This window comes from Bos javanicus, chromosome 25 (assembly GCF_032452875.1).
Source record: "Bos javanicus breed banteng chromosome 25, ARS-OSU_banteng_1.0, whole genome shotgun sequence".
Taxonomy (NCBI): domain Eukaryota; kingdom Metazoa; phylum Chordata; class Mammalia; order Artiodactyla; family Bovidae; genus Bos; species Bos javanicus.
In genome coordinates this window covers 25,970,664-26,033,979 of record NC_083892.1, presented here as the reverse complement: position 1 = coordinate 26,033,979, position 63,316 = coordinate 25,970,664, and the positions used below count along the sequence as shown (strand labels likewise).

The 63,316-nt window shown below is 48.9% G+C and overlaps 5 protein-coding genes across 10 annotated transcripts in view; 4 read left to right on the top strand and 1 right to left on the bottom strand.

The window, feature by feature from the left end:
* The first annotated feature begins 3,030 nt into the window (after positions 1-3,030).
* NUPR1 (nuclear protein 1, transcriptional regulator) lies at positions 3,031-4,625 on the top strand. The gene is made up of 3 exons (XM_061401569.1): positions 3,031-3,427; positions 3,849-3,998; positions 4,330-4,625. Exons 1-2 carry the CDS (start codon positions 3,316-3,318, stop codon positions 3,983-3,985), a joined length of 249 nt encoding a protein of 82 aa, XP_061257553.1. The 5' UTR covers positions 3,031-3,315; the 3' UTR covers positions 3,986-3,998; positions 4,330-4,625.
* A 15,389-nt stretch (positions 4,626-20,014) lies between these two features.
* On the top strand, positions 20,015-25,428 carry IL27 (interleukin 27). The gene is made up of 5 exons (XM_061401566.1): positions 20,015-20,166; positions 22,479-22,651; positions 22,736-22,834; positions 23,853-24,011; positions 24,909-25,428. The coding sequence occupies exons 1-5, from the start codon at positions 20,136-20,138 to the stop codon at positions 25,158-25,160; spliced, it is 714 nt and encodes a 237-aa protein (XP_061257550.1). The 5' UTR covers positions 20,015-20,135; the 3' UTR covers positions 25,161-25,428.
* APOBR (apolipoprotein B receptor) lies at positions 25,293-31,975 on the bottom strand. 2 transcript variants are annotated; one of them, XM_061401541.1, is made up of 4 exons: positions 31,620-31,975; positions 26,657-29,332; positions 26,304-26,566; positions 25,293-26,209 (listed from the first exon to the last, which is right to left on the bottom strand). In XM_061401541.1, exons 1-4 carry the CDS (start codon positions 31,854-31,856, stop codon positions 26,140-26,142), a joined length of 3,246 nt encoding a protein of 1,081 aa, XP_061257525.1. In that variant the 5' UTR covers positions 31,857-31,975; the 3' UTR covers positions 25,293-26,139. The 2 variants fall into 2 exon arrangements, with proteins under 2 accessions (XP_061257525.1, XP_061257524.1); XM_061401540.1 differs by lacking the exon at positions 31,620-31,975 and adding an exon at positions 29,673-30,025.
* On the top strand, positions 31,669-42,788 carry CLN3 (CLN3 lysosomal/endosomal transmembrane protein, battenin). 4 transcript variants are annotated; one of them, XM_061401546.1, is made up of 15 exons: positions 31,669-31,751; positions 31,910-31,988; positions 33,582-33,678; positions 34,854-34,925; positions 35,318-35,397; positions 35,512-35,597; positions 36,464-36,536; positions 36,626-36,769; positions 37,087-37,199; positions 38,493-38,539; positions 38,619-38,687; positions 38,800-38,855; positions 38,993-39,086; positions 42,161-42,301; positions 42,409-42,788. In XM_061401546.1, the coding sequence occupies exons 1-15, from the start codon at positions 31,706-31,708 to the stop codon at positions 42,526-42,528; spliced, it is 1,317 nt and encodes a 438-aa protein (XP_061257530.1). In that variant the 5' UTR covers positions 31,669-31,705; the 3' UTR covers positions 42,529-42,788. The 4 variants fall into 4 exon arrangements, with proteins under 4 accessions (XP_061257530.1, XP_061257533.1, XP_061257532.1 ...); XM_061401549.1 differs by lacking the exon at positions 31,669-31,751 and adding an exon at positions 32,915-33,030 and having other exon boundaries at positions 31,909-31,988; XM_061401548.1 differs by lacking the exon at positions 31,669-31,751 and adding an exon at positions 32,918-33,030.
* Positions 42,789-57,147: 14,359 nt separating this feature from the next.
* LOC133238438 (eukaryotic translation initiation factor 3 subunit C) overlaps positions 57,148-63,316 on the top strand; it is a 20,234-nt gene continuing 14,065 nt past the window's right edge. The window contains exons 1-8 of one of the 2 annotated variants that reach the window (XM_061401538.1): positions 57,148-57,245; positions 57,383-57,513; positions 59,108-59,173; positions 59,280-59,469; positions 59,872-59,997; positions 60,188-60,242; positions 60,870-60,976; positions 61,374-61,501. In XM_061401538.1, coding sequence (XP_061257522.1) covers positions 57,413-57,513; positions 59,108-59,173; positions 59,280-59,469; positions 59,872-59,997; positions 60,188-60,242; positions 60,870-60,976; positions 61,374-61,501 — 773 coding nt within the window. In that variant the 5' untranslated portion in view covers positions 57,148-57,245; positions 57,383-57,412. The other variant, XM_061401539.1, reaches the window with a different exon arrangement.

Here is a 63,316-nt window from a genome sequence, read left to right as displayed (position 1 = left end):
TGTGACCCCATGGACTGTAGGCCACCAGGCTCCTCTGTCCGTGGAATTCTCCAGGCAAGAATACTGCAGTGGGTTGCCATTTCCTTCTCCAGGGGATCTTCCCAAGATGGAGATCAAACATGGCTTTCCCACACTGCAGGCAGACTCTTTACCCACTGAGCCACCAGGGAAGCCCTTCCTTCTTTGAAGACTGGGGGAAATAGCAGTGCACCACGCGCGGGTCTGGAGGAAGCCCTCTGGCACATCAGGCCCTGTTGGCTTCTCCCTTGACAGATGCGCCTTCTGAAGCTCAGAGGGGGTTCAAGATTTCTGAGCCGCTAGCCGGGGACTGGCAGCAGAAGTGAATGAGTGAAAGATCGCCCCCTAGAGGCAGCTCGGGAATTTGTGAGCATGTTGGTAGTCACGATGACCTCAGATTGGAGCAAACAGTTCATCCTGCCCAGAATTGTCCCACGTTCCGCACAACCTCTGACTATCCTGCCAGACATGCATGAAGGTATTAAAAATAAAACTCTGGAGAAGGAAATGGCAACCCACTCCAGTATTCTTGCCTGGGGAATCCCATGGACTGACAAGCCTGGCGGGCTACAGTCCATAGGGTTTCAAAAAGAGTCAGACACGACTGAGCAACTAAAACACAGACACACACACACTTCTGATCTCATGAAATAACCTAATAAATGAGTCTTTAAAAAAATAAAAATAAAGCTTATTTTAATGACCCGAGCCTAGAGCCTTGTGTTATGCTTCTTGTTGTTCAGTTGCTAAGTTGTGTTGATTCTTTGTGACCCCATGAACTGTAACCTTCCAGGATCCTCTGTCCATAGGGTTCTCCAGGCAAGAATACTGGAGTGGGTAGCCATCCCCTTCTCCAGGGGTCTTCCCAGATCAGAGATCAAACCCTTGTCTCCTGCACTGGCAGGTGGATTCTTTATCACTGAGCTACCAGGGAAGCCCCCTTGTGTCATGCTGGAGGGAATTATTTTGCTACAATGCTTCATGATAAAGCCCACTATTTTGCAAGAACTCCGTATTTCCTAATTTATCCACCTTAATTTGCCTTGGTGTGTTTGCTGTTTGTTTAGTCAGTTAGTTGCATCCAACTCTCTGCGACCCCATGGACTCCTCCAGGCTCCTCCGTCCAGGGATTCTCCAGGCAAGAATACTAGAGAGGGTTGCCATTTCCTTCTCCCCTGTTTGTGTAAGTTACGGTTAAATTCCTCTTTCTCTTATCATCTGGTCTGTTATTATGATCCCCGGGAAACCAGAAGCTAAATCTAATTCTGGCTCAGGCCAGGGAGAAATGCAAGCAAGAGTGTCCCTTCTTGTTCAACAGAGAATGATACTGGGTTATTATAAGGCTGGGGGGGGGGGTGGTGAAGACGGAAGTTTTGGTAATATTGAAATGGAACAATGTTTCAGTCGGCTCACAGCAAAGTGGGAAAGTGAGCAGGGAATTAACACCTAACACCTGTCCTGGACTGAGACCACTGAGCTAAAAAAAAAAAAAAAGAAAGAAAGGAATGTTGCAGTCTGCTTCCTTCACTGTCTGTAGTGCTTGAGCCTCAGCTAAAGCAACTCAGGGTGTGGCCCCTCTGGGTCAACCGACCCACAGGGTCAGATCCTTCAGGCAAGAGTGGAAATTTCCACTTTCCCCGTTTCTTATCCAATCCCCTTCCTTTAACTCATATTAAATTAGCACAAACATCTGTTTACTTCACAATGGTCTCTACCTCAGTATATCCATGGTTTGAAATATATATTATTTTATTTACTTTTTAATAAAGGTTTTATTCTTTTTTAAATCTTTGGCCATGCTGAGTCTTTGTTGCTGTGCAGGCTACTCTCTAGTTGCGGTGCATGGGCTTCTCATGGTGGTGGCTTCTCTTGTTGCAGAGCACGGGCTCTGGAGCACAGGCTCAGTGGTTACAGCGATCGGGCTTAGTTGCTCCCTGGCATGTGGAATCTTCCCAAATCAGGGATGGAACCTGTGTCTCCTGCATTGGCAGGTGGACTCTTTACCACTGAGCCACCAGGAAAGCCCTGTGTATAATTTTATTTTAAATTGATTTCCTTTTATGTCTCTCTTACATTTCAAGGAGGGCATTCGATCCAATTATTTGGAAACTATGTGATCAATTCATACAATGCAGTTTACACTGTAGCAAGTACTTTGCCATCGATTATCTCATTTGATCTTCTCCCCAACTCTAGGTGGAGTCCTAAAGAACCCTCCTCCCAATGCAGGAGGCATGGGTTCAATCCCTGAGTCGGGAAGATCCCCTGGAGGAGGGCATGGCAACTCACTCCAGTATTCTTGCCTGGAGAATCCCCTGGACAGAGGAGCCTGGTGGGCTGCAGTCCATGGGGTTGCAAAGAGTGAGACACAGCTGAAGCGACTTGGCACAAATGCCAAGTCTATGAGGTAGATACAATTACTATCTATCACCTTTAGTTTACAGAGGAGAAAACAGAGGCTCAGAGAGGTAAATTGACTTGTCCAGGGTCATACAGGAAGTAGTGGTTCAAGGGTTTAAATCCAAGGCATCTGGCTCCAGAATCAGTTTAACCATTCTGCTAGTCTCCCTCTCAGGAGAGGGAGATAACCTAGGGACCCCCAGTTCAGGATGTTAAGGGGGGTTTCCAGGATATTTTGTATATTAAAAAAAAAAGGAGGGTTGGGTGTGATCAGTGTGAGGATCAGTGACATGACACATGGTGGGTTGTACCCTCTCCTGGATCATTCTTTACTCCATGTTCTGCCACCAGGGTCCTGAATCTGAGCCAGAAGTGGGTGGGGTGGGGCTCAGCTGTGTGGCCATGACCCCCAGCCCAGGAGGGGCACGTGGCAGAGGGCAGAGGGCAGGAGATGGATAAGGAAGCAGTCAGCCAGGTGAGGCCCTCAGTTCCCTTCGGGCCTTGACCACAAGCACTGTTTATGCCCAAACCCTGTCTCTTACCTCCTCCCCTCTGAGGGGCGGGGATCTCCTCCGTGGAAAACTACCCAGCTGGGCGAGCCCCGGTGAGAGAGGAGGCGGCGAAGGGGGCTGGGACTCACGGGACCAGCTCTTCTCCCCCCCGCCACCCCCCCAGCCCCCACCCCCACCCCGCTCTCTCTCTCGTGACTGATGCTTACTGGTCTGGGTTCTGGGAAAAGGCCAGATTGCATCAGACCGGGCCTGAGGGGCTGGAGCCAGACTGTGGGCTGAGGAGGAGACTTGGCTTTATAAATTGAGGCCAGTGAACAGTGTCAGCAAACCAAACACAAACAAAGCTTTAGAAGACGGGCGAGGGAGAGACAGACAGATAGACATTATGGCCACCTTCCCAAGAGCAGCCAGCCCATCCAGGCAGCCCCCAGGCCTAGAGGATGAAGATGCCGTCCTAGACGAGTACGACCTCTACAGCCTGGCTCATTCTTACCCGGGTAAGGCCTGGCCCCGCCACCTTCCGGATCCTTTCATTTCCAATGCCCACCCTCACAAGAGGACTGAAGCCCACCTACCCAAACTAGTATCCCTCCTTGGGCTCCTGCCCACTCATCACCCTTCTCCAGCCTGTTTCTTTGACCCGTGGAGTTACCCCCTTCCCCGCAACCCCTCATGCAGTGAGTGCTGTCCTACTCAGCCTTGGGACCTTACACACTTCTAGAATTTTGGAGATCACGAGGAGGGGGAAGTCCCTCAATCCACAGATGCGGAAGCAGGGACAAAGACTGCCCTAAATCTATATGGTGACGATCCCCGGCCTCCCGACTTTAACCCAAGGTTTTTCCACCCCTGCCCTCCGTACCCCCTGAGCCTCACACCTCTGCCCACCTCACCACGGACTCTCGCCTCATTTCCCAGGAGTGGGAGGCCGGAAAGGTCGCAGCAAGAGAGAAGCCGCCATCAACACCAACCGCCACAGCCCTGGTGGGCATGAGAGGAAGCTGGTGACCAAGCTTCAGAACACGGAGCGGAAAAAGCGAGGGGCACGGCCCTGAGACAGGACTGGAGGTAAGGAGTCAGGGGCCCCCAGCACCTGTACAGGTCCCTCTGCCTGGTCGGGACAGACCTGAATGTACAAGGTTGGGCGGGGAGGAGGGAGCTAAGAATTGTTGTCTCAGCATAGAATAAAATGAGACATATGTTTGAGTTGCCTAGCGACCAGAGCAAAAAAGGGAGAAATGGACCCTTTGCAAGTGGAGCAACATTTGATTTACAGACAGGAAAACTGAGGCCCAGAGAGGGTAGGGTCTTTCTCTGGAGTCATGGAGCAAGTGAACAGGAGAGGCAGAACTAGAACCCAGGCTTCTGGATTTTTCACCTGCTGCTTTCCTTCCCCCAGATGAGGCCAGAGGACGGACACCCACAGCAATGGAAATAGGACTGAGGAAGAGCCAGCCCCTGGGGGCGGGATCCAGGCCTGCTTGCCCCACCCCAACCCCAGGACTTAACCCCACCTGACTGAGACTCTGGGGGCACCACGGAGGAAGCACCCCCGGCCCCAGAGAAAGGACAAGATGAGAAGCAAGAGGCAGAGCATAGACAGAGGCAGAGTCAAGAAGGTACCTCCCTGCAAAAAGAAAGAAGAAACCGGAGCTCCCCAGGGTGACGGTGACAATAAACAAAGTGTAGCAGCTGCCGACTGTCTGTGTTGTGTGTTTTTGTTCTCTCTCTCTTTGTGTGGCTTTTTGGGTGCACACTTCTGCCTGCAAGTGTCTGCATTTGCATGAACCAATGAGAGCATTTTGGTGAGTGTTTGTTTTGGGCTACGTGTCTGGGAGGGGTGTTTCTAATTTTGTATGGGCGTAGAGGTGAGCATTTTTTTTTTCTTTTGGTATGTATGTGTTTGGGTGAATTTGTTTCTGTGGTTTCTCATGAGGTGTATGAGAATTTCCTCTGTTTCTTTGAGATGCTGCCCATGAAACAAGCCCCCTCCTCAGCTCCTCTCCATTTTTAGAACAACAAACTTGCTGTTTATGTCATCTTTGTATCAAACCACCTCTTGAAGTGAGTGTTATTTATTGGTGCCATCTGCAAAATGGCGAAAAGTGGGATTTAAAACATTTAGGGACTTGCCCCAAGTTACTCAGGGCTCAAGGATTCTTATTGTCCTCAAGTGTGAGGTAGGTCCCTTTGCCAAGGGGGCCGCCAGGACAGTGTTCTGGAAAGTCAGGTGAGCAGGAAAATTCTTATCCAGTGTTATCAGTCTTAGAGCCAGACTTCCAGAAAAAATGTGGAGTAAGTAAGAGGCATGCTGGGAGCTGGTAGGGTATGTTGATTGAGAAAGAGACTCAGGCTGCTGTAATGAAGACTCGAACAAAGCAGGATAGAAAGTTCTCTCTGTGTCACAAAGCAGTTCCAAGGGTTGGTACTCTGGGGTTAAAGTGGCAGCTCCATCGTGTCAAGGATTTCAATTACTTCTGGCTCATTTTTCAGCCACTTTTCAAACATGGCTACCACTCTGCACTCCAACCTAGCTGCTCCAGTACCTGCCATTTCATCTGCATTCAGCTTATGTAAATAGAGTGGGAAAAGGACTGGTGGAGGCCACAATAATATATTTTTAAGGCCATAACCTAAAAGCAGAACAAATTGCATCTGCTCGGAAGTTAAACATATCACTACACCCAACTACAGGAGAGGTTGGGGCATGTAGTATATAACTACTTAGCCACGTGCTAGCCCAAACTGGGGGAGAGTTTTATTATTAAAAGAAGTAGGAGAGGGACTTCTCTGGGGTCAAGGGGCTAAGACTCTGTGCTCCCAATGCAGGCAGCTTGGGTTTGATCCATGATCAGGAAACTAGATCCCACGTGCTGCAACTAAGACACAAATAAATATTTAAAAAAGAAGAAGAAGCAGGAGAGAGTGAATATTAGAAGAAACTAGCAAGCAATAAGGGGTACAGGATGGAGAAAACCCCTCGGTCTGGCCCTGAGCATAGCCTTTATCCTTTTCTCCTGTCCACTGCATTTAAACCCTGGGTTGCAAAACTTGGAATCAATTGTTCTCAGGGACCCAAGAATATGAACAAAGGAATAAGGCAGCAGTTGGAGCAGAAACAGATGCACAGCAGATTAAGACCAGCTTGAACCTTTAAGAACCTTTATCCATCAGGCTCCCTTGAGTTGCCTAATAACTCTCCTAGAATCTCTGACCTGAGAAGGACTTTAAAAGATATCTTTCCTGGTGGTGCAGTGGCTAAGACTCTGCACTCCCAGTGCAGAGGACCCAGGCTCAATCTCTGATTGTGGAACTAGATCCCGCTTGCCACAACTAAAGGTCCCACGTGCTGTAATGAAGATTGAAGATCCTGTGTGCTGCAGCCAAATAAATTCCTTTTAAAAAGGCATCTAGTCCAACCTTGTCCCCAACTAGGGATGGAGCCAGCACCTCCTGCTTTGGAAGCACAGAGTCAACTGCTGGCCTGCCAGGGAAGCCCCCAGAGTTATTCCTTAATGTGAGCTGGAATCTGACTCTCCTACCTGCCCCTTGAGCAAGCTTCTGTTTTCTGGTCCCTTCTATCTGAGATGCTTTTATTCTCACCAGTCCTGTAAGGCTCAGCTCTTCAAAGTCTTCTCCTATTTGCCCTCAACCACCTGCTGCTTGCCTCCAAGGTAAGCAAGCCTGTGCCCAGAATCTCAGTCATTTTGACATTTAGCTCCTTCAGATTTCCCTTCAAACCCCTCTTTCCATGACAGATTATTTATTCATTCATTTAATACTTATTGGATGCTTACCACATTACCAGGACCTGGTTGAAGGTACGCCCTGGGAGGAGGGACAAACGACCCTCGTAGGATTGGAACCAGGCCTTAGGGTCGGTGTCATTTCTTGGACTCAGGAGTCAAATGGCAGGAGCAGCACTTGGCAGTAGCTCTCTGCCTAGGATAGAGCTGATGCGTCAGCTTCAGAAGAGCATAGCAACAGCTCCCATGCATTGGGATACTACTCTTGTGACGCATGTTTTATAGGTACTGCCCCATTTAATCCTCACAATAACTCAGTAGGCATAGTATTATGTGCTCAGTTGCTTACACGTGTTCAACTCTTTGCAATCCCGTGGACTGTACCCTACCAGGCTTCTCTGTCCATGGGATTTTCCAGGCAGGACTACTGTTGTGGGTTGCCATTTCCTCCTCCAGGGGATCTTCCTGACCCAGAGATCAAACCTGCATCGCCTGTGTCTCCTGCATTGGCAGGCAGATTCTTTATCACTGAGCCACCTAGGAGCCAGGTAGAGTATTACTGATCCCATTTTACAGACCAGAAAACCAAAGTTTCTGTAAAAGAGAAGTAACTTCATCAAAGTCACACGGGCACAACCTGCAGAAGCTGAGACTTTTAAATCAGGTCTGTCTGATTTTCAAAGCCAGGTTTTTCTCTTTGTGACTACATGCCTGAGAAGAACTGACCATGAGGAATCCTAGATGCTAGTTAATTTCTGGTCAATTACTCGGGTCTGAGCCTGTTTCCTTCCTCTGTCAATTGCTGAGACTATCCTGTCTTCTTTCAGCTTCAAAGGAGAAAATAGGCTGGGAAGGGTTGTGTCTCGCTGGGTGTGGTCACTCCCCAGGTAATGGATCCTTTGATCCGCACTTGCCAGGAGGCCCCACACACGACCCCTCATACAACTCCTGGTCCCACCCTTCCCTGGCACAGCCTCTGCTTGGGAGGTTCCAGGAACCAGATAATTCTTGGACTTATAGGATGGGCCTGGGGGGAGTGCAGGAGGGTGGAACTGGCTTAAACGCACAGGGGGACTGGGGATCCAATCAGGACAAGAACCCTCCAGAACCTCCCTCTTCCCTTCCACTCCTTTCTTTATCTTCTCCTGCTTGTATGTAATACCTGTTTCCCCAGTTTCTTGGGTTCCTTCTGAAAACTGGAGAGTTGACTGACCTCTCTTTCTTCCTCAGGGGCTTATGGAAATTTCCAGGTAGGTTGCCACACTTCAAAGGATTCCCAGCTCCTTGCAGAGAATCTGGAAAGACGCTGTGGGGCTCTGTATTTGCTTGTCCTTGTCTGTCCACTCCTTTCTCTAAAGGCCAGCACTCAGATATATATATATATCTTTTTAATTCAGGATCACCCGAAGTTGATTTTAAATGAGCACTTTAAAGTTTGTTTTTTTTTAATTTTTTGTTGCTGTGGGCAGCCTTTCTCTAGTTGTGGTACGTGGGCTTCTCATTGCAGTGGCTCCTCCTGTAGCGGAGCACAGGCTTTGGGGTGCAGGGGCTTCAGCAGTTGCCATACTCACGCTTAGTTGCCCTGCAGCACGTGGGATCTTCTTGGACTAGGGATTGAACTTGTGTCCGCTGCATTGACAGGCAGATTCCTAACCCCTGGATCACCAAGGAAGTTCCACTTTTAAAAAATTAATTATTTTAAAAATTTATTTGGCTACGCTGGGTCTTAGTTGTGGCTTGTGGGATCTTTTTTAGTTGAGGCACGGGAGATCTAATTTCCTGACCAAGGCTGGAACACGGGCCCTCTGCATAGTGAATGTGGACTCTTAACCGCTGGACTGCCAGGGAAGTCCCTCAAGTAGCATTTTTTTAAAAGTGGTTCTATTAATAATAATAACAGTCCTAGTCCTAGATACTGTTATTGATGAACTGTCTCAGGGTTTTCCCAGCTTTGCCTTTCACAGTTTTGTGATTTCTGCCCTATGGGCATTCAAGCTGCACCATTATTTACTAAGCATTTAAAAAATTACCTTCTTACTTTTTTACTCAAATATATTTAAAAGGAAACTACATAACTTTCAAAAATGGAAGCCCACAATCACTTGTCATAGTTAGAAAATAACTGTAAAAAGAAATACCTAACCATAATTTTAAGTCCACCTGGGTACTACCTATGACAACTTTGTGTATTGAGTCATAAGTGTCCACACTTGGAGGAAAAATATCAGTTGTTCACGAACCAGACACTGTGCCAGGAACTTTGCATACATGGGAGACCGCCTCATTGTAATCACCCGGAAATTGAAGAAAATACTGATTCCTGGCTCCTTCCCCCTGAGATTCTGATTTCATTGGCCTGGAGTGCAGCTTGGGCACTGGGACTTTGAACAGTGAGTCAGAAAGAGAAAAACAAATATGATCTACTAATGCATATATGTGGAATCTAGAAAAATGGTGCAGATGAACCTATTGGCAGGGCAGGAATAAATATGCAGACGTAGAGAATGAACGTGTGGACGTGGGTCGGGGGAAAGAGGAGGTGGGAAGAACTGAGAGACTGGAATTGACATAAAGACACTGCTGTGTGTGAAACATAGCTAGTGGGAACCTGTTGTATGGCACAGGGAGCTCAGCTCCATGCTGTGAGGACCTAGATGCGTGTGATGAGGGTGGAGAGGGAGGTTCAAGATGGAGGGGATATATGTATATGTAGTGCCAGTTCACTTTGTTGTACAGCAGAAACTAACAGAACATTGTAAATCAACTCTACCCCAATTAAAAAAAAAAGAGAGAGAGAGATTCAAACATGCAGTGAAGTTTGAGAACTGTATTTACCAAAGATGACCATAGCCAGATCCCACCCCACAAGCTCTTCTGACAGTTCGACCTTGATGCTCCCTCCATCAACTGGGGGATATAGGACTCTTTTCCTTCTGAACACACAAGGACCTCTGTGACCGCCATGACTGATAGACTGTGGCGGAAGTGGTATTTCCTGAAACACCAAGTGCTTGTACCTTGTTGTTGGCGGTTCTTGGACCCCAGCCACCCTGTTGTGAGGAAGTTCAAGATAGCCCACGTGAAAGTCAACATAGAAAGTCACGTGTTATTAGTGGTCTGACTTCTGGTGCGGCGGAAGTCCCAGCTGAAAGCTGTCTCCAGCCTCCAGACATGTGAGTGAAGGGAGCCTACAGAGGGTAGGGTCATCTTCAGCAACTGAATCTTCTCAGGTGAGGCCTGAGATATAGTGCAGTAGAGACAAGCCACCTCCAACTCCTGATCCACAGAATATCTGGGTGCATAACCAAATAGCTGTTTGTAACCATTATGTTTGGGGATGGTTTGTTGTTAGACCAGCCTTACTTAGAGTTTCCCCAGATCCATTCCAGATCCTGCCTAAAAACTTGGCTGTGACCTGGGACAAGTGATTATTTACCCTGTATCTTAATTTTCTCTACTGCAAACATTCACCTCCCAGAATGGTGTGGTGTGTTTTTTTGTTTGTTTGATTGATTGATTTTTGGCCAAGCCTTGAGAGTTTGGGGATCCTAGTTCCCCAACCAGGGATGGAACCCGTGGCCCCTGCAGTGGAAGCATGGAGTCTTAACCACTGAATCACCAGGAAGTCACCAGAATTGTGCTTTTATTGTTGTTTTTTCTTTTGCTGCTTGAGGGACCTTAGTTCCCTGACCAGGGACTGAACACTGGCCCCTGGCAACAAAAGCAGTGAAAGCATGGAGTCCTAACCACTGGGCCACCCAGGGAATACCCACCTCCTGAAATGGTTTGAGGATGCAAGGAAACTGTTTTTCAAGCACTTCATAGGGTACCCAAAAAAGATCTTAAGAAGGCAGCAGAGTGACAGCTGACATCATGGGCTCCGAGCCCAGACTGTCAGTTCAAGTCCCAGCTCGCTCACCATCTCTGTCTGATCTTGGTCCAGTTATTTGACCTTTCTATGCCTCCATTTCCCCATATGGGAAGTAAGAGTGCTGATAACATTCAACATAGCATTATGGCTGTGACTGGGTTAATGTGAAATACATAGTAAACATCATGTGAGTGAGCTATTAAAACAAGGGAACAGCCAACGTAGCTCAGGTGTGCAAGAAATGAGATCTGAATTGCTATTTCCTGTTCCCTTTCTGCCGGCGGCAGGTCTTTGAAGGGGTCAGTTTGCCGTTTTTTCCACTCCTTTTCCCAGGGCTCCCCAGGAGCAGAGTTGAGAAGCAGCATGAATCCTCTTGGCCTTGACATCCCCTGGGTACATTGGAATCCGCCAAGACGTCCCCCCTCTGCCTTCCTGTCCTTTCTGTCTGTTCTTTACTGTCAGCCACACAGCGCCTGCTCTTGTCTGTGTTCTCTGGGCCACCTCCCACAGCCTTTGTGTCACGCTGGGGTGCAGGGGCACTGCCAGGGTCTGTCCACCTGGAAAATGGGGTACAGTTCCTTCCATACTTCAGATCTCACCCAACTCTTCAGAACAGTGTGGTCAGAAGAATCCTTTCTCAAGGACATGTCTGTTCTAAGATCTCCCTCTGTCCTTTCCAAATTGCCTCCTTCTTCCTTAACTTGGGGAGTATTTTATTTTATCTTTGGCTGTGCTGGGTCTTCACTGTGACACACAGGGTTCTCTGTGTGCTATAGCACGTGGGCTTAGTTGCCCCATGGCATAGCAGATCTTAGTTCCCTGACCAGGGATCAAACCCGTATCCCCTGCATTGGAAGGTGAGTTCTTAATCACTGGACCACCAGGGAAGTATTTTAAAATTTGCCCACTCCCCACCCCATCCACCCTGCTCTTGTGTCCTCATGATTCTCTGTGCCTTGAGTCCCCGGTGTTAGTAGCTTAGTCATGTCTGACTCTTTGCGACCCCATGGACTGCAGCCCGCAAGGCTCCTCTGTCTGTGGGATTCTCCAGGGGAAAAGAGTGAATTGTCATTCTCTTCTCCAGGGGATCTTCCCGATTCAAGGATCGAACCCAGGTATCCTGCATTGCAGGCAGATTCTTTACCATCTGAGCCACCAGGGTTCCACCAGGAGTCCCCTAAGGCTGTTGAAGTAAAAAGGAAACTTCAATGACATCCCTTCCCTGTAGCCATGAAAGTCCACACTGATTAAACAGTAATGGGATGAGCATAAAAAGAAGAGGAAGAAAACTCCACCTGGGTTAGTAGAAAAGAAATGTCTACAATCGCAGTGACTTTTATTATCATAGTGAATATTTACCAAAGTCCTGTGGGAGGGAAAAGATCTGGGTCATGGGTTCACCAACTGTCACGGGCTGAGCCAGGAGGAGACCAGGTGTGCTAACACCCACACCCAAGCTTTCTAGAGAATTCTGTGGTCTTCAGGGAGCCCAGGGGGAGCAAGCTAAGAAGCAAGAGCACCTCACTCCCCCGAGGCCCTGTGCAAGCAGCCAGCCTGAAGAGAGGAGACTGCTCCCCAGAGGCTGGACCAGGAATCCAGGTCTCAGCCAACCAGAAGCACTTTCTTTTCTTTGTAAAACAAGGTTCTTTTTGCTCCTCCGAGAACAAAAGCAGCTGATGCTGTGGAGGCGCTATGGTAAAGAAACTGCCTGCCAATGAAGGAGACCAGGAGAAATGGATTTGATCCCTGGGTGAGGAAGATCCCCTGGAGGAGGGCACAGCAACCCATTCCAGTATTCTTGCCTGGAGAATCCCATGGACCGAGGAGCCTGGTGGGCTATAGTCCATGGGGCTGCAAAGAGTCGGACATGACTGAGCACTGACTTAGCACACACCCACGCTGTGGAATCAGAAGATGACTCCTCACCTCTTGTTCTGTCTTCTTGAGTGAATACATTCTCCTTCCAACTTTAGCAAAACACTGGAGTTATAAAATTAAGCACTTTGTGAAATGTTTGCACCAGCTCTGTGCAGCCTTGCCCTGTTATCTCTCTTTTGGAGAATAGTTGGGAGAGTTGTTAACTACTTAAGGAAAGATTTATTCCTCAGCAGATATTTCCTGAGCCAGGGAATATTCTAAAAGCTACAGATACAGTGGTCAATGAGCTCTTTCCTTTTGGAACTTGTAGTGAGGGGCAGACAAAAAAGAGAGAGAAAAAAAAAAAAAACACATGAATTTCAGTGTGGCTTGTCCCTGGTGGCTCAGACAGTAAAGAACTCACCTGCAATGCAGGAGACCCAGGTTTGATCCCTGGGTTGGGAAGACCCCTGGAGAAGGGAATGGTCCACTCCAGTATTCCTGACTGGAGAATTCCATGGAGCGAGGAGCCTGGCGGGCTACAGTCCAAGGGGTCGCCGCAGAGTCAGACATGACTGACCAACTAACACTTTTATTTCTGTGCAATTTAAAATACCTTGGGTCTTCCCTGGTGCCTCAGTGATAGAGAATCTGCTTTCCTATGCAGGAGACACAGGTTTAATCTCTGATTCAGCAAAATCTCACATGCCTCAGAGCAACTAAGCCCATGTGCCACAACTTTTGAACCTCTGCTCTAGAGCCTGGGAGCCGCAGCTACTGAACCCTGGTGTGGGACTTGCTTCGTGATCCAGTAGTTAACGCTCTCTGCTTGGGTGTGGCATTCTAGGGCCTCAAACACCTGCGCCGTAGCATCAGTGTCCTCTGGTTCCTCTGCTTCAGAGCTGGTACCTGGCACTAAGTAGGTGCCTGTAATATTCTGTAATATTCACGAATCAATGCATCAGACATAGTCTTGATTAGGTGCTTCCCTGGTGGTCCAGTGATTGAGAATCCATCTGCTAATGCAGGGAACATGGGTTCTATCCTCAGCCTGGGAAGATCCCACATGCTGTGGGGCAACTAAGCTCGTGTGCCACGACCACTGAGCCCACATGCCTAGAGCCCGTGCTTTGAGACAAGAGAAACCACCGCAATGAGAAGCCCTCGCGTCGCAGCTAGAGAGTAGCCCCTGATCACCACAACTAGAGAAAGCCTGAGTGCAGCAACAAAGACCCAGTGCAGCCGAAAATAAATTAAATATATATTTATAAACTGTGAGTGTGTCCCACTTCTGGGAAGTGAACTGTCCACTCACCAAGGGGCTCCAAGTGCAGTGCTCAGGATTAAGTAACAGACACAGCAGTCAGGGGTGGGAGAGACTTCATGGCAACTGCCAGGTGAGGGGCCCGGGGTTGGCATGGGGCCCAGGGTCAGCCTCAGAAGGTAGGGCTGCTGGACGACCTGGTGTCGGCCCAGGGCCTGCTGTCTATCTCAGACACTTAGCAGGGCCTGGCCCAGGGCTCAGCCCAGAGTCAGTCTTCATTCCAAGTTCTCTCCATAGGGAGGCTTGATGAAACCTCACCCAAGCTAGGAAATGAGTCCCAACCAGTGGTGCTCAGATCCAAGGCTGTCCACACTGTGGCCCAGGGCCTGCTTGGAGGGCTGTCTCCCAGACCCCTCTGCTTCAGGCCCAGACTGTGCTCCAGAGAGGCACGTCTCTGGCTACCAGGCTTCTTTGGCCTGGGTACCCCCATTTGCACTCCAAACCTGTCTGAACATCCCAAGCTCTAACTGCAGCCTCTTCTGTTCCTTCCTCACTCGCTCTCTCATTTTTCATATATTTAATTTTATTTATTTGTTTTTGGCTGTGTGCTGGGTCTCCGTTACTGTACAGGCTTTTCTCTAGTTGCAGCGAGCAGGGACTACTCTTGGTTGCAGTGTGCAGGCTTCTGGTTGCGGTGGCTTCTCTAGTTGTGGAGCACGGACCCTAGGTGCCTGGGCTTCAGTAGTTGTGGCACGTGGGCTCAACAGTTGCGGTTCCCGGGCTCTGGAGCACAGGCTCAGCCGTTGTGGTGCACAGGTTCAGCAGCTCCAAGACATGTGGGATCTTCCCAGACCAGGGATTGAACCTATGTCTCCTGCACTGGCAGGTGGATTCCTTAACCACTGAGCCACCAGGGAAGCCCTCTTCCTCACTCTCTTCTTGCAACTCTTTAGCCTTTCTTTGCCCATTGATAACAACCATCCCAGAGTATTTATTAATGACAACTAGTGTTTCGTACGGAGAAGGCAATGGCACCCCACTCCAGTGGGGTGGAAAATCCCGTGGATGGAGGAGCCTGGTAGGCTGCAGTCCACGGGGTCACTAAGAGTTGGACACGACTGAGCGACTTCACTTTCACTTTTCACTTTCCTGTATTGGAGAAGGAAATGGCAACCCACTCCAGTGTTCTTGCCTGGAGAATCCCAGGGACAGGGGAGCCTGGCGGGCTGCCGTCTATGGGGTCGCACAGTGTTGGACACGACTGAAGCGACTTAGCAACAAGCGTTTCCTAAAAGCTTGTGGAGCAGGCCTTGTACTACCACTAAGAGCTAGAATCTACAGCTTTACTAGGTGCCAATCCCCCTTCTAAGCACTTTACAAACAATAGCTCATTGAATCCTCTAAATAGTCTTATGACTTTGGATTATTTTCCTCATTTTGTTTTCCTCTGGCCTGCGCTCGGTCTTTGCTGTGGTGCGGGCTATTTCTAGATGCCACGTGGCCTTCTCTTGCTGCTGTGCAAGGGCCTCTCCCGGCAGTGGGCGGGCTTCTCTTGGGAAGCAGAGGCTCCAGAGCTTGTGGCTCAGTAGCAGTGGAGTTCATGCTTCTTTAGTTGCCCCAAGACATGTGGGATCTCAGTTTCCTGAGCAGGAATTGAACCGATGTCCCCTGCATTGGAAGGCAGAGTATTCTTAACCACTGGACCACCAGAGAGGTCCCCTTTTCCTCACATTAGAGATGATGAACCTAGGCACAGAGAGGTTACATAACTTGCTTAAGATCACACAGCTGCTCAGCAGCAGTGGCAGGCATTTATGTGTATAATTGTCACTGCTGTCGTAGCTGGCTGGCAGGAGTAGCATCCCCACTTGGTAGAGGAATCAAGCACAGGGAGGTTTCCTGCCTTGTCCAAGGTCACCCTGGAAACTCTTGGAGCTGCGAAAGGTCTGTCTGACTCCCCAGTGGAGTCCTGAGCCTTGAAACCCTCTGCTGCTGCTGCTGCTAAGTCACTTCAGTCGTGTCCGACTCTGTGCGACCCCATAGACGGCAGCCCACCAGGCTCTGCCGTCCCTGGGATTCTCCAGGCAAGAACACTGGAGTGGGTTGCCATTTCCTTCTCCAATGCATGAAAGTGAAAAGTGAAAGGGAAGTCGCTCAGTCGTGTCCGACGCTTAGCGACCCCATGGACTGCAGCCCACCAGGCTCCTCCGTCCATGGGATTTTCCAGGCAAGAGTACTGGAGTGGGGTGCCATTGCCTTCTCCGTGAAACCCTCTACCTTCCTAATTTTGTCTTCTCGTTTGGGCTGAGAGGTAGGCAGGGCTGGAATGGCGGGCCTCGAGTTCCTGATGGGGAAACTGAAGCCTAGCACATTTGGGCAGAGAGGAGCGGGGACTTGCGTTGGGACTTTTCATCCCCAGGCTGGTGTTTTTTCTCTGCAGCCCTGACTCCTGGGCTTCAAACTCTTCCTTCCTGGCACTCAGCAGAGCTGGCTTTCCCACCTCCTCACATTCTGCGAAGCGCAATCTTCCTGCCCCTGTATTCATATGTCATTTTCATAGAATGTCCAGCGATGAAAGTCTTGTGGATGGCAAGGTGGGCCCTGCACCCCCTTTCTCTCAGCTCTCCCCATGTGCCTGCCGTGACCTAGACAGTGCCCCTCTATGGGAGAAAAAAAGGAGAGACTGAGGGTGAGAAGCCTTTTTTTCTTGCTAGACTTCCCCCACCCCACCCCCAGGGTTGGTTGTCCCATAAGAGATGTACCCAAGGTGGGGGGAAGGGGTCGTGGCACCGAAGCCGCCTCACTGATGCCTTGAGCTCAAGGCAGGACGCTGCGACTCCAGTCGTGTCCAACTCTTTGCAACCCCACGGACTGTAGCCTGCCAGGCTCCTCTGTCTATGGGGTTATCCTGGCAAGAATACTGGAATGGGTTGCCATTTTGTCCTCCAGGGGATCTTCCCGACCCAGGGATCAAACCCACATCCCCTGCGTCTCCTGCATTGGCAGGCAAGTTCTTTTACCCCTGAGACGCTGCAGGGGAAAACATAGATGTGGCGAGGAAAGGCGCATGCATACAAGGAGCGCAATGATCAGGGCTGGGATGCAGGACTTTATTAGCCTGTCATCTCGCGAGAGCTGATGGGTGCTGTGCTAGCCTCTGGGTCTTATTACTTGTGTTCTGGAGACAGCAGTGTGACCCCAGCTCCAAACTGGACTTACCTCCCCCCTCAGTCTTCCTGCCTTCACTGAAGGCCATCTTGGTTTCACCAAGGGGTTAGTTCCAAACCTCGAAGCTGACATCATGGAGCCCAGGGATTCCCCTGGCCATCCCAGGCTGAAAACGAGGGAATTGAGTTCCAGTCTTCATTCTGCCACTGATCTGCTCTGTAACCTTGAACAAGATTTCCCCGCCCTGATTCTGTCCTGATGTCACATCTGAGGCTTCTAACTTCTGCTTCCTGCACTCAGGATTCCCATGCAACCCCATGGAGTGCCCCACATGGTCAGAGCTGTAACAGGGCTTGGAAAATAATCAGAAAAATTGGCAGATGGTTCCTTTCTCTCTCTCTGTTTTTTAATCATCTGGGTTTTAATTTCCCTATGTAATCATAGTGGCAGCATTTGAAAATTGTTATTCATTTTCAATGAGGAAACTGAGGTCCAGAGCAGGCTATTGAGTCACCTGAGGTCACCAGGAGGGTTAGCTGCACACCAGAGTCTAGAGCTCTTGCCAGCAGTTGTTACCCCTCACCACATCCCTTCCATTTCCTGCTGGCCCCAGCCCAAGCCTCAGCCCACCAGCCAAGATCCACTTATGGAAGCTGATACCCAGGTGGTAGACACAGGCCCATCCTTCAAGGATGTGGGCAGAGGCTGGCACAGCCTTCACTGGCCCTCTGGCTTTTTGCCAAGGATCTACTATGATCTCTCGCAGGGCCAGTGCTCAGCAGCCCAGGTGCTTTCTTACCCGCTCAGCACCTGGCTGAAGCCTTGGCCAGACTGGGAGAAAGCTGGTTGTGAGACTCAGGGCTTTGCTGGTCCCAGACCTTCTGTTTCATCCTGGCAGTTTATAGCTCACCAGCCATAAGCAAAACCTGGATTAGACACTTGTTGGCAGAAGACAGATTGGTTCAATGATTTATTGAGAACCTGCTCTTGTTAGCTACTGAGGATGCATCAGTGCATAAAACAGGCAAAAATTCCCATCCTTGTGGAACCCATATTCTCGTGCCTGGAGACAGAACCAAAAAAGAGAGAGAGAGAGAGAGAGAAAATGTTCAATATCTAAAAACATTTGCTATCTAAAGTACTATACAGAAAAGTAGTGCAGGGAAGGGAATAGAGAGTATCAGCGTAGTCAGTGAAGATCCTATTTGTGAAGGAGACATTTGTGCACAGTATTAAGGAGACAGTGAGCTTTGCACACATGAAGCAGAACAGCAAGTGCAAAGGTCCTGAGGCAGGATGTTCTAAGAGCCAGGAAGAGGCCAGTATGGCTGGAGAGGTATGAGTGAGGATACAGTGGGCAAGACAAAGAAATGTGAGATATCCACTGGAGGCAAGGTTCATGGCAGGAAGGGATGAGCCATTCAGGGAAGAAAGCCCATGCTGAGGCGTCTGGGTACAGAAAAGGCTGGGGAAACGGAACTCCAGAGAAGGCAGTGAGGGCATTCTAGGCTGAGAGACCAGCCTGTGCAAAGGCAAAGAAGCAATTGGTGGAGCAAGAAGAGGGCTGGAGGGAGGTGTGAGGCTGGAGGAGTCAGCCGCAGCCAAATTGAGAAGCAGCAAGGGCCAGGAGGTCCCTTGCTCGGGGAACACTGAGACGGTTGGGAAGGTCAGGAGGTTGTGGTCAGAGAGTGAAAGATGGGGTTCGAGGTTTGAAAGGTAAAGCGGCTCTGGGTGATGGCAAAGAGTCAGGAGTGGCTGTGGTCGGAGAAGAGGCAGAGTGTGCATGCCTCCAGGACAACGGCAGGGCTCAGGGATGTGAGGAAGACCAGCCAGGGCCTTGTCAGCATCAGTCTCAGGATGGATGGGACCTGACAGGGAGGAGTATTAGTTGCCTGGGATGTGGGGGAACGGGCTGCCACCACTGGGGGGCGCTGCAAAGGAAACTGATCCAGGATAGGCAGGTGCAAGCCGCTCTTCCTTTTCCTTCTCCTCCAGTGGCCTTCTGCATGGTTCCTCAGCCGGTGCTGATACTTCCCTGGGAGTTGGTCCCTGGTGGCCCTGTGCATGCGCACGGCTGGGGAGGCAGGGTATAGGAAGGGGAAGCCCCTTTGGTTTCTGTAACACCCCCAGGGCCCAGCAGGGAAACCCCACGGGTCCTAAAAGGAAAGTGGCAGCAGTGGGCTTGGGGGAAGACCAAGAAACCCCATCTTCTCCTTGAAGATGGGAAATCCAGGGTGGGCCTGAGGGCGGGGCAGCGCTGGAAGGGAGATCTGTAACCGGCCCTGACAGCCATCTACAGAGCAGAAACACCAAAGCAATTCGGGGACCTGGCTGAGCCCTGATCCTGACCTCACAGAACCCCAACCTGGCCATGGGCTGAGCCCTGACTCTGCTCATCCACTGAGCTCTTAACTCGGCCCAAGCCCGAGCCCTGACCTGAGTCACCCAAGCGGTCGGGATGTTGGCCACAGACTGAAGTTTGTGCCGTGTCTGGTCTGAGCTCTGAGCCCAACCTTAACTGGTTCCACACAGGGCCCCCACATCATTGATAGCTCTGACCCCAAACACAGGCAGAACCAGGGCGTTGACCCCAGATGAAGTTCCAAGTTTGGCTCTAGACCAAGTCCTGAGTGCTAATCCTAGATCTGATCCTGGCTAAAGTCTGAGCTTGGCCCTGAATGAACCTGTTCTCATCCCGCCCTGACCCTGACTACAGACTGAACCCTTGACTCTGCCCAGACTGAGACCCTACCGCCTCACACAAAGCCCCATCCCAGTCACCCACTGAACCCTGACCTCCCTGGCACTCCCTCCCTCAGCCATCTGGTAAACCAGCAGAGCATAAGGATGACTCAAAACCCCAAGTCCCCTCTAATGGGCAATCCCCTTACCTGGCCATCCATCTTTGGGAGGACAATGGACTGTGATGGTACTGGGATGATGGTGACAAAGAAGAGAAACAGGAGGGGGGCTGGAGTCTCTGGGACCTACCAGCAAGCAGAGTGGGGCGGCTCGCCCGAGTGGGGAAGTAAGGGCATGGCTGGACTGTAGAGTGCAGCAGGGAGTCAGGAGCTGAGATTGACCGAAACCCCAGCTTCCCGCCACCCCCACTGCACCTCCCACCCTCTCTGGGAAGGGAAATTACATTTCCCCATTTTAGCAAGGGGTGGTGATGAGGGAAGACTCGGTGAACACAAAGCCGAAAGTAGAAGCAGGACGGAAAGTGAAACTGGACGCAGCCCCCAGTATAAGACTCCCCCTGCCCGGGAGATGGCTGTCCAAGGAGGCTGGGCCCCGCCATGGGCCAGACGGCAGGCAACCTTGGCTGGCGTGAGTTTGAGGCCAGGGGTGGGGGCAGAGGGGTGGGGGCTTGGCTGAGACTGGGCAGAGGATGGGTGAACTTGACCACTGTGGATGGGGGCCAAAGGCTGAGGGGCCGCTATGTGGCCAAGACTAAGGAAAGAGGCTGAGCAACTAACACACACACACACACAAACACACACACACACACACACACGGATATAGGACACAGCTGGCTGAAGGATGGGAATGAAAGAGGCATAACTTGGGGAGAGGGGCTGAGGCAGAGGTTAGGGCTGGGCAGAGGGTGGGGCAGGTTGGCTAGCATGAATGAGGGGATAGGAGTAGAAGGAGGAAATTTGGTGAGAGCTGGGCTGAGGATGGGAAGACCTGACTGGCATGAATGGGGAAAACTGGGCAGGCAGTTTGACCAGGATCAGGGCCAGGCAGATAAACTAAGCATTTATTTAGGATGAATGAGCCCCTGCTCAGTCAGCTTGGCTGAGAACTGGGGCTGGCTAGAGGAAGGACAGAAGGAGGAGGGGACTGGGGCCAAGGAGTCAGCAGCCTTACTGGGTCAAGGATGTGGAGTTCGAAGCTTGGAAGGAGGTTCAAGCTACCGCGGGTGATTGAAGGACTCAGAGGTGGAACCAGAGCTATAAGCAGAGGAGCCGATGGGAGGCTCAGGATAGGGACCAAGGGCTGGAAGATGGGGACAGAACACTTAAAGACCAGGTCCAAACCCCCAGGATTGGCTGCAGAGGGGAAGGAGAAGCCAAGGGAAGGGTCTGGGGGCTCCAGAGTCCAAGCAAAAAACAGGGGGTCAGCAGGAAATGGCACAGCTCAGTTCTGGGTGGGCAATATATGGAACTAGAAAGGACCTCACTCTGTCTTAAGTCTCCAGGGTGTCAGAGTGGCCCCCAAGCCACGGAACCTGAATGCTGGAGATTAGAGACAAGACCCACCATCTTTGGAAGTCCATGGGGGTAATGGAAGCGCCCAGAAGTTCCCCTTACTCTTTATTGAGAGGACATTTCAAGGAGCAGAGCTCAGGGTTTGGAGATAGAGAACAGATAGGAAAGAGGCAGGGAAAGAAGAGGGAGTCAAGAATAGACTTTGACTTAGTAAGCTGTTTTGGTTTGGGTTTCGAGTAGAGTTGTGCAACTGCCTAGGGATTGCTAGATTTCCTTTCCCTGAAGAAGAAACTGCCCTCTTCCCAGAGCTCCAGCCCCACTGCCCCTCTTCCTTCTTTCCAGGAAATGCAGGGCGGGAGGCACTTTGAGAGATCAGCCCATCTGATCCTCCATTTTACAGATGGGAGCCCAAGGCACAGAGATCAGAGGTGGCTTGCTCAAGGGAAGAACCCAACTGAGAAACAGGGCTGCTGCCTCCCATTCCAGGCCCTCCTCCCTCTCCTGGGAGCCCTGATTCTCCCACACTGCAGAGTGATCTACCTGCCTTGGGGCAGGCTGGACCCATCTGTCCTTCTGACTCCCTGGGATAGAGCCTTCAGCATCACCAGCCCTCCCCTGGGGTTCTGGTTCAGGCCATCCAAGCTGCCTGGCTAAGCCCAGGGAATCATTGGCAGAATAGACTGTGCCCGCTGTGGTGGAGGTGGTGGCTTTCCTCTGAGGTCCCTGGAGGAAGCACTCAGGCTCTGCATTTGGGCCAATCTGGATGCCAGTTCTGGTCCACTCACCCTCTGGCAGGTCACCCTTCCTGAGCCTCACTTTTCCCATCTGCAAAATAGGGAGAATAATAGCACCCAGACTACCTCGCACCCTTGTGCGGTTTGTGCACTGAGGAAGACACCTGGCCAAGGGAGTTAGTGGCGATCAAGATGCAGCCCGAGATTTGCTTCAAAAGTGGGCACTCTGCGCCGGGCTGTGTATACCTGGGGAAGGGGCATTTTCCTTTCATTGTACAGAGACGCATACGTGCGTGCATGTGTGCCAAGTCACTTCAGTTGTGTCCGACTCTGTGAGACTCCATGGGCTGCAGCCCATCAGGCTCCTCTGTCCGTGGGATTCTGCAGGCAAAAATACCGGAGCGGGTTGCCATGCCCTCCTCCAGGGGATCTTCCCGACCCAGGGAATGAATGCGAGTCTCTTCTGTCTCCTGCATTGGCAGGCGGTTCTTTACCACTCGAGCCACCTGGGAAGCCCACAAGAGATGCCATATGGTGTCTCAATAGCTCATTAGTGGTTTTGAGGGGTCAGTGGGATGACACAGCGGGTGCCTGTAGCACAGGCTCAGAAAAGGCACGGTCCCTTCCTTCCTTCGCCCAAGTTCTCCTCCAGCTCGCCCCTCATCTTGTCCACTCCCCTCCCCCATCTCTTCAGGGCTCAGCCTTTTGCTGCTCTTCTTGCTTCTGGCTCGAGCTGGTGTCTGGGGATTCCCGAGGCCCCCAGGGAGGCCCCCCCTGAGCCTGCAGGAGTTGCAGAGGGAGTTCAAGGTCAGCCTGCATCTCGCCAGGAAGCTGCTCTCCGAGGTTCGGGTCCAGGCTCATCACTTTGTGAGTTTCCCTAACGCGGCTGGCTCTGGGGATGGGAAGATCCCCAACCCCCTTGGGCCCCCACTTAAAAACCTTGTCCCGTAGGCTGAATCTCACCTGCCAGGAGTGAACCTCGACCTCTTGCCTCTGGCAGAGCAGCTCCCCAACGTTTCCACGACCTTCCAGGCCTGGCGTGGCCTCTCTGTGAGTAGGGGACTGGCAGGGTGGGGCAGGCAAACTGGCAGTAAGGCTGGTCTGGGTCCATGGAGATAAAGTCCACTGAATTGAAGATGGATTTGGGGATAAATTGAAGCAGAGCGTCTGGATGAGGCTGGATAGGTCATTGAGTATAAAGATGAGGCTGGACTAAAGAAATGGCATTAGGAAGAATGTAAGAATGAAGCCGAGCAAGGACAGAGGCCGGGATGGGAATAGAACGGGATTGGGGATAGAGATTAGTAGGGAGGAGGCATGCAGTTGGTATGAGGAGTGAGAATGGTGAGAGGTTAGGAATGGGAAGAGGTTGGAGATGGGTGAAAATGAAGTGGGGGACAGAGGAGGAGTGAGGACTGCTGGTGAAGCTGGGACTGGAATGGGGGTGGGTAGAGCTGGAGATGGGATGGAGACACGGTGACAGGGAGGCTGGACACATGGAAGAGGGATGGCACTGGGATAAGAAGGGGAATACAGATGGGAAGGAAGGTGGAGACAGAATAAAAACAGGTGAGGAGCTGGAGCTGGGATGGGATGGTAGAGAGGGAACAGAATGGGGCTGTGGGTAGAGAGTGACAGGAGGGTGGAGATGCGGTTACGGGTTAGAAGTGAGTTTGGGCTTAAGACTGAAAATGAGGTTGGCAAAGGAGATAGGATAGAGATCAGAGACCGTGGAGATAGGAATGGTGATGAGCACAAGAAAGAAGTATGGATGGAGATGGGGTTAAGGATGAGAATAGATATGGAGGGACTTCCCTGGTGGTCCAGTGGTTACGACTCCATGCTTCCACTGCAGGGGGTGTAGGTTCACTCCCTGATTGGGGAACTAAGATCCCGCGTGTGTGATGTGGCCAAAAACAAAAAAAGCTCTATCAAGAATAGATTTGGTCATGGAGTGGATGGAGACTGGAGTTGTGTTGGGGATGGGACCCAGAGAGAGATGAGGTGGGTTGCAAGTGGATCCTTGGCCTGCAGGCCTTTCCTGATGCCTTCCCTTCCCCTGCCACAGGACCCAGAACGACTCTGCTTCCTCTCCCTGACACTTCGTCCCTTCCATACCCTGTTGGGAGGGCTGGGGAAACAGGAGTTCTGGACCAGTTCAGAGAGGATGCAACTGCAGGCCACGAGGTTGGATCTCCGAGATTTGCAGCAGCATCTCCGCTTCCAGGTAGAGTGTCCATCCACCCTCCTCCACCTCCAGAGACCAACACACGAAACTAAGGCTCACTGGCTCTTTTTTTTTTTTTTGTAGTTTTTTATTTTTCATTGGCTCCCTTTTAAAACACTCCCCCTGCCCAGACATAGGGTGTCTGGAAGGAGATTGTGTGTGTGTGTGTGTGTGAGTGTGTATGTGTAGGTGCACGAGGCCCTGGCTCTGCCCCCTGAATCTCTTCTCTTGGGGTCTTGGTCTTAAATGAGAGACGCCAGGACAGCACCTAGCATCAGCAGGTCCTGCAGCCAATTAGGTTTCCTTCTCTCTCATCCTCTGACATCACCAGATTTTCTTGAACATTTCAAAGGGAAATAGGAATTTTATCCTTAATAAAAGGAGAATAGAAAAGGAAGACAGCATAAAAACTAACCAGATCACCTTTATGCCCATTTCTGATCCTAAGATGACTCTTGAGAGAGGAGCTTCTGGTTCCCTGGTGGCCTAGTGAGACTCCTACTAAGCCTCTTAGGACTCCAGACTTTCACTCCTGGGGACCAGGTTCAATCCCTGGTTGGAGAACATCCTTAAACCCTGGACCACAACCAAAAAAAGAAAAAAGAGAGAGAGAGGAACTTCCAGAACCCCCAGTCCCCAGGGCAATCCTGGGTAACAGCCTGCTCTGTGAGCACCATCTTGCCTTGTGACTTCCAATTTTTTTTTGAACCAAAAAATGAATCAGGCAGTTCACATGAAACGATGACATCATGGAAGATGTGAAGTAGGGGTTATCCAGGGAAATCTTAACTTTGTGGTCTCTGATGTCACTCTATACCATGGGGCACAGAAAGAGATAAGGTTTCACTTGGGGTCCCAGGCTGGCCATTCTCTGACCCCCTGGGCCTCTCCTTGCAGGTGCTGGCTGCAGGATTCAACCTTCCTGAAGAGCATGAGAATGAGGAGGAAAAAGGACTGCTTCCAGGGGCTCTGGGTGCCCCCTTGCAGATATCTGCCCAGGTATCCTGGTCCCGGTTCCTCTACACTTACCGGTTGCTACACTCCTTGGAACTTGTCTTATCTCGGACCGTGCGGGACTTGCTGCTGCTCTCCCGGGCCGGGAACTCAGTCCAGGCCTTGGGGTTCCCCACACCCAGCTCCCAGCCCTGATGGAGTGACCTCTTGGCTGAACCCATTAGGACTTGAGGACTGGAGTCTGGGCCATCAGACAGCCTCCAGCTCATTTGCCTTAGACAAGGCACAACCCCATCCCACACCCTACCCAATAACTTAAGGCCCCTCTGGTCCTTGTCAGATATTTATTTCTTAGATATTTATTTATTGTTTAGAAAAATGAAGGTTTATTTATTGTAATGGGGGCCTGCTAGTCATCCTCAGACTAGGCCACCATGCTGTCTAATAAAGCACTCCCACCCTCTCTCTGCCTTGGTTTCTTTCCAGAGAAGGGGTGCCTGACACCCTGAGGGGCCCTGGCGCAGAGGCTGCAGCTTTTGGCCACCCTGGACTCCTCTCTGCTCCTTCATTTTGAGGGTTTCTGGCCCACCTTCTCCCACTCTGGTTTGTTCAGCTGGTGGTTGCCATAGTAACCAGCAGAGTTCCTGGACTCAGCTCCCATTCTGGAAGTTCCAGGCAACCAGAATGCTTCCCTTTGATTGCAAATGGAGCAATGACCCTTTCCTCCAAGCTGGCTTCAACCTCAGAGGTTTGCGTTCCTCCTCCACAGCGCCGAGGGCCTGGTCAGGGACGGGGTTGGGAAGAGCAAAGAGTGGGTGCCGTCCAAGAGGGAAGGCTGTAGGGAGAACTGTCTCTGTTTTCACTCGGTCTTCTGAGCAGCTGAGATAGATTTAGGAGGCAGGCAAGGCAGGCCCTCAGAGAGAGGCAACCCCAGCAGGGCAGGGGTCCATCAGCCACACTGAAGAGGCAGACTCCTTAAGTTCACAGTTCTCGCCGGCATCTGGTTCTGTCTGCTCCACAGTGACACACACAGCAACTCAGGCCCAGGGGGGAGGTTGGGGGTGTGTGAAAAGGATGTGTCCAAAGTGACAGAGGGAGTCAGGCTGAGCAGGGTTCAATCCAGCCGTCCCAGAAGCCTTGCTCGGCGCCTGGCTCCCGGGGCCTTGAATCCCAGTCACTGGGGCTTTGGCTGGCCCAGCCGGGCTCGCAGTTCCTGCATCATGCCTGGGTGTGCCAGGCCAAACCTGCAAATGGAAGACAGGCCATGGGGAGCTGGCCTCCAGGTGCTGTCAGCCTCTTCCCCAGGCTGGCCGGGTCACCCCACCACCCTGTGCTCACCCCTGTCCCAAGGGACTTCTCCTGGCTGGCAGTGGAGTCCCTTCAGGCCTGGGGGACCTTGGCTCCGGTGGCTGCTCTGGCTGGATTCTCTGCTCTGGGGCTGATGGCTCCTCCTCAGGTGGAGGGCTGGGAGGCCCCTCGGGTGGCTCAGGGACCGGGGTCCGGCGGAAAGAGGGCCGGGAGCGGCGCTGCGAGGAGCTGCGGGACAGGAATACTCGGCTCCTCGAGACAGAGACGTCCAGGCGGGACCCGGGGAGCAGGGCCTATAGGGAAGAGGGCACAGGGTACCACGGGGCCAGCTACAGCTTTGGGATTTTGCTCCGTCCGCCCTGGACCCTACCCGGAGCACTCACCTCACCCCACTTGCCGTGAGCATCCTGTCCAGCACTCCCGTCAGCCTCCCTTTGTGGTCCAGGCCCAGCCTCCGCAGGGTCCTCATCGGTCGACTGGCCCTCCTGGCCTTGGACACCCTCCAAGCCTTGGACACCCTCCAGGCCTCCTGGATCAGTCTCTGCGGCCTCTGCCTTTTGGCCTCCAGTCACCCCGGCATCCTCCACGTCAAGGGGCCTTTGTGTTTTTCCCTCCTCGGGGTGCTGGTTCCCATGCTGCGCCTCACCACTCTGCCCCTGCTCCCTCACTCGCCATCCCCCAGTCTCTCCTTCCCACAGTGCCTGCCCTTCCGGGAGGTCCTCTGCCCTCAGCTCCTGCGAGCCCGAGGGAAAGTCATCCACCCCACAGATTCCTTCTGCCCCTGCTGATTCCCCCAGCCCCACCGGCTCTCCCTCTGGCTCACCCTCCAGGGTAACCTCAAGGGCCTCTGCTTGGCTACCTCGGCCAGGCACCTCCTCCTCAGCTGAGCCCTCCAGGCCAAACTCCTGCCCCCTTCTCTTCTCTCCCTCTGCAGCCTCCACCAGCTCTTCACCTCTGTGAGCTTCCTCTCTCCCTTCCAAATCCCAGCCTCTCCCAAAGGCATCCCCAGCCTCTCTTTCAGGCCCTTCCCCAGGCCCAAGGGCCCCTCCTTCCAAAGCTGCCTTATCCTCCACCATCTCGACAGCCAAAGAATTTGCCTCCAGTCCCTCGATGCCCTGGAGGCTCACAGCCTCTGCCTCCAGCCTCCAGCCTCTCCTGGAGGCTCTGTCCTCCCCGCAGGGCCCAGGGGCCTCTACCTCTTCCTCCTGGGTTTCTCTGGTGTCCGACTCTCCCAGGAACTGGCTGGTCCCTGCCTCTGCCCCGAGCCTTGTGCCCCGCTCCTGGTTCTCTGCTCCCGGGGCCTCCCCCTCCTCTGCTCCATGCCAGGCCTCCTTTGCTTCCATCCACTCCCCACCTGCCTCTGGGATCGCTGGCCGTGCCAACTCTTGGCCTCCTCCAGCCTCCACCACGGATGCCTGGCCTCTTGTAGCCTCCTCCTCCCCCTCTTCAGCATCTCCTTTTTCCTCCTGGGCATCATCTCTCTCCACATCCTTTCTTCTGTTTTCCCAGGCTTTGGCCACAGAGCTGTTAGGCTTCACGTGCCCCACGTGCCTGGGATACTCCTGCAGGCTCCTCCCTGTCTCCTCTCTGCTTGGGGCTAGAATGCTCCGGAGCTCTTCTTTACCCACCGGCCCTTCTTCAAGTTGCTCTGCTGTGGTCTGTGGGCCTCCCATCAGCTCAGGTTCTTGGCCTTCAGTGACCTTGTGCTCAAGGCCACCCCACTCCCCCTCCAGTGCTTCATTCCCTGTCTGAGTCTCTTCCTCCCCGCTCTCCCCATTGAACTGCTCGGGCCTGGCCTCTGGGGTTGCCTCCAAGTCAGCATCCCCTTTAGCCTCATTGGCTACTTTGTCCTGGGGCAGCTCAGCCTCTGTGGCCGAGCAACTCTCCTTCTTCTGCTCCTCAGCCTCCTCTGTTTGTACTACCTCCTTGAGACTGGCTTGACCAGCCTTGACCTCTGAGTCTTGCCTCCCCATGGCCTCTTCCTCAGCCCGATCTGCCTGGTCCTCAAAGCCCTCCCTTACCTCCCCCACTGACCTCGGACCTTCCTCAGCCTCCCTCCCTGCTGCCTGGCCTTTGGCTTCTTCTTCCACTCTCCCGGTTCCTAGGACCTGGGTCTGTTCAGGGAACAGGCTTGCTTCGGTCTCTCTGTTCTCATCCACCTCCTCCTCCTGGTCTCTCTTGGAGGTCTCCTCTAGGGCCCAGACTCTCCCAGTACCCTCTGGGATCCTTTCTCCTGGTACTGCCCCATATTCTGTCTCCTCGACTCCTGGGAGGTCAGCCTCCTCCCTGCCCAAGGCTTCCCCATCCTCAAATTCTGCCCCTGGTTCCTGCGTCCCCTGTGCCCTTGTGCTTTGGCCACACCTGACCACTGGCACCCCTTCTTCCCTCCCAGCCCCTTTGGCCCCAGGGCCCTGGATCTCCTCTGCGGCTGCCTCACTGACCACCTGCTCTGACTCCTTGCCATCCCCTGCCACCTTGTGCCCGTCAGCACCGGCCTTCCCCTCAGGCTTCTTGTGCCAGGTCCGCTCTGACTCCACCCCTCCCGCCACTGACTCTGCTGCCCTGACCTCTTCCTCCTCCCGTTCCCGTGTTCCCAGTGTCTCCTCTCTCTTCACTTCCTGCTCATCATGCTCCTGGCTCTCCAGAGCTTGGCTCCTCCTATCTTGACCAGCCTCAGACCCTGCCTCAGACTTCTTTCTGGCCTCCACAGGCATACCTGAATCCTGGCATCTGATGGCTTTGGCTGCCTCCCAGTCCTCAGTGTCCTGCCTCTCAGCTTGAGACTCACAAGAGCTGCCTTCTCCCCCACCCCGGGTCTGTTCTGTAGCTGAGCTTTCCTCCCAGCATCTTCCAGTCTCTCCAGGCTGTCTCAGCCCTCCATCCTCCTTGCTTTGACTGCCTCCAAGACCCTCCAGGGCCTCCTGGGCTTCCTCTTCCACCTTCCCCAGGGGCCTTCCTGCAGCCACCTCCCTCAGTTCCTCAGCTGCACATGCCTCCTTCCTCTCTACAGTGGGGACTTCATCTCCTATAAGGTAGGAAACAAAGGTGCTGAGAGACTCCTAGGAAAAAAGAGGGAGGGAGACAAAAGGCATTAAGGGGAGGCCCAGCCCTTTCCCTGGGGGTCCTGGACCAGAGGAACTCAGGATAAGAAAGAGGGGTTCTAGGATCTGGGGGAAAGAGGAGGACAGGATCTGCAGAAGGAGTAGGAAAGGGCCTAGATGAGAGGTCTGTGCATGTGTTTGCGGGGATTGGGGGATTGAAATCCGGAGAATATTGGGCTAACAGGCTGCGTGATCCTGGGGAAGGAATCTGGGTCTGAGGAGAGACTCAAAGGGAGAAAGGAAGGTGAGGCCCTAGAGAGCAGGGTGAAAGTCTCCAGCATCTCTATGCCCCTCTCACCAGTGCCCCCCTCAAGGCCTGATGCAGCCCAGGGAGATGTAGCCGGAGGAAATCCATCCTGTCTGTCTCTGTCTGTGTGTCCAGAAAATGGATAATGACTGTCCCCACCCACCGAACCAGTCTTCCCCAGTACCCAAGACACTTCCTCTTCCCCTGTCTCTTCCTGACGTATCCCCACCCCAAGCCCTGCCCACAGATGCTTCCAGCGCAGGTTGGGAAATAGGTATCTATCACATAAGGGATGTGGATGTGCATTTGGAGCTAGAGAGCAAGGGAAGAAGACCAAAAGGGAAAAGTGGGAGGAGACCTCAGAATTGGGGTCTACTGAGGCATTAAGGGGCAACTGCAGCTCAAGTGACTCAGGTCTTGTATTTACACCTCGGCCATTTCCGTCTCCCCTCAAAGCCACAGCCTCTCTGTGAGAGGAAGCTGGGGTTTGTGGTTCCTGTTTTGCCTGGGGACAAGTAGGAGTGAGCAGGGGGCTGGTAAGAGCTCTGGTTTCTCATTTCAGGGTCATTAATGCTTCCCCAAGAGGAAGAAAGAGCTGGATTGGTGGCTCCAGCACCCATTAGCTCATCTGTAGTCATTCTTGCAAAACGAAACTTGGCTACACTTTGTATTGTGGTTATTCACGTCTACCTCCCACCTTCGAGTTCCTTGAAGGAGGAGGCCATGTATGACATGCTGCTGAATTTCTAGAGCCAGTATGGGTAGTAGGATCCTGTTTTTCACTGGTTGAGTGATCTGGGAAGCATACCAAAGGGGGTACATTTCAAACAGCAAGTCTGAGGGCCTGGTGGGAGGAAGAGCTGGGAGAGGTGGGCACTGACTGTTGGAAGCTCACAAGAGAGATTAGCAGGGGAAGGACGTGATGAAGAAAATGCAGGATGCTACTTTACCACCTAGAGGAAGGTAAGAGAATAAATGCTCCTTATTTGGGACTACGTGAAATGACTTTAATCTACACCTCTTCCTCTATCCCCTCCTGGAGCCTCACTTTCCAAATTTTCAATGAGAGGAACTAGATGAAATCGCAGACTCATAATCTCCGGCCTTAGAATCATTTGGTCTAAGCACCCTTAATGCAGGCAGGAATCTGCAGCCAGCTCAGCCAGCAACCCTGCCCATGGTGCTCTATTCTTAATGCCGAGTTTCTAAAGTCACCTTTAGGTCTGATGTTGTATGATCATCAGTAGCTTTCCTTTTTTGTTTTCTCATCTGTAAAACCAGGATTGACCTACCTTGGTTCTAACATAAATTAAGAAAAGAGTTCTCTTAACTCTTGGATACTGCCAAGAGATAAGTCATGAAATCTTTTTAGGTGGGTGCTATCTTTACTTACAGTTTCTAAAGCAATCTAAAGGCAACAGATAGGAATAAGAATGATGTGATGCGGCTGCCTTTGTTGTCAGCCAGAAACAGTCTGGGGTAGCTGTGTGGCCATATTTGTTTCTGGCAGTTGCAGGCCGTGATAGAAGCTGAAGCCGTTGGTAGCCATGACTAGTGCTGGCACAACGTTCAAGGCCTTGGGCGCTGCTGCCTAACATCATGGCTCTTCTTGCTTATCCTATACACACGTTTTAAACCGGTGGTTCCAGGGTTCTCCCAGCCTCTATCTCTCCTACGCGCCGAAGTTGGGAAGGTCTAAAACGAAGTCAGAGAGAAGACCCGGAAGTGGTGAGGACCTTGAAGCACGTGATGAGGGACCCACCGGTGCTGTCACGTGACTGTCTGTTTAAGGGTGCGGGTGCGAAATGTTCAGCTGCTCTTAAAGGTACAGGCTGCAGGGCCCCCTGCTTTAGAGGGGACGGGGGCAGAGTCCGACAGCGGGGCGTGGTAGGGCGTGCGAGGGCGGGAGATGGAGCCCCGGGTTAGGGTCGTGGCTCGCCGGACGTGAGTGCAGCTGACTCGGAGCTGGGACGGCAATGGGGCGTTGATCCCTCTTACCTGTCTCAGATCCTCATCCGTCCCATTGGAGCCAACTTTGAACTCTCGCTGACTTCGGACTCCCGGGGGGACCAGAACTTGATGCCATGGGAGGCTGTGCGGGCTCACCGCGGCGCCTTTCGGATTCCGAGGGTGAGTATAGCCGCCGACCCTCACGGGATTGACTTCCTCTGTCCTCGCGACGTACCTGACAGGCTCGGGCGCTGGTCGGCCCCGGGAGAATATCCATGGGACCATCGTGCACCTGAGACTGGGGTGGGGGTCATGCCCTCTTTTTCTCCCCCTTTCAGGGGAGGAGACAGACCTGGCACCTCGGCCTCCACTGCGAGACGGTCAGGGCGCCCATTGGAAGAACGCGGTGGGCTTCTGGTGAGTGGCCTGAATAAGTAAAAAGCGTGTGGGAAGAGGGAAGCAACAAGAGGAAAGAGGAAAGAAAGAGTTGGGTTTCAGAAAAGGGAGCTGAATTCACAAAATATTTTTGTTGTTTTAGTCGCTAAGTCGAGATTCTTTTGCAGCCCAGTGAATTGTAACCTGCCAGGCAGGCTCCTTTGCCAGCAGAATTTCCAGCAAGAATGCTGGAGTGATATGCCATTTGCTTTTCCAGGGGATCTTTCCCACCCAGGGATGGAACCCATCATTTCCTGCCTTGGCAGGCAGATTCTTTACCACTGAGCCACCAGGGAAGTTTGTTTTTTTTTTTTTTTTGCCCCGAGGTCCACTGTAAATTTTCCACATTTCACTCATTCACTTTCAGTCAGTTCCGCATATCACCTGGAGGGTTATTTTCTTCTTGTTTTTACTGCAATCAACTCAGCCTTTAAATTTGTAAATGCTTGTATTTTTAAAAAGAAAATGGTAAGTCATTACCCTGAATGGAAAAACCAGTATTTTCTTAATGCATTTTTTAATAAATGCATCACTAACTTTAAAAAGTTTTCTGTCTACCTCCTGAAATCATTCAAACACTGAGCCTTGGGAAATAATTTTAGCACTAACTTAAACATCAGGGGGGCTTCCCCAGTGGCTCAGCAGTACAGAATCCACCTGCCAAGCAGGAGAACCAGGTTCGATCCCTGGGTCGGGAAGATCCCCTAGAGAAGGAAATGGCAACCCACCCCAGTATCCTTACCTGGAAAATCCCATGGATAGAGGAGCCTAGCTGGCTACAGTCCATGGCATCACAAAGAGTCGGACATGACTTGGTGATGTTTACAACAACAGCAGCAAGCATCAAGGACTTGGATAGCAGATTGGGTTGGAAGTGAGGCTTCTCTCTCTGAGCCTCAGTTTCTCAGCAGTAAAATGGGAGGAGCAGCAGTACCACTTCGTAGGCTTGTGAAAAGGACACATGAAATTCTATTGCTGTGCCCTGTTCCCTGCCCATCACTGACAGCAGCTGTGGGAGATGAGAGTAAGTGAACAAGATCCTTCATAGATCATAAAGGGTATTATCTTCTTTTGATCTCTACATCACTCTGTGAGATAGTCAGCAGGAAAATTTGTACCCCCATTTTACATATGACTCGACTGAGGCCACTCAAGTAGGAAGTGGCAGACTTGGGACCTGAACATAGTCCTTTGGGTTTCAAGCCCCCAGGATCTTTCTACTGTACCACTGTTGGAGACAGTGGATCCGTGGATGAGAAATGCCCCAGGAACTGAGTCATGATGGGAGCTTGGAGGAGAGAATCATCAAGGATGACTTCCTTCTCTTCCTGGGAGAGGTCTCAGAGATTAGATGTGAACCTAAATTTGTCATCCCGAGGCCTATATTTTGGACCCTCCCACTACATGGGGATGTGGTCAGAAGACAGAGGAAAAATAAGGCATGGGAAAGTGAGAGGTTTGGTGCTGGGATGGTGGATAGATTGTAGTCCTAAATAGAGGTTGTGATCTATTGTCTTTTGTCAATTGTATCTCAATAAAACTGGGGGTGGGGGGACTCTGTCCTGCTCACTCCAGGCTCTTGGGCCTCTGCAACAACTTCTCTTACGTGGTGATGCTCAGCGCTGCCCACGACATCCTTAGTCACCAAAGAACACCTGGGAATCAGAGCCATGTAAGTGACCCTCTCTACCACCACCACCAGTCGCTGTGGGAAGAGGAGGGACTCACCTCGGGCAGAGACCCACTTGAAACACTCATGGAATGGGGTGGGTAAGGGGTGGGGCAAGATGGCTAAAGTTTCCAGACCTCAGAGCAGTAAGGGCCTTTAAGAATCAACTGGTATGGGCTTCCCTGGTGGCTCTGTGGTAAAGAATCTGCCTGCCAATGCAGGAGACAAGGGTTCAATCCCTGATCTGAGAAGATGCCACATGCCGCAGAGCAAATAAGCCCATGAGCCACAGCTATTGAGCCTGTGCTCTGGAGCCCAGGAGCCGCAACTGTGGAGCCTGTGGGCTGCCACTCCTGAATCCTGAGTGCCCTAGAGCCCCTGCTCTGCAACCAGAGGGGCCACCACAGTGAGAAGCCTGCCCACTGCAACTAGAGAGTAGCCCCCACTTGCCACAACTAGAGAAAAGACTGCACAACAATAAAGACCCAGCACAGCCAAAAGTAAATAAAATTTAAAGCTTTTTTTTTAGAAAATAATCAATTGGTGCTTGCAAAACCAATTGCAAACTCAAATTTTGGCTAGGTGGGACTATGGTCTAAAGTATGGTTTTTTAACCCCAGCATTATTGTTGACATTTTGGGCTGGATAATTCTTTGTTGGGTGACTTTCCTATGCATCATACGATGTTTAAAAGCATCTCTGGCCTCTACCCACTGGACTCTAATAGAATGTCCCTCACCCTCCAGTTGATGACAACCAAGAATGTCTCCAGACATGGCCAAATGTTCCCTGGAGGGTATAATCACCTTTGGTTGAGAACTTCTTGTTTATCATGAGCTGGAAGAGGCAGGCCTAGGAGGAGCAGCTACCACCTTGCAGGTCCAACAGGGAATTTGGTCCAAGACCACATTTTTCTGGAAACCTAGGTTTTTAAAATTAAAGTTCCTGAGTGTGTTACCCAAATAAGTCCGTTTACAGGGCCCGCTTTGGCATGTCAACCATTAATTTGAGACTCCCGTGGAAACCCCCTCCCCATTGTGCCCATCAAGTGAGATCTCAAGAGGCCAGGGCTAAACCAAGGACATCCTTCAAGTCAGAGCAAAGCTGGGAATGGAACCAGGTCTTGTTTGTCTGCCCTCCTGCCTCCCTGGGTGAAAAACTTTCTTCTCTCCCATCAGGTGGACCCAGACCCAACGCCCACCTCCCACAATAGCTCATCTCGATTTGACTGCAATCCTGTCTCCACAGCAGTGAGTACCCATCTGGTCCTCCCCTTCCCCTTCTTCTGGGTCCATAGATCCCACCCACTCAGAACCCAGCACCCATGATTCTAATCATTAAGGCTGCCATCTACTGAGCACTTCGTGTGTGCAGCAAGAATTAGCTTATTGAATCCATATAACAGTACTGTGAGTTAGGCTCTATAATTATCTCCATTTTCTAAATAAACTGAAACTCAGAGAATGTGAATACTGAACACATAGCTCAGGAGCAGCAGAGCTGGGACTGGGATCCAGACCTGTGTGATGTCCGAACCTGTGTGTGTAGCCCATCTAATCGGATTTCTGTCTTTCCCTGGCCACTGGGTTGGGAGGCTTGTCCCTGGGAAGGTCTGGGGTCTCATTCGATTCTCTGATCCCAGGCGGTGCTTCTGGCCGACATCCTTCCCACCCTCGTCATCAAATTGCTGGCTCCTCTTGGCCTTCATCTGCTGCCCTACAGGTCTGGGTGTGGGCGGTGGGAGGCAAGGCAGGTGGGGTCTGTGAGTGGGGAGGTGAGGAGGGCTGGGGAGCTGGGAATGGTAGCTGACCATCCACATCTCCCACCTCCCTTCAGCCCCCGGGTGCTCACCAGTGGGATCTGTGCCGCAGGAAGCTTCCTCCTGGTTGCCTTTTCTCATTCGGTGACGATCAGCCTGTGTGGTGAGTGGGAGGTTTTATGTCAAGTGGGGGGTTCAAAGGATCTACAACAGACAGGGTAGTCTCCCCAACTTCCCAGAGGAGAAAGATCATGTTTTGTAACCCTCAGACACCTGCTAAGACTGTCACGGTAGGAGACGGGAGATGAGGTCAATCTGGAGAGATAGGTAGGAGAGATGGGAGAAAATGGACAGAATAGATGGAGATCGAGATGAGCAGTCACCAAGAGTTTGTGATGGAGGTGGAGGAGGCATCAAGGACAGGGAATTCTTGGGAATTCCCTGGCCGTCCAGTGGTAGGACTCAGCGCTTTCATTGCTGTGGCCCAGGTTGGAAAACTGGTTAGGGAACTAAGATCCTGCAAGCTGCGCACCCAGCCAAAACAAACAAAAAGAATGAGTTCTTACTCTTGATTTGATAGCTGGGTGGGTGGAGGGTGCCATTCCCTATAAGGGGACGTACGAGCAAGGGGCTTGGTTCTACTTCACATCTGGAGCCCAGCCTGTCCAGGGGAGCTGTTTTTATTTATTTGATTTTTGGCTGCGTTGGGTCTTCCTTGCAGCATGAGGGCTTTCTCTAGTTTGTGGCATGTGAGGTCTCTAGTTGTGGCTCAGTGTTCTCTTGTTGCGGAGCATGAAGTTGGTTGCCTGGCATCATGTGGGATCTTAGTTCCCCAACCAGGGATTGAACCCACATGCCCTACACTGGGAGGCGGATTCTTAACCACTGGATCAGCAGGAGAGTCCCAGGAGATCTCTTTTACAGCCCCTCTGTGCAGATGTAGAGGAGGCTGTGGCCACGCCTGCTTAGGGGATCGGGGCTGTCGGGGAAAGGCTGAGAGTGGCCACTGCCATGCTTGTCTTCCCCCAGGTGTGGTCTTGGCTAGCATCTCTTCAGGTCTGGGGGAAGTCACCTTCCTCTCGCTCACTGCCTTCTACCCCAGGTAAGCAGGCAGAGCAGGGAGTGAGGGGAGGGTGGGGATCCCGCCGCTGGCTGTGGTCCTGCCTAGTACTACTGTGCTCTCCTTCTCAGGGCCGTGATCTCCTGCTGGTCCTCAGGTACTGGGGGAGCAGGGCTGCTAGGGGCGCTGTCTTACCTGGGCCTCACCCAGGCTGGCCTCTCTCCCCAGCACACCCTGCTGTCCATGCTGGGCATCCCCGCCCTGCTGCTGGCCAGGTAAGCAGCCGGGATTCAAGGATCGAGAACTTGACCATGATCCCGATCTTCAGATCCCTACAGCCAAGTGGGAGGATGTGGCTTCTCTGACAGGCCTGGGTTTGGATTCTGGAGCCTGCTCCTTGTTAGCTGTGTTACATGGGACAAGTTGCTTTATGTCTCTGACCCTCAGTTTTCCCATAGGTAGACTCTGTTCATTTTGTGTGTTTGAGGTGTCTTGGAGGAGAGGAGGAACGATAGGGGCTATCCTGGGAGGGAGCGGCCTTTCCAGCCCAACAGAGGCTCTTCAATCTTCTCTTCATTCTGTCCATTTCTAGCTATTTCTTGTTGCTCACGTCTCCTGGGCCACAGGATCCCGGAGGGGAAGCGGATTCAGACACATCAGCTCGGCAGCCCCTGATCAACAACGAGGCCTCAGAGTCGAAGCCAGGTAGGAGACTCAGGAGCCCCTCAGAGCGGTGTCACTTTCTCTCTCTGGGTTTCAGTCTTTTCCTTTCTACTGTGGGAAGTTTGGAGGGGACGTGGATGGGCATGTCGGTTATGATGAGAGCCAGTCACATTCATCGAAGAAGGAAATGGCACCCCACTCCAGTACTCTTGCCTGGAAACTCCCATGGATGGAGGAGCCTGGTAGGCTGCAGTCCACGGGGTCGCTAAGGGTTGGACACAACTGAGCGACTTCACTTTCACTTTTCACTTTCGTGCGTTGGAGAAGGAAATGGCAACCCACTCCAGTGTTCTTGCCTGGAGAATCCCAGGGACGGGGGAGCCTGGTGGGCTGCTGTCTATGGGGTCGAACAGAGTCGGACACGACTGAAGTGACTTAGCAGCAGCAGCAGCAATCACATTCATCTTTTCATGAAACACTCGTCTTTGGGACTTCCTTGGCAATCCAGTGGTTCAGACTCTGTGCTTCCAATGCAAGGGGCGTGGGTTCAGTCCCTGGTCAGGGAACTAAGTTTCGATATGCCGTGCAATATGGACAAAAAAAAAAAAATTTATCAAATACTACGTGTTGTGTCATTTGTAAACAAATAACCGGATCAGAAACTCATTTTCACATGTTGTTGATTAGTATTAGAAGAGCATGACAGAGTGATGTGCTTGGAAATGACATGGTGCAAAGGAGAGGGGTTCTACTTAGAGAAAGTGCTCATCGAAGGCCTTTTTGAGGACATCTCATTGGGCTGAAATATGAAAGACAAGGAGTCAGTTCTGTGTACATTGGGGTGAATAGGTTCCAGGCAGAGGGACCAGCAAGTGTTAAGGCCCTGTGGTGGGAATGAGCTTGGATGTTCAAAGAAACAGAAAGAGGGGCCCAGTGTGGCTGGGAGCAGGGCCCTGTATACCACCATCAAGCTGTAAGCTATAGGGACCTCCCTGATGGTCCAATGGTTAAGACTCTGCCTTCCAATGCAAGGGGCACACAGGTTCAATCCCTGGTCAGGGAATTAAGATACCACATGCTGAATCGTGTGGCAAGAAAAAAAAAAAGGCTAAACAGGAGTCATGAAAAAGTCTTTTATCTGGTTACTTTTTTTTTTTAATCATGGTAATATCCATACCATGAAGTCTAGCAGTTTAACCATATTGAATTGTACAGTCCAGTGGTCTGTATGCATTCACATTGTAGTATTGGCTGGTTGATTCCTGCACACCAGCACCCCTTTTTCTGAGTCCAGGTGCTGACCTCACCTGCCCTTCTCTCCCTACTGCCCTGCAGGCTCCGGCTCACCCCTCTCCCTTCAGGAAAGGTGGACCGTGTTTAAGGTACAGACGATGGCTGTGGCGTGTCCCCCGCGGCCAGCGTTCATCACCCGCCTCCCGCTCATGTCTCCTGACTTTCCAGGGCCTGTTGCACTACATCGTCCCCTTGGTGCTGGTTTACTTTGCTGAGTATTTCATCAACCAGGGACTTGTAAGTGAGGGCTGCCAGGAGGGGTGTGGGAGCAATGATGGGGTGGGGAACAACAATGTGGGTGGGGACCCACATGGCCTTGTCCATCTCCCCTGTCTGCTCTTTGCTGCAGTTTGAACTCCTCTTCTTCCGGAACACGTTCCTGACTCATGCTGAGCAGTACCGCTGGTGAGAAGTGTTGGGGTGTGTGGCAAGACTGGCAGGGGGCTGGGGGCACCCCTTGATGATAAGGACTGGGGTTGGGAGGGGCTGCCCTGCCGAGGAGGCACCAGAGGGGCTTCCTCCTTCTCTGTGCCCCATCGAAGGTACCAGATGCTGTACCAGGCTGGTGTCTTTGCCTCCCGCTCCTCCCTCCGCTGCTGTCGCATCCGCCACACATGGGTCCTGGCCTTACTGCAGGTACTGAGCCCCTGGCCCTCACTTTCCTCTTCCCTTGGCTCCCAGCTTCCCCAGGTTCCATCATTTCCCTCCCTCAGCAGGGGTTATTGATCGCATCCCATCATGTTTTAATCATGGGGAATGGAGGCCAGCAGGGGTCTGTGTAAGTTGCATGGCCTCAGGTGCCCAGCAAACCCTGGTGCAGATCCCAGCTTCTATACTAGGTAGCTGTGTGATTTAGGGCAGGTCTCTGAACTAATCTTGAACCTCAGTTTCCTCATCTGTAAACTGGGCATGGTTGTAAGAAATGGAAATGTGAAGCATGAAAGAGCTTGTGTATCATGTCTTAATCAGTTAGATGACTATTTACCCAAGCCTCATGCAAAGAGACAGACTTTCAAAGAATGTTTCTGACAATCAGAAAACATCCTGTTCTTTTATCCTGGGTGGTTAATTACATAGAACCAGTGACTTTGTGAGTAAAGTAGGTTATTTATCTCAAGACTGGTGAGCAAATTCATGGCAAAGGTCATGTAAGTGATTAAGCTTTAAATGAGCAAGAACACCTTTCCGTACAAAAATTTTAATGAAAGGAATTTTACGTAACCAGCAATCATGTTTCATTGTCATGCGATTAAAGCCACCGAAGGTAACTAATAAACCTTCAACTTTTTTTTTTAGAAGAAAACATGATTTTAAACATTCATGTATCTTTTTATTTGTTTCTAAATGTCAGAGTTCTTGGTCAAACAAAAGTAAGTCCTTATTGTGTGCTCAGCCACTCAGTCATGTCCAACTGTTTGCGATCCCGTGGACAGTACCCTGCCAGTTTGCTCTGTCCAGGGGATTTTTTTCCAGGCAAGAGTACTGGAGCAAGTTGCCATTTCCTTCTCCAGGGGATCTTCCAAAACCCAGTGATTAAATCCACATCTCCTGCTTGGCAGACAGATTCTTTACCACTGAGCCATCAGGGAAGCCCAAAGCAAGTGGTTGGCAACCTCCAAATTATTTTAATATCCCTCTGGACCATGCTCTTAGGAACAGAAAGAAAGAAAGAAAGTAAACTTGATCAGTCTTCAACTGAGAGACCCCATGGACTGTAGCCTGCCAGACTCTTGCGTCCATGGAATTTTTCAGGCAAGGATACTGGAGTGGGTTGCCGTTTCCTTCTCCAGGAGATCTTCCCTACCTAGGGATTGAACCTGGGTCTCCGCAGGCAGACTCTTTACTGTCTGAGCCACCAGGGAAGCCCAGAAGGGCATATAGAAAGGTGACCTTTAAAATAAATCTCACAAAGGTCCATCTAGTCAAAGTTACGGTTTTTCCAGTAGTCATTTATGGATGTGAGAGTTGGACTATAAAGAAAGCTGAGCACTAAAGAATTGATGCTTTTGAACTGTGGTGTTGGAAAAGACTCTTGAGAGTCCCTTGGACTGCAAGGAGATCCAACCAGTCCATCCTAAAGGAAATCAGTCCTGAATATTCATTGGAAGGACTGATGCTGAAGCTGAAACCCCAATCCTTTGGCCACCTGATGCGAATAACTGATTCACTGGAAAAGACCCTGATGCTGTGAAAGATTGAAGATTGAAGGCTGGAGGAGAAGGGGAAGACAGAGGATGAGATGGTTGGATGGCATCACTGATGTGATGGACATTGAGTAGGTCCGGGAGTTGGTGATGGACAGGGAAGCCTGGTGTGTTGCAGTCCATGGGGTCTCAGAGTTGGACACGACTGAGCGGCTGAACTTAAAGGAAAGTCCTTTGCCCTTTTTTAATAATTTTAACTCACTTCTATGATAACAAGGTACAGCATTAGAATAGATATACTTTAATGTTAAGTCAACTGCATGCAAATATCCTCTCAGTTTCTTCCTTATTTATTTAAACCACTGCCAGCCCAGGGCTTTGTACTTGCCAAGTTCCAAATTGTATCAGCTGTTAACTCAGGATTCTTCATTAGATGCCACTGAAATGGGTCACGTATGATTTTCGCTATAATTTTAAGCAAGGCCACTTCATAGAATTAGCGGCGTATAATCGTTTGATTCCATTACAGAAAGCATCTGGCCCTAATGAGCCAGGTGAATGTGTCTATAGTATTTCTAGGGTGACCTTGGTATTACTAGGGTGTGTTCTTTTAGATGCAGATCTGAGCCCACCTCAGGCTTCCTGAATTAGAACCTCTGAGGGCAAGGCCTGTGTAGGTAACAAGACCCACAGGCGATCTGTATGTATTGGCTTGGCCAAAAAGTTCGTTCGGGTTTCCCCACGCCATACCCAATACATTAAGCATGTGAACCCCTGAGGTGGCCTACAGACTGGGGAGGCAAACTTATGTCCCACTTGGGTCAGTAGAATGCCTTGAAGGACTAGGGCATGGAGGAAGGGACCTACACCCTTGGGTGGGGTCAACAAGCCTTCCTAGAAGGCAAGGGAACATCTAAGCCCTGGTTTCTCAATCTCAGCTTTATTGGCATTTTGGGCCTGGATGGTTCTTTGTTGTTAGGCTGCCCTGGGAGCCATAGGATGTTGAGCAGCGCCCCTGGCCTCTGCCTACTCCATGCCCGTAGCACCCTCCCTCCCCAGGTGTAACAACCAGGAACATCTCTAGGTGTTGCCGCATGTCCCGTAGGCGGCAGAGTCACACCCAGTTGAGAACCTCTGGTCTCACTTAGCATCTGGTTGGTAAAATCAGGGGGAGGGGAGACCCCTCCACTCAGGGAGCGTTTGGGAGGAGGAATGAGATCATGGGAGTGAGAGTGGCCTTCATCCAAGCTGAGCCGTGAACAGTGGTGACTAGGAGAGCCCAAGTAGGGGACCGCAGGCTAGCATCCCAGACGATGGGAGTGACACGGGCACAGGGAGGAGGGGAGGAGACCCCCAGGGTCCAGGCTGCTGGGAAGCGGTAGGGAGAAGGCCTCCCCCAGATCCCAGGGTCCGGTAGGCCAGCTGGGTGTTGGAATTTGGTCCCCGCCTATCAGCCCTCACCTTCATCAGCATTGTCCCAGAACCGGGACCACTGGACAAATGGCACCTCCCTTCTCGCCTTCCTTTGGTCCCCGGTTCTTCCCTCCCCTCTCCCTGCACCCACAGTGCCTCAACCTGGCATTCCTACTGGTGGACGTGTGGCTGAGCTACCTGCCGAGCATCTACCTCGTCTTCCTGATCATTATGTTTGAGGGGCTCCTGGGGGGTGCAGCCTACGTGAACACCTTTCACAACATTGCCCTGGAGGTCAGCACCAGCCGGGCGAGGGCTGTGGGTGGGCGGCCTCTCTGGGAAGAGTCCCAAGCAGGGGTGTTGAGGACTGAAGCCTCACCTTTGCTCCCCACCCTCCCCAGACCAGTGATGAGCACCGGGAATTTGCCATGGCAACCGCCTGTATCTCCGACACCTTGGGGATCTCGCTCTCAGGGCTCCTGGCCCTGCCTCTGCATGACTTCCTCTGCCAACTCTCCTGACATTCTGACTCCTTGGGACACAGGACACGCTGACCTGGGACTCTACTGATAGGTGGGCAGGTTGGACTGACCCCATGCCCACCCAGATCCCATCTATGAGGTCTATCTCCAGCCTTCTCTACATGGCTGGGGTGTATAGAAGTGCTGAGGCCCCATTCCCCTTGGATGGAGGGGCAGCAATTTTCCTACCACTACCAAGCTGGTTTCGGGGAATTTCTTGCCATTAGACCCTAGGAATAAATGCCTATTTTATCAATTGACTCTTGTGCCATTTTTCTCTCTGAAAACATTTCCTGGGACTTCCCTGGTAGTCCAGTGGTTAAGACTTCACCTTCCACTGCAAGGGTTGGGGGTTCGATCCCCGGTCGGGGAGGTAAGATCCCACAAGCCTCTGGGGCAAATAACTAAAACATAAAACAGAAGCAATATTGTAATTCAATAAAGACTTTAAAAAACAAAAACATTTTCTTCTGTTCATAAAAATAGTCTAAGTTCACTATGGAATATATACAGGAGAGTGTAAAGGAAGCACTTCAGCAAATTGTCTAGTCTTTGAGGCTTTATTTGTTAATTCCTTTATTCATTTACTCATTCATTCACTGTGTGGGACAATCTATATGCCTTTTTTTCTGCCAACATGTAAGTTTCCAAACCTACAGAGGCAGAAAGAACTTGCACAATGAGTACTATTGTATGCCCCACCTGGCTTCTACAATGAATGTTTTGTTCTGTTTGCTTTTTCATGTAGCCAACCTTCCACGCACATCTAACCTTTCCTTAGTTCAACTTATTTTTGTGATGTATTTCAAAGAGGGTGACTACAAAACACCTCCCTCTAAATGCTTCAACATGCAGTTTTACCTAGAGTCCAGTCTTGTTTACAGTCCTTTTTCAAGGTATTATTTATATACAGTAAAATGCACAAATCTGTTAACATATTTTCAAAGTAACTGAGGTTGACTTTGCAGTATTTCCCTCACTTCATTATTACTGTCTCTACCATATTTGCTATACCTGTGCTCTTTGGAAGGAATAATGCTAAAGCTGAAACTCCAGTACTTTGGCCACCTCATGCGAAGAGTTGACTCATTGGAAAAGCCTCTGATGCTGGGAGGGATTGGGGGCAGGAGGAGAAGGGGACGACAGAGGATGAGATGGCTGGATGGTATCACTGACTCGATGGACGTGAGTCTCAGTGAACTCTGGGAGTTGGTGATGGACAGGGAGGCCTGGCGTGCTGCGATTCATGGGGTCGCAAAGAGTCGGACATGACTGAGCGACTGATCTGATCTGTGCATAAAAATACTTTAATACTTTATTAAGATTTTTCATTAAAGCAATTAACTTTTAATAAAATTTGGTTATTTTAAAGGGAAACAATGTTACTATTAAAAATCATGAGTTTGGAATGCTAGTTATATATATTTTTTCAAGAACGTGTTGAAATATATAGCTATTGGAATGTAAAATGGACATTCAGGTACCCTCTGAGACTACCCCATCTCTATCAGTGATATTTTTGGCCCACATTCAGGGAAAAATGAGGACTTGGTGGCTGACAGCATGGGCTTTGGAGGTGGAGAAACCTGGTTTGGGGGTCCCAAATCTGCTATCCAGTAGTTCTAAAATCTTATGCAAATCTCTTCATCTCTCTGAACCTCAGTCTCTTGATCTGTCAAATGTTAATGAGACCAACAGATCGTAAGGCGGTTGTGGAAATTACATGGGCCCCTGGGAAAGCGTGGCACTCAGTTAATGTCGGCTCAGATCATGCTGTGGTTTGACTCTACCTTTCATCTTGTCTTATTTCAGTGGTTCTCAAGCTTTAGTGTGAACCATGTTGTTCAGTCATCAAGTCAGTGTCGGACTCTTCGCCACCCCATGGACTGCAGCACGCCAGGCCTCTCTGTCCCTCACTATCTCCCGGAGTTTGCCCAAGTTCATGTCCACTGAGTCAGTGATGCTATCCAATTATCTCATCCTGTGCTGACCTCTTCTCCTTTTGCCTTCAATCTTTCCCAGCATCAGGGTCTTTTCCAATGAGTGTGCACCATAAGGCTTGTTGAAATACAGATGGCTGAATTCACATCCAAAATATGTAAAGAAATAATACAATCCAGTAGCAAAAAAGAAAAATCCAATTAAAAGTGGGCAAAGGAACTGAATAGATATTTCTCCAAAGAAATATGAAAGGTTAACAGGTCAACAGGTACTTGAAAAGATGCTCAACATCACTAGTCATGGAAGTTCCCTGGTGGCCTAGTGGTTAGGATTCCTGGCTTTTAGAACTGTGGCCTGAGTTCAGACCCTGGTCAGGGAACTGAAATCCTGCAAGCCGAGTGGGGTGGCCAAAACAAAACAAAAAAACCACTAGTCATTAGGGGAATGCAAATCAAAACCACAGTAGCATGTCACTTTACACCTCTTAGAATAGCCATCCTCAAAAAGACCAGAGATAACAATCGCTGTCAAGGATGAATAGTAAAGAGAACCCTTGGGCATTGGTGGGATTGTAAATTTGCGCAGCCGCTATGGAAAACGGTAAGAAGATCCTCGAAAAATTAAAACTACCATATGATGCAGCAATTCCTCTTCTGGGAATATATCTAAAGGAAATGAAAGCACTGATTTGAAAAGATATCTGGACTTCCCTGGTGACTCAGTGGATAAGAATTTGCCTGCCAATACAGGGGATACAGGTTTGATCCCTGGTCCGGAAAGATTCCACATGCTGTGGAGCAACTAAGCCTGAGCACCACAACTACTGAACCCACTCATCCTGGAGCCGGTGCACCTCAAGGAAGAGTAGCCTGGTTCACTGCAACTAGAGAAAGCAACGAAGGCCGAGCGCAACCAAAAATAAATTTAAATTGTTTAAAAGATATCTGCACCCCTATGTTCATAGCTGCACTGTTTACAGTAGCCAAGACATGGAAACAACCCAAGTATCCAGGATAAGTGGATGAAGACGTTGTGGCAAAAAAAAATACACATGAATTCTACCATTTGCAGCTACATGGATGAAGCTTGAAGGCATTATGCTAGGTGGATAAGATGGATAGCAAAAGACAAATACTGTAGGATTTCATTTACATGTGGAATTTTAAAAAAAGGCTTTTTTTCTTTTGTCTGCGCTTTGTGGCTTGTGGGATCTTAGTTCCCCATCCAGGATTAAACCTGAACCACATCAATGAAAGGGCTAACTGATGATCCATGAACATGGGATGCCCTTCACTTATTTATTAATGAAAGTGTTAGTTGTTCAGTTGTGTTTGACTCTTTGTAACCCCATGGACAGTAGCCTGCCAGGCTCCTCTGTCCATGGAATGCTCCAGGCAAGAATACTGGAATGGGTTGCCAATTCCTTCTCCAGGGGATCTTCCCGACCCAGGGATTGAACCCAAGTGTCCTGCATTGCAGGCAGATTCTTTACAGTCTGAGCCACTAGGGAAGCCTGATCTTCTTTATTTTTTTCCATCAATGTTTTGTTGCTTTCATCATACACATTTTGTATCTCTTTTGTTAAATTTATGCCTAGGGACTTCCCTGGTGGTCTAGAGATAAGCAGTCTGCCTTCCAGTGAGGGGGACCCAGGTTTGATCTCTGGCCTGAGAACTAGAATCCCACATGCTGCAGGCCAACTAAGTCTGCCCGCTGCAGTGAAGACCCAGCATAGCAAAAAAAAAAAAAAGATAAATTTTTGCCTAAATATTTTACTCTTTTTGGTGCTTTTGTACATGGAATTACTGTCCTAATTTCCTTTCTGGGTTTTTTCATTGCAAGTGTCTAAAAATACAATTGATTTTTGTCCATTGATATTTTTACCCTCCAACCCTGCTGAATTTGTTATTAGTTCAAATAGGTTTTTGTAGATTCCTTAGGATTTTCTATATACAAGATTATGTTCTCGGCAAACCTTCCTAATCTGGATGCCTTTTGTTTCACTTTCTGGTCTAGACCGTCTAGTACAACGTTGAATACAAATGACAGCAGTGGTCATTCTTGCCTTGTTCCTGATCCTAGGGGAAAGCTTTCAGTCTTTCTTCATTAAGTATGATATTAGCTGTGCATTTTTTTATGGGTGCCTTTTATTATATGAGGAAGTTCCCTTCTATGCCTACTCTGTTAGGTGTTTTGATCATGAAGGGTGAACAATGTTGTCAAATGCTTTTTTTTTTTCATTTATTGAGATGATCATGTGGTTTTTAATTAAAACTGACTTTGCAAGACTTCCCTGGTGGTCCAGTGGCTAAGACTCCGTGCTCCCAATGCAGGGCGCCTGGGTTCAATCCCTGATCAGGGAACTGGATCCCACAACTAAGAGTTTGCCATAACTGAAGGTCCTGTGTGCCACAACTTAGACTCTCTGCAGCCAGATAAAAATAACTAAAGAAAAACAAACCTGACTTTGCATTTCTGAGAAAATTCCACTTGGTTATGGTTTATGGTTTATGTATGAGATTTTCTAGTAATTTGCTGAGGACTTTTATGCCTCTATTCATGAGAGAAGTTGGTCTGTAATTTCCTTTTCTTGCGTCATTTTTGTTTGGTTTTAATATCCGGGCAATGTGGGCCTCAGAGTATGAGTTGAGAAGTATTCCCTCTTCTATTTTGAAGGAAGAGTTTGTGAGGTACTGGTGTTAATTCTTTAAATATTTGTAGAGTTAGGTAGTGAAACCGTGTGGTTCCAGGCTTTTCTCTGTGGGTAATTTTTGCTTTTTTGTTATTGTTCTGTCGTTATTGTTCTGTCATGTCCAATTTTTTGCGACCCTATAGACAGCAGCATGCCAGGCTTCCTTGTCCTTCACTGTCTCCCAGAGTTTTTGCTACATGTGGCTTTTGAGCAGTTGAAATGTGGTTAGTATGACTGAGAAACTGAAATTTTAATTTCATTTAATATTAATGAGTTAAGTTAAATATAATAAAGCACAGATGGTTGTTCTTGTAGAACAGGTCTTGAACAGTGGTAGTCAATGGGCTGGTACTGCCCCCTATGGTCATTTTGGTAGTTAGTGGGATTTTGAATCTTATTATAAATGGGGCAGAGAGCCTTCTAGAGGCTGAGGGCCAAGCCATCCTACTGTGTACAACATGGTCCCGTGTGAAGAGCAATTTTTCTATGCCTGAGTGACTTTTCAGTGCCCCCCCCCCCCCCGCCGCCAGGACATCTAGCTCCATGTGAGCCCAGAGTATATCTTGCTTAGCTTTAGTATACTTGAATTTTCCAGGATCTCAAGTATCATGTTTTGTTTGAACATTTATCAAGAGCTTGTTGCTATGTTTGAAAAATCCCCTTAGTAAAGGGAATACCCATTGCCTCATTCACTGTGATTCTAAGTATATATAAAAATGCTAAGTATACATATACATCCTTATTTCAAAATGTCAAACGTGAAGGAAGAAGTTCAACATTTGTTCATAGGATAATTGTCATTTCATAAATCCAAACAATGTCACTGCAAATAGGTGCAATTTTCTATTTCTTTATATCTTCTAAGGAACTGTATCAATATTTACATACTTTAATACATATTTTTTATTTATTTAGATGCGCTGGGTCTTAATTGTGGCCTTCGAACTCTTAGTTGCAGCATATGGGATCTAGCTCCCTGACCCGGGATCAAACTCAGGGCCCCTGCATTGGGAGCCCTGAATCAGCCACTGGACCTCCAAGGAAGTCCCCAAATACATATTTAGAATAAAACTTTCCCCCTGTTTTTCCTTTATAAACACACTTAGAGGATAGCAGGATTTACTGAAGCTGGATATACGCTTACTTATGACTCAGTTACCTGACCCAAGAGGATAAGTATTTATGTCCACAAAAAGACTCATATCTAAATGTTGATAAAAGCTCTATTCTTAATAGCCTGAGACTGGAAACAGCCCAAATCAACAGGCAAATTAATACATTGTGATGTAGTCACACAATTGAAGACTATTCAGCAATCAAAAAAGAAGGACATTCCAGTTCATGGAACAACGGATGAATCTTATAGGCTTCTGAAAGCAGCTAGACGCAAAAAGAGAACATACCTTCTAATTCTATGTTTACATGAAACTCAAGAAAAGGCAAAACTAATACATTATGGTAGAAGTCAAAGCAGTTGGCGCACTCAGCTGTATGTGTCTTCATTAATAATTATTGTCTTTCAGCATAATAATGAAAAGAACACATTACTGAACACTCAGTTGCTCAGTCGTGTCCAACTCTTTGAGACCCATGGACTGTAGCCCTCCAGGCTCCTTTGTTCTTGAGGTTTCTCCAGGCAAGAATGCTGGAGTGGGTTGCCATGCCCTTCTCCAGGGTGTTCTTCCCAAACCAGGGATCGAACCCAGGTCTCCCGCATGGCAGGCAGATTCTTTACCGTTTGAGCCACCAGGGAAGCCTTTATTGAACACATACTATTGGAAATTCACTGAGGGGGCAACTAAGATACACAAAAAGACACTATCCCTAACTTCAAGGAGTTCCGTGGCTATTTGGGAAAGTAAAACACACACAAAGTAAAACTGTGTGTCAGAAGGTTGTATTATCTATACATTTCATAAAATGTTTCAAGATACGTGTTTTAAAAGCGGGGCATTGCATCTGCCAGAGCTGAGACCTCGGTGGCTAGAGTTGAGTGAGTAAGCATAGTACCCAGGATCTAGCCCCAGAGAGGAGTCTTAACGCCATCCCCCGCTTCTCTTCTCTGCCTCCTCTCAGTCTACCCTCTTCCAAATCATGATGTATTCTACTGTGGTCAATATTAGAAAATAAGACAATATGTTTCTATGAGTCTTTTGTGGCCTCTAAATAAAGGGACTTAGTTTTTAAGACCTTACTCCGTCACTAGCTTAACCATTACCTGCCCTTTCAGACGGAGAAGGCAATGGCACCCCACTCCAGTACTCTTGCCTGGAAAATCCCACGTACGGAGGAGCCTGGTAGGCTGCAGCCCATGGGGTCGAGAAGAGTCGGACACGACTGAGCAACTTCCCTTTCACTTTTCACTTTCATGCATTGAGGAAGGCAATGGCAACCCATTCCAGTATTCTTGCCTGGAGAATCCCAGGGACGGGGGAATCTGGTGGGCTTCTGTCTATGGGGTCGCACAGAGTCGGAACAACTGAAGCGATTTAGCAGCAGCAGCAGCAGCCCTTTCAGAGTCTTGGTTTTTCTCATCTGTAAAATGAGGTTAGTAAAAGCAGCTTTTCCTGCCTACCTACAAGTTTGTTATGAGTTTCAAATGCCTTTATGCATTTGAAATTGCGATTCAAGTGCCAGTAAAGATTATCATCTTTCTGTTTACTGGTTGCATTATTACAGGCACTGAGAGAGAAGCAATTTACTAAGGGCCATGTGACACCCACAGTGGATGGGAGATTCCAGACTGCTCAAGTTCCTCCAGGGTGTGCTTCTTGTTCTGGAACCATCAAAGACCACACACACACACAAAAATCTAAGCATTAATGAAATTCATCCATTAAAAACGTTCATGTTCTGCTTGGCTCCAGTTAAGGAAACTAGTTACACTCAAGGAAGACATTCTTGGGTTTTTTATTCTGCTGCCCTCATTCCCATCCATCTTACTGACAAGACCAAGTTGTGGCAACAACTCAAAAGTTGTTAGGCTCTAGCTCTAAAACAGCCAACCTCCCAATAATTCAGATGACTGTGAAAAAATATTTGAGTTAAAATATAGGTTAGCAGTGTGATCCTGGGCGAGTCACTTGGCCTCTTAGGACATCAATATCCTCTTCTCTAAAGTTGGAATGGGGGGGTTCCCTGGTGGTCCAGTGGTTAGGGTGCCACTCTTCCACTGCAGGGAGTGTGGGTTCGATCTCTGGTTGGGGAACTAAGGCCCCAAAAGCATTGAGATGTGGAAAAAGAAAAAGTTGGAATGATCACACTTACCTGGGACTTCCCTGGCCATCCAGTTGTTGAGACTTACCCTTCCAGTTCATGGGGTGTGGGTTCCATCCCTGGTCAGAGAACTAGGATCCCACATGCCTTGTGGCCAAAAAGCCAAATCACAAAGCAGAAGCGGTATTGTAACAAATTCAGTAAAGACTTTTTAAAAATCTCCTTCTTCAGTCACTAAGGCGTGTCCAACTCTGCAACCTGATGGACTGTAGCCATGAGGCTCCTCTATCCATGGGATTCTCCAGGCAAGGATACGAGAGTGGGTTGCCATTGCTTTCAGTGGTACGATAGTCTGCCATTAAAAAGAATAAGGGAGAGGGAGGGATAAATTTGGAATCTGGAATTAACAGCTATGCACTACTGTATATAGAGAAACAACCAGGACCTACCATATAGCACAGGGGCCTATATTCAATGTCTTGTAATAATCTATAGTCCAAAGGAATCTGAAAGACGACAGTTACATATGTAACTGAACCACTTTGCTGGACACCTGAAACACTGTAAATCAACTATACTTGAATTAAATAAAATTTTAAAAAAAAGAATAAGAGATCCATAGGCATTATAGAACGTGCTGCAAGATATAGGAACAATGAAATAAGATGCAGAAGAGCACATAAAGTATGACAGGACTTGTGTAAGAAAAGGGGTGGGATATACACACACACATATATATACACACTCCATCTCTCTCTCTAGGTAGACAGAGAGATGATTATAGATGGATAAATTATCAATAGATCTATCAACTTTTCTCTATAATTAGGCATAGATATGTAAAAGGATATAGATATGCGACCCCATGGACTGTAGCCCACCAGGCTCCTCCGCCCATGGAATTCTCTAGGCAAGAATACTGGAGTGGGTAGCTGTTCCCTTATCCAGGGGATCTTCCCAACCCAGGGATTGAACCCAGGTCCTCCACATTGCAGATGGATTCTTTACCATCTGAGCCACCTGGGAAGCCCAGATAAATGCATGCTCATGTCTAAAGATTTTATTGATAAGGATATATAAACAGAGACAGATATCCTGTATCACATGTAGACATCCAAGAGATAGATCTTTATATAATCTTTATACATATACATACACCCATATATCTATATTGTTTTATGTATCTATATCTATATATAGAGAGAGATCTGGAAGATTATATTGTAAACTGATCATTATATTTGCTGCCAGGGAAAGAAGTTAAGGAACTGGAAACTGGGGTGAAAAAGAGATTTTTTTTCCCTCTGTATTCTTTTGTAGGGCTTCCCAGGTGGGGCAGTGGTAAAGAATCTGCCTGCCAGTGCAGAAAACACAGAAGAAGCAGGTTTAATTCCTGGGTTGGGAAGATCCCCTGGAGTAGGAAGTAGCAACCCACTCCAGAATTCTTGCCTGGAAAAGTCCATGGGTAGAAGAGTCAGGTGGGCTACAGTCCACAGGGCTGCAAAGAGCACATGACTGAGCACATTTTCTTTTGTATCATCTACATTTTGTAAACATATTTGAGTAGTAGTTTCAAATAAAGAGAGATGATCCTGTAAAAGGGCCTGGAATGGCAGGTGCTTTAAAGAAATTTGTGAATGTCCAGTGAACCTTGTTCATTTAACTAGGATGTCCCAAATGTATTTTTTGCTTAAAAAATATAAATGAGCCAGGGCAATATGTGGTATGTGGTATCTTATTAAGTTTTGACAATGCTTAGTGGATTGTGGATACATAGATGTTCATTAAAATAATCTTTATTCTTATCTCTATGTTTGAAATATTTCACAATAAAAAAAACTTAAGAAGTGTACTCAGTCGTGACAGGAGGGAGATTACGAGAAGGGAGTATGGGGGGGGATTCTGATCATCTTCTTTTTCTTGATATGGGCATACAGGTGTGCTAGCTTCGTGGAAACACATCAAGCTGTGCACTTATGATCTGTCGCTCATCTGAATCTGTGCTGCAGTTCAATACAAATTCTACTAAAAAAGCCCCCTCCCTGTTAAATTGAAAAATTTCATAATGACTTAGTAAAGGATGAGTAAAAAATAAAGAGTTTGGATATGATTTTTTTTTCTTTGCACACGATCAGGGTCTTGGGAGTAACGAGAAACCACTCTAAAATCAGTAGCTTTACTTTAGTCTGAATTTGCATTTCTTCATCTTCAGTGACAGTGATCTTCAAATCACTCAGCCTCCTTTCCCCTTTATTCAAGCTCCCATGGCAATTTCAGTGCATTCCCTTTCTGTTTTGGGCGGTGAAGAGGTTGAGATCTGTGGAGAGAGAGGGAGGGAGAGAAAAAAGAAGAGAGAAAGAGAGACAGAAAGGAAAAGGGAGAAGGTGGAAGAAGAAGAGGGATGACAGGCCAGGATGTGTGGAAAAGCCCTGTCACAGTCTAACCACAACACACCAGCTGTTGAATGTGCCCTGAACTGTCCTGTCTCTAGGATTTTGTTCAGGCTGTTTCCTCTACCTAAAGTGGCCTCCTCCTTTCCCCAGTTCAGTTCAGTTCCGTTCAGTGATTCTGTCGTGTCCAGCTCTTTGCAGTCCCATAGACTGCAGCACGCCAGGTTTCCCTGTCCATCACCAACTCCAGGAGCTTGCTCAAACTCATGTCCATCGAGCCGGTGATGCCATCCAACCATCTCATCCTCCGTCATTCACTTTTCCTCCTGCCTTCAATCTTTCCCAGAATCAGGGTCTTTTCCGGTGAGTCAGTTCTTCGTATCAGGTGGCCAAAGTATTGGCACTTCAGCTTTAGCATCAGTCCTTCCAATGAATATTCAGGACTAATTTCCTTTAGGATTGACTGGGTGGATCTCCTTGCAGTCCAAAGGACTCTCAAGAGTCTTCTCCAACACCACAGTTCAAAAGCATCAATTCTTCAGCATTCAGCTTTCTTTATGGTCCAACTCTCACATCCATACATGACTACTAGAAAAACCATAGGTTTGACTAGATGGACCTTTGTCAGCAAAGTAATGTCTCTGCTTTTTAATATGCTATCTAGGTTTGTCATAGCTTTTCTTCCAAGGAGCCAGCGTCTTTTAATTTCATAGCTCCAGTCACCATATGCAGTGATTTTGGAGCCCAAGGAAATAAAGTCTGTCACTGTTTTCATTGTTTCCTCATCTATTTGCCATGAAGGGATGGGACTAGATGCCATGATCTTTGTTTTTTGAATGTTGAGTTTTAAGCCAGCTTTTTCACTCTCCTCTTCACCTTCATCAAAAGGTTCTTTAGTTCCTCTTTGCTTTCTGCCACAAGCCTGGTGTCATCTGTGTATCTGAGGTTATTGACATTTCTCCTGGAAATCTTAATTCCAGCTTGTGCTTCATCCAGCCCAGCATTTCGCATGATGTACTCTGCATATAAGTTAAATAAACAGGATGATAATATACAGCCTTGATGTACTCCTTTCCCAATTTGGAACCAGTCTGTTGTTCCATGTCCAGTTCTAACTGTTGCTTCTTGACCTGCATACAGATTTCTCAGGAGGCAGGTAAGGTGGTCTAGTTTTCCCATCTCTTAAAGAATTTTCCACAGTTTATTGTGATCCACACAGTCAAAGGCTTTGGCATAATCAATAAAGCAGAAGTAGATGTTTTTCTGGAACTCTCTTGCTTTCTCAATGATCCAGCGGACGTTGACAATTTGATCTCTGGTTCCTCTGCCTTTTCTAAACCCAGCTTGATGTCTGGAAGTTCTCGGTTCACATACTATTGAAGCCTAGCTTGGATAATTTTGAGCATTACTTTGCTAGCATGTGAGATGAGTGCAATTGTGTGGTAGTTTGAACATTTTTTGGCATTGCCTTTCTTTGAGATTGAAATGAAAACTGACCTTTTCCAGTCCTGTGGGCACTGCTGAGCTTTCCGCATTTGCTGGCATATTGAGTGCAGCACTTTCACAGCATCATCTTTTAGGATGTGAAGTAGCTCATTTGGAAATTCCATCACCTCCACTAGCTTTATTCATAGTGATGCTTCCTAAGGCCCACTTGACTTCACACTCCAACACACTCCAACATTCCAAGATGTTTGGCTCTAGGTGAGTAATCATACCACCATGGTTATCTGGGTCATGAAGATCTTTTTTGTATAGTTCTGTGTATTCTTGCCACCTCTCCTTAACATCTTCTGCTTCTGTTAGGTCCATATTGTTTCTGTCCTTTATTGTGCCCATCTTTTCATGAAATGTTCCCTTGGTAGCTATAATTTTCTCTAGGAGATCTCTAGTGTTTCCCATTCTATTGTTTTCCTCTATTTCTTTGCACTGATCACTGAGGAAGGCTTTCTTATCTCTCCTTGCTATTCTTTGGAACTCTGCATTCAGATGGGTGTATCTTTTCTTTTCTCCTTTATGTTTATTTATTTTTTTTTTCTCCTTTATGTTTAGCTTCTATTCTTTTCTCAGCTATTTGTAAGGCCTCCTCAGACAACCATTTTGCCTTTTTGCATTTCTTTTTCTTGGGGATGGTCTTGATCACTGCCTCCTGTACAATGTCATGAAACTCTGTTTATAGTTCTTCAGGCACTCTATCAGATCTAATCCCTTGAATCTATTTGTCACGTCCACTGTATAATCCTAAAGGATTTGATTTAGGTCATACCTGAATGGTCTAGTGGTTTTCTCTAGTTTCTTCAATTTAAGTCTGAATTTTGCAGTAAGGAGTTCATGATCTGAGCCACAGTCAGCTCCCAGTCTTGTCGAATAAACATTGAGAGGAGAATGTTGGATCCTTCCTTTCCCCATGGTCTGCTAAATCCCGCTTTTCTTTCAAGGGAACATTGTACCCCCAGTGCTTAACAGTACCAGATACACAGCAAATGCTGAATGAATGAAACCCACCTTTTAAAAATATAAGATGGTTACATAAGGATTTGTGGACTAATGAAAGAATACTAGCTGCTGATGCTAAGTTGCTTCAGTTGTGTTCGACTCTGTGCAACTCCATAGACGGCAGCCCACCAGGCTCCGCCATCCCTGGTCGTGTCCGACTCTTTGTGACCCGTGGACTGTAGCCCACCAAGCTCCTCTGTCCAGGGGATTCTCCAGGCAAGAATACTGGAGTGGGTTGCCATTTCCTTCTCCAGGGGATCTTCCCGACCCAGGGATCAAACCCAGGTCTCCCACTCTCCCACATTGCAGGCAGACGCTTAACCTCTGTGCCACCAGGGAAGCTGCTTATGTTGTACAAGGCACTGTCTTGAATGCTTCGCATATACTGTCACTTAATTCTCAAAACACCCTATGTGTTGTCGTGTCAGACTCTTTGCGACCCCATGGACTATATAGCCCACCAGGCTCCTCTGTCCATAAAATTTTCCAGGTAAGGATACTGGAGTGTGTTACCATTTACTCTTAGGGCTTCCCAGGTGGCGCTAGTGGTAAAGATCTTTCCTGCCAATGCAGGAGACGTAAGAGACTTGGGTTCAAATCTTGGGTTGGGAAGATCCCCTGGAGGAGGGTATGGCAACCCACAGTATTCTTGCCTGGAGAACCTCTGGGACAGAGGAGCCTCATGAGCTACAGTCCATAGGGTCGCAAATAGTCTGAGGTGACTGAAGTGACTTAGCATGTGCATGCACTCCTGGGAACACTCTATGAAGTAGGTTCTATTATGGTCCTTAGTTGGGGCGATTGAACCACAGAGAAGTTAGGAAATCTGCCTAGATTCACACACTAATAAGCGACAAAGCTGGGATTAGAATAACAAAGTCCAATCTGAAGTTTGCTCTAAGCCTGGTTCTAAAACCTTGCAGGTAATGGATATCTTAATTAGCTTGACTGTAATCCTCTCAATCCTCTCACAATGTGGATCAAAATATCAAGTTGTGTACCTTAAAGACAGAATTATTTATTTGATGATTATATCTCAATAAAGCTTAAAAGAAGTTGAAAAAAAAAAACAACCACCACCAACAAAAAACCTTGCAGGTCATCAGCATCACGTTGGCACTTTAAAAAGTAAACTCCTGATCCTGTGCTTCTAATTCCATAGGTGAGGTGTGTGATGGGGAAACAATGGCAACAGTGACAGACTTTATTTTCTTGGGCTCCAAAATTACTGCAGATGGTGATTGCAGCCATGAAATTAAAAGACGCTCGTTCCTCGGAAGAAAAGCTATAACCAACTTAGCATATTAAAAAGCAGAGACTACTTTGCTGACAAATGTCCATCTACTCAAAGCTATGGTTTTTCTAGCAGTCATGTATGGATTTGAGAGTTGGACCATAAAGAAAGCTGAATGCTGAAGAATTGATGCTTTTGAACTGTGGTGTTGGAGAAGACTCTTGAAAGTCCCTTGGACTGCAAGGAGATCCACTCAGTCAATCCTAAAGGAAATCAGTCCTGAATATTCATTGGAAGGACTGATGGCTGAAGCTGAAACTCCAATACTTTGGCCACCTGATGCGAAGAGCTGCCTCATTGGAAAAGACCCTGATTCTGGGAAAGACTGCAAGCAGGAGAAGGGGACGACAGAAGATGAGATGGTTGGATGGCATCACCGACTCGATGGACATGAGTTTGAGCAAGTTCCTGGAGTTGGTGATGGACAGGGAAGCCTGGCATGCCGCAGTCCCTGGGGTCGTTAAGAGTTGGACACAACTGAGCAACTGTACTGAAACGCTGTAGGATCCGGGAATCTGTAGAACGCGTTTAGCCAAAATTACTTCAGGGCCTGCGTGCCGCGAGGGCCACTGGGAGTTGTAGTGACACAATGTAGTTCGTCGGCGACTCCCGGAAGTGACGCAAAGTCCCGCCTTCTCGCCGCGTTTCCGCTGCTTTGGTTAAGCAGTGTGACTTGGGAGCTCAGCTGGTACGTATTTTATGGGCCTCGTGCTTCGGGAAGGGGGAGCCGGGTTAGCGTATGTGCGGGGACGGTAAGGGTGGGGGTCTGGAGATGGCGGCCCCCGTCCCCTTCTCGGAGCCCCTGACTTTTGGTCTCTTTCACAGGTCCGGCCGCAGCCGCTCAGCGCCGTCGCCATGTCGCGGTTTTTTACCACGGGTTCGGACAGCGAGTCTGAGTCGTCCCTGTCCGGGGAGGAGCTCGTCACCAAACCTGTCGGGGGTAACTACGGCAAACAGTGAGTGAGGGCCTAGGCCATGGGGACCATTCGGGGTGGGGGGCCGGAGGTTCAGCAGCCTGGAAGGCCTTGTATACGCGAGAGGAAAGGGGAATGGAAGTGGGGGCGGTGAGAGCGGGTTCTGAGGATGTTGAGAGTTTAAGGGACTGAAGCACTGTTGCGGGGGGGAGATCATAAAGCTTAGGGTGCTGTGAATTGTGGGAATCCTCCCACCAGGCAAAGGATAGAGTTAAAGATTTCCCACTGGCTAAGCCTGTTGAATCAGTAAGAAACCCCAAATACTTGCTTGATGTTTGGGAGTTCCTTGATGTGACTCTGAGGTTCTTAAACGTCTGTTAGTATTTTCCTGTTTTGTTTAGCTGCTAAGTCCTGTCGGGACTCTTTGCCACCCCATGGACTGTAGCCCACTGGCCTCTTGTCCCTGGGATTCTCCAGGCAAGAATACTGGAGTGGGTTGCCATTTCCTTCTCCAGGGATCTTCCCACCCCAGGGATGGAACCTGCATCTCCTGCATTAGCTGGCAGATTCTTTACCTCTGAGCCACCAGAGAATCCCCCCTCCTGTTGTTTACCTCCATTTAAATACTCTTCTCCCATCTCTGCAAATTGAAATTTTTTTCTCCCTTCGAAACATTGAAATGTTGTTCCTCAAAATTCCATCATCCATGCCACCTTCGTTATTTTTGTCATATACCTGTGCTTGCTGGGAGGGATTGGGGGCAAGAGGAAAAGGGGACGACAGAGGATGAGATGGCTGGATGACATCATTGACTCGATCGACGTGAGTCTGAGTGAACTCCGGGAGTTGGTGATGGACAGGGAGGCCTGGCGTCCTGCAATTCATGGGGTTGCAAAGAGTCGGACACGACTGAGCAACTGAACTGAAGAATATATATACATTTCCACTTCAGAGTCTTGTTTCAGCATAAAACTCATTTTTAAAGATGAAGAAAAAGAATCTATATATATCCATATGGATATAGTTCCGTATCTGTGTCACAAGTGGAAAATCACATTACTTGTTATAAAATAGGAAATAATTGGAAAAATTAATAGAATGGAAAGAAAAGAGATATTGTTACCAGCTGAATTCTGTCTGCGGTGTGGTTTTTAATTATTGAAGGAAAATAACTAGAAATGGAGGTGTCAAAGCCATTGAGGCTCTTTCCTTGTCCTCTCCCACTGTGGGAAATGTTGCTTTCCAGGACCTAGTTCAGGTACCACCTTTTCCATTCATTCTGGGTAAGGTACCTTTTCTCTTGACTTTTTGTAATTCTTAGTGACCTGTGTCTTCACATAATTTTTTTGACACAATAAATAAGCACCTTCGTTTGTTTATGTTTGAGGATGGAGACAGTCATTCTCATCCTTGTATGAGTTACAACATTTGACAAACACCCTCACTTGAAGTAAGCTAAGAAGATTGAGTTCTATATGATAAGGCCATGAAGAGGAAGAGTGAAACAGGATGGGTGTGGTAGGAGTGGGCCTAAGTTATTCACTTCCACCTGCCCTGTTGGAAGAGGAAAAGAGAGAGCATTTGGAAAGAGTGGAGTTAGGAACAGAAGTTAATAGTTTCTGTTCATTTCAAATAGGCCATTGTTGCTGAGTGAGGATGAAGAAGACACCAAGAGAGTTGTCCGAAGCGCCAAGGATAAAAGGTGAGGCCGTGGGGAGGCTGGGTGATGGGGAGTCTCTGGGGCAGTGTTGGGTTTTCTGGTTGGTGACGGTGGGCATGTCCAATGTGGTATTGGGCTCTCAAACCAGGTTTGAGGAACTGACCAACCTTATCCGGACCATCCGTAATGCCATGAAGATTCGGGATGTCACCAAGTGCCTGGAAGAGTTTGAGCTCCTGGGAAAAGCATATGGGAAGGCTAAGAGCATTGTGGACAAGGAAGGTGTCCCCCGGTTCTATATCCGGATCCTAGCTGACCTGGAGGACTATCTTAATGAGGTGTGATTCCTGTGATTGCTGGGGGATCCAGAAGGGGACTGTGGACCTGGAGCTTTGTCCTAACCCATATCCAGAGACATGTCTCCTCTCGAGTTGTTTGCCAAATACTCAGTGTTTCCCAAAACGTAAGAAATAGGGGGGTTGAAGCAAGGAGAGGGACTTTTTTAGGCTAAGAGTTTTAATCATACTTATTCTTGTATTACTCTTTTACTTGTGGTTTTGTACTTTTCATAGCGATACATACATAAAGGGTCATTAAGCAACATAAGTTAATATGTGCAGTTATTAAGTAGTAGATACGAATGTAGATAGCAAGACTCAACAGTGTGAAGCCTGAAGTTGAGAGAAGACTACTTAATCTCAGATCTCCATTCTCTTTTTCTTCCCTGTTCTTTCCTTCAGCTATGGGAAGATAAAGAAGGGAAGAAGAAGATGAACAAGAATAATGCCAAGGCCCTGAGCACTCTGCGCCAGAAGATCCGAAAATACAACCGAGATTTTGAGTCTCATATTACAAATTACAAGCAGGTAGGGGTGCTAGAGGGAGACTTCTTAAACTGTGGGGACAGTGACCCCCATGACTGAGACAAAAAAGCATTTGCACATCTGAAGTGTGTGGCTGGGGAAGGAATCATGATGACAGCTCTGTGGGGTGGAGAGGGTGGGATGGAGTAGTGGCTGGCAGGCATCCTTAATTTTCTCATTTCCTTCTGTCAAGAACCCTGAGCAGTCTGCAGATGAAGATGCTGAGAAGAACGAGGAGGATTCAGAAGGTGAGTGAGAAAACCCTTAATTGCAGTTGGTTAGGAGGTCAAACGGAGAAGGCAATGGCAACCCGCTCCAGTACTCTTGCCTGGAAAATCCCATGGATGGAGGAGCCTAGTAGGCTGCCGTCCATGGGGTCTCTGAGAGTTGGACATGACTGAGCGACTTCACTTTCACTTTTCACTTTCATGCATTGGAGAAGGAAATGGCAACCCACTCCAGTATTCTTGCCTGGAGAATCCCAGGGACGGGGGAGCCTGGTGGGCTGCCGTCTATGGGGTTGCACAGAGTCAGACACAACTGAAGCAACTTAGCAGCAGCAGCAGAAGGTCAAAAGGACTTTCCTGGTGGCTGAGCAGTGAAGAATCTATCTGCAGTGCAGGAGATGCAGGTTCAATCCCTAGGTGGGAAGATCTGCTGGAGAAGGAAATGGCAACCAACTCTAGTCTTCTTGCCTGGGAAATCCCATGGACAGAGGCACCTGCCTGGCTGCAGTCCATGGGGTCTCCAAAAATAATGCGATTGAGCACAAAGCACAAGGAGAGCTAAAATTTGGGGTTTCCTTGGCTTGTTGTATTGGTTGCCATTCACCTCTTCCCCCTTCTGTTTTTTTCCTCTCTCGCCTTCCCTACCAGGCTCTTCAGATGAGGATGAGGATGATGATGGAGTCACTGCTGCAGCTTTTTTAAAGAAGAAATCAGAAGCCCCTTCTGGAGAGAGTCGAAAGTTCCTCAAAAAGGAGGTTAGAGCCAGGGTTACACTGAGGGGTGGTTTGCTTGCTCTGGACCATGCTTGGGTCTCTGGGGAGAAGAATAGACTCTCAGGGGCCTAGAGTTGGGAAGGGTGGGGATTAGCCGAGTATGGTCTCAGAACAGATTTCCTTTTCGATTAGAGCACAGAGTGACTTGGAATCAGGAGAACTAGATTCTGGTCCCACCTCTGCCTCTGGGGAGCTTTGTGTTCCTGGAGCAAGTCACCACTTCTCTCTGGGTCTTGGTGGACCAGTCCAGCTCTTAATGTCCTGATTCAACCACTCATTCTGCTCCGAAGAATCTTTAGAGCACGGGTCAGCAGGGAGAGCAGAGATAGCACCAGTCAGTCTTCCCATTGTCTTTCTTCTGATCTTTTTTTCTTTTAAGGATGAAGATGAGGACTCAGAAGAGTCAGAGGATTCAGAAGCTTGGGATACAAGTTCCACATCTTCTGATTCAGACTCAGAAGAGGAAGAAGGGAAACAGACTGTGCTGGCTTCAAGATTCCTTAAAAAGTAAGAAAAGTAGTGGTACTGCAGGCTACAGGGAAAGGGCAGGAAGCCTTTAAAGTCATCTTGAAAGTTGTTGCTCCTTCTCTGGAGTCCCACTTATTTATTTTCCCTTTCAGTTTTAGTTTTTATTTATTTTTACAGTAAAACATGTTTTATTGGAGTATAGTTGCTGTATAGTATATAAGTTACAGATGTACAATACAATGATACGTAATTTTTTTTTAAAAAACTTTATTTTTGCCTGCACTGGGTCTTGGTTGCTCGTTTGCTTTCTCTAGTTGTGGCGAGCAGGGTCCACCCTCTAGTTGCAGCGTGTGGGCTTTGATTGCGATGGCTTCTCTTGTTGCAGAGCATGGGCTCTAGGCACGTGCTGGCTCAGCAGTTGTGGTGCACAGGCTTAGTTGCCCTGCAGCTTGTGGAATCTTCCCAGACCAGGGATTGAATCCATGTCCCCTGCATTGGCAGGTGGATTCTTAACTACTGGACCACGAGGGAAGTCCAGTGATCCATAATTTTTAAAAGTTACACTCCCTTTATAGAGTGTAAATATTTGCTCTGTTCCTGATGTTATACAGTATGTTCTTGTGGCTTATTTTGTACCTGGGCAGCAGAGGATGAGATGGTTAGATAGCATCACTGACTCGCTGGAATGTCAACAAACTCCAGGAGATAGTGGAGGACAGGGGAGCTTAGCATGCTACAGTCCTTGGGGTTGCAAAGAGTCGGACGTAGCGACTGAGCCACGAAAACAAAGTAGTTTGCACCTCTTATTCCCCTGCCCCTATATTGCCTCTCCCCCTGTGAGGTCCTTTTAGGTTGCAGAGGCCAACAGAGGGATCTCAAAGTCAAGTGTATTAGTTGGCTAAGGTTATGAAGCTAATGTGTCTTGCAGATGGATTTGAAGGCTCCAGTGTCCAGATACTTAATGACAGCAATACTCACTGCCTGTGGACTGTTTTATCTTTCTTTGATGCTGATTGTTGTTTACTTGCTAAGTCATATCCAACTCTTTTGCAGCCTTATGGACTGTAGCCTGCCAGGCTTCTCTGTCCATGGGGATTCTCCAGGCAAGAATACTAGAGTGGGTTGCCATTTTCTTTTCCAGGGATCGAACTTGTGTCTCTTGCTTGGCAGGCAGATTCTTTACCTCTGAACTACCAGGGAAGCCCCTTAATAACTGTGTAATATTGGATAAACTATCTTTAACATTTCCAGTCTTCAGTTTTCTTATTTGTAGAATGGGGTGGTACTTGACCCTGCCTTAAGGATGCTTGCAAGAATACAGCAGAGTGGTACACCCCCGCAGCCCAGGACTGGGGTTGGTGAGTCCTCAGTGATAGCTGGTTCTCTTGTCCCTCTTCTGAGAACTTAGTACATAGCATGTAGACTGCAGCAAGCCTTCCTGAGTTTTACTAGTACCGTTACAGAGTGGGAGAGGAGTCTGATTGGAATTCTGGTCTTAGCCCATTCTACTTCAGTTGTTGTCAACTCGGGTGAGTCACTTAACCTTCGATCCTTCTCCTTCCTCCTTTGAATTCAGAGTGATAGCTATGCCTGCGTAGTCTGCAGTAGTCAAGTATCAAGCTCAGTGATAACTGGCAGGAATACTGATGCTCTAAGGGTTGCTTTTCTGCTTTCAAAAGTTGGAATTACATTGCTTCAGGTGTTAGTGAGTTCTATGACATTACAGGAATCTAGACATAGCCATTTTACTGCGAAACATTTTTCATTGTGTGCTCCAGGGAGCAACTGTGGTCAGGTTCAGGGAGTGTGGTATATCTCTTTCTGTTTTTTTAATTCCAAACACTTCTGACACCA

What these genes read in the sequence shown, in the direction of transcription:
- NUPR1 (XM_061401569.1), top strand. Translation starts at nt 3,316, where the DNA reads ATGGCCACCTTCCCAAGAGCAGCCAGCCCATCCAGGCAGCCCCCAGGC. An exon ending in CCTGGCTCATTCTTACCCGG is followed by an intron (nt 3,428 to 3,848) that starts GTAAGGCCTGGC and finishes CTCATTTCCCAG; the next exon opens with GAGTGGGAGGCCGGAAAGGT.
- APOBR (XM_061401540.1), bottom strand. Translation starts at nt 29,927, where the DNA reads ATGCACATCCACATCCCTTATGTGATAGATACCTATTTCCCAACCTGC. An exon ending in CTCACGGCAAGTGGGGTGAG is followed by an intron (nt 26,567 to 26,656) that starts GTGAGTGCTCCG and finishes TCTTCCCTATAG; the next exon opens with GCCCTGCTCCCCGGGTCCCG. An exon ending in AGAAGTCCCTTGGGACAGGG is followed by an intron (nt 26,210 to 26,303) that starts GTGAGCACAGGG and finishes TTCCATTTGCAG; the next exon opens with GTTTGGCCTGGCACACCCAG.
- CLN3 (XM_061401546.1), top strand. Translation starts at nt 31,706, where the DNA reads ATGGGAGGCTGTGCGGGCTCACCGCGGCGCCTTTCGGATTCCGAGG. An exon ending in AAGAACGCGGTGGGCTTCTG is followed by an intron (nt 31,989 to 33,581) that starts GTGAGTGGCCTG and finishes TGCTCACTCCAG; the next exon opens with GCTCTTGGGCCTCTGCAACA. An exon ending in GGGTCCTGGCCTTACTGCAG is followed by an intron (nt 39,087 to 42,160) that starts GTACTGAGCCCC and finishes CTGCACCCACAG; the next exon opens with TGCCTCAACCTGGCATTCCT.
- IL27 (XM_061401566.1), top strand. Translation starts at nt 20,136, where the DNA reads ATGGGCCAGACGGCAGGCAACCTTGGCTGGC. An exon ending in GGGTCCAGGCTCATCACTTT is followed by an intron (nt 22,652 to 22,735) that starts GTGAGTTTCCCT and finishes CTTGTCCCGTAG; the next exon opens with GCTGAATCTCACCTGCCAGG. An exon ending in AGGCCTGGCGTGGCCTCTCT is followed by an intron (nt 22,835 to 23,852) that starts GTGAGTAGGGGA and finishes CCCCTGCCACAG; the next exon opens with GACCCAGAACGACTCTGCTT.